General features: G+C 35.3%; 2 protein-coding genes across 6 annotated transcripts; one reads left to right on the top strand and one right to left on the bottom strand.

Moving 5' to 3' along the window:
• Positions 1–29,200: 29,200 nt before the first annotated feature.
• On the bottom strand, positions 29,201–40,435 carry LOC131526224 (glycosylated lysosomal membrane protein-like). The gene is made up of 6 exons (XM_058754397.1): positions 40,275–40,435; positions 36,489–36,761; positions 35,982–36,176; positions 35,687–35,905; positions 33,526–33,791; positions 29,201–31,252 (listed from the first exon to the last, which is right to left on the bottom strand). Exons 1-6 carry the CDS (start codon positions 40,371–40,373, stop codon positions 31,108–31,110), a joined length of 1,197 nt encoding a protein of 398 aa, XP_058610380.1. The 5' UTR covers positions 40,374–40,435; the 3' UTR covers positions 29,201–31,107.
• A 1,416-nt stretch (positions 40,436–41,851) lies between these two features.
• On the top strand, positions 41,852–53,357 carry LOC131526379 (E3 ubiquitin-protein ligase TRIM39-like). 5 transcript variants are annotated; one of them, XM_058754658.1, is made up of 13 exons: positions 41,852–41,977; positions 42,502–43,234; positions 43,488–43,735; positions 43,862–43,924; positions 44,025–44,313; positions 49,360–49,437; positions 50,283–50,315; positions 50,575–51,110; positions 51,195–51,284; positions 51,409–51,633; positions 51,717–51,855; positions 52,017–52,043; positions 52,189–53,357. In XM_058754658.1, the coding sequence occupies exons 5-13, from the start codon at positions 44,157–44,159 to the stop codon at positions 52,734–52,736; spliced, it is 1,833 nt and encodes a 610-aa protein (XP_058610641.1). In that variant the 5' UTR covers positions 41,852–41,977; positions 42,502–43,234; positions 43,488–43,735; positions 43,862–43,924; positions 44,025–44,156; the 3' UTR covers positions 52,737–53,357. The 5 variants fall into 5 exon arrangements, with proteins under 5 accessions (XP_058610641.1, XP_058610644.1, XP_058610642.1 ...); XM_058754659.1 differs by having other exon boundaries at positions 41,853–41,950; XM_058754661.1 differs by lacking the exon at positions 50,283–50,315.
• The last annotated feature ends 12,585 nt before the right edge of the window (positions 53,358–65,942 follow it).

Below are 65,942 nucleotides of genomic sequence, written 5' to 3'. Positions count from 1 at the left end.
GTGCAAACATATTTCCTCTATAAAAGCCTACGTCTGTGACCTTTTCATGGGCATGTAGTTTAACGTTATGGTTCTTAATTACGGTCACATTACAACGAGTCGACATAGTCCCTCTACCAAATCTGCCAAAAAGTGGACAAAACAGCAAAATTTTAGCAAGAGGCAGATGCTTATGCTTATGCTTATAAGGGTAGTACGCATAGGCCTAATATTTAATAGCAAATGGAAAACTTTGAAAGAAACGAGTCGTTGGTAAGACAAATAAAATGTGAATATCGTCATCAGCTATCTTGAACAAGAGGTCTAAATCTAGTGACGTAAGGAAAAATATACACAAATGCCCACAGCGTAATTGTCTGTATTCATACTGCGATTTTCTTAGAAACTGTGTCTCTTGAGATACATAGGGGTTTTTTTTGTTCTCACAAAATTCCTCGATATTTTGTGTCTGTAACCTTTTCAAGAAGATGTACAACATCAACTTTACTGAATGTGTGGCTTTCAGAGCGATGGCTAGATATGCTTCAGTTGTATGTGTAAATCAACAAGACTTAACATCCTACGAATATGGATATGGATAATTGTCCTAAAAAGTAATACGGACTTAGTCAAACGCTCTCAAGTCGAAATTTTCTTAATTTCATTTATTTCTATAAACACTGAATGCTGACCGCTCTAAGAGAGAGAAGGCCTCACCTAAAGCGTTAGACAAATGCATGAAACCACGATACACGAACAAAAATATTGAATAAAATATGATGAATGAATGTAAAATATGTTTTCTTTGTTCAGTTAAGAAGGTTCGTCTATTGGACCTTAGAAAATAAGAGCAAATCATTTTAAGATCAAATACTTTTAAATGTAGGTTTGTCAAAAAGAAAGAAGAATCTTTTATCTGGTTTAGTTGTGTTTAAAAAAGAAAAAAAAAGAAATAAAATAAAATAAAAATAAAATAAATAAATTGTCTTTCTTAAAAACATTGTGTCAAACTTAATTGGTAACCTGATTCTCACTTCCTCGTGTATTCATCACATATTTATCAGACTTACAAAAGTATCATGATCCTTCGTAGAAGTAATAAAAGTAAATCGTATAAAACAACGAGAACCGATTAATGATTTTGTTAGAACACAACGGGTATGAAACTACATTTGGTAATCTTTTATTCAAACTTTAAAGTAAGTTTATGCTTTAAAATCAGCAAGTATTATAGAAATGCACAATACTTGATTTTGGAAAAAGTTCTGATCTGAACTGCTGACCTTCCTGAATGGTGCCTCTGTGTGTGTGTGTGTGTGTGTGTGTGTGTGTGTGTGTGTGTGTGTGTGTGTGTGTGTGTGTGTGTGGTTGTGAGGATCTGTTTGGAGATGGCATTCCCTATTTTTAAAAACATTTGTCAACCTGATTTCTTTTGTAATATCATGTTTTGACCTTATATTTACTATGAATTGCATCTTTTGTAAAAATAAGAAAAGTAATAAATGAAAATTATATAGATTTACGAGACTTGTGAACCCTTAAAACTTAACATCAGTATTACCACTATTAGTAAGCAGTCTTAACAACAATGCATATGTTTAATACATATTGTAGATACATACATTTAATACATATTGTATTTTCATACCGTCTGACATTCATTTAGCTTGTTCTGTGCTTTTAAAAAGTAATTAAATATTCTCAGGGGGCCCATTGCTCCGCATAAGGCGTTCCTCACATGCGCCTATTCATTCAAGAGTAGTTTACAACTCCAAAGAATGCGTGTCGTGGTCTGTAGTTGACTTAAACAAACATTTTAAATGAGCCGGAACGTTATGGGTAAAAGGATTGGTTCCTGCAAAAGTCATAAAATATCTCTTCAAAACGGATACATGACATTTTGTATATTTCTACATATATTATTCAGTAGATAACCAATAGTATATTGATAGTATAGACCTATGATATTTATCACACTGATAAAGGTCGTTTCAAAAAAAAGTATGAACATGTACAACTATATAAGCACCGAACTAGATCACAGGCTCACCCTAGTAATAGTCTAAGATAAGGAAACATTTTATTTAGCCTTTTAAGCGGGAAAATGCTTTGAAATAAAATAAACTAAGTACAATTTTAAATGATAAACTAAAATTTGAACAGGTACTGTTGAATAAAAATCATAATTAATGTTAAATTTGCAAACAGATAAGTAAAATATTTTATTTAAAAACCTGTAAGATTCCGTCTAAACAGTCTTTTAAGTTTGAAAGATCTTATTTACACTCTTAAGAGTATACCTAAATAATAATAATAATAATACATTTTTTTTTTTTTTAAGATGTCTTCGTTCACTCTGAAAAGGGGTAGCAGACTAACTTGACACATGAGCTGTTATGGACCGTAGAGACTCCTCCCGGTCTCTGAGTGGGCCTTGAAGCGTTCAATCCATTTCACTACAATGTTTAGCCCTGGGAGGATCTGTGAGTTTTCTTTATATTTAATAAAGTTTATAACTTAAACGTTTTTTGTTTTATTTTTATATTTATCTATTTTGTTGGAAACATTTCATTCGTGGAATAGACGTCATTGCATAAAGATCCTGCCTACCTCTAAGCACTCTGAAAAATGTAAGGCGTTTTTATATTGTCATCTAAACCTATAGTAGATGTTTATTTTATACAGCGTATTATATATATATAACCAGTTTTATTTGCTACCATCTTCTCTAAAAGAAGAGAATGATGTGTTTTATAAGGTCAATAAACTTAAATAAATGCTAAATACATGTTTAAATGTATTATAAATGATTTGCTTCAGTAACATGTTACTATGGTGTACTATACATTTTATTACCATATTATTTAAAATAGAGATAAGTCTCTCTTTAGCTTGAAATGTTTATGTATGTGCGTGCTTGTTTATATGATTTATCAGAACTCAAATTTGTATAGTGTCATGGAAGCTACACTGATATAACAATGTAGATGTGATTTATAATGAAATTTCTTGAATCGTCATAATTCAGATTGCTTAAAACAATATTTAATAAAAAAGTAAAGCATATGCAGAACATTGTGTGTGATGGGTATGTGTACAGTTTGTACAGTACAAAACCCCCAGAAAACATAAAAACCAACGTGAGCACGCTCATTTGTGTGTGTGTGTGTGTGTGTGTGTGTGTGTGTGTGTGAAAGAGAGAGCGAGAGAAACAAAGAGGGTGGGGGTGAGAAAGGGGACAGAGGAGCTTTTCCCTACTTCAACCTCCCATTCGGACAATGGTCAACATCGCTCCCAGAATAATGTAAAACTAAATGGTTATTTTTATACAGTATGTTATTTATAATCACATTTATTTATTTTTTTACCACCTTCTTTAAAAGAAGAGAATTATGTGTTTTATAAGTTCAGTGAACTTAATTAATTGTTGAATACTTTAAAATGTATGATAAATGATTTGCTTCGGTAGCATGTTTGTTATGACACATATAATTATTTATTACCATATTCATTAAAATAGAGATAAGTCTCTTTAGCTTGAAATGTTTAAGTGCGTGCTTGTTTATATGACTTATCATGATACAAATTGTATAATGACATAGGTATTACACTGATATGACAATGTGGTTTATGATGAAACTTCTTGAGTCCTCATAATTCAGATCGCTTAAAAAATATATTTTATTAAAAATGGTTGAATTTTGGTAGGCGTACAGTAAAAATAATTTTGTCTATGGAATGTAGTAATACTCCAAATAATTGTACCCACGAGCATAACTTTTTTATAAGAAAATAAAAATAAAAAGTTTACTGTGATGGGTAGGTTTAGGGATGTAATATAAATATTAAAGGTTCTAAATATAATTTAGAAACTGCTTTGCAACAATTTGTTTTGTGAAAACTATACAAATAAATGAATGGAATTTAAATGTCTATGGAAAGACTCCATAAAACAAGACCGAACATGTCAGGGCCCCAATAGCCCTTACCGTTTGCCTGTTAAAATATTAATTTTTTCACCCTTTACTTATTTCGACGTTGCTGGTTCCTCATTATACAATTTTTGTTACCTAAAACTAGTGTTGATGTTTTGCTTTGTTTTATATTGTGTGTGATCGCACAGTTTATTTATTTTCATCTCAAAGAAGAGAATACGACTCGGGACGAATGAATGCGCACGCGTGCGTGTGAGAGAGAGAGAGAGAGAGAGAGAGAGAGAGAGAGAGAGAGTGGCTGTGAAGGCCTTGAATGAGAAGGCCCGGAGGGCATTTTATGCCATCAAATCACGGTTTGGTCAATTAAAACTAACAACTAAAACATGGAATAAAATATATCACGCAATCATTAAACGAATTCTACTGTACGGGAGTGAAATTTGGGGACCAATAATACATTTTAAAAATGGGGTAAAACATCAATAGAAAAACTACAACTAGAAATGATCAAAAACATTTTAGGGGTCCATAGAGGTACGTCCAATGATCCCTGCTGAGCTGAATTAGGCTTATACCCGCTGAAGATTGAGATCCAGAAGAGATGTGTTCAGTTCTGGCATCACCTCTATCGATCCGATCCTGATTCAGTCCCATATTAAGCCCTCAGCAGAATCTCATCCTCTAAACACGCCGCTCTTCAGCTAGTCCATAAAACCCAGCTCCTCACCGACTACAGCTACAACCCCAAAGACATTATTAAAGAAATTGGCAAAATCTGAAAGATACTCATGATGAATCTCTAAAAATACACTTTGACCTTCAAAATAAACTCCAATGCTACTCAATCCTAAACAGAAGCACTAAATTTGCCAATTATTCATTGATTAAACCATTTAAAGAAAGACAAATCCTCTCCAAATGCAGATGAAGTAACCATGATTTAGAAATAGAGAGAGAAGACACAGCCAAACATGGACAGAGCGAGCAGAGGATCTGTAGACACTGTGATCTACAGCAAATAGAGAACGAGAAACACTTTCTGCTGATGTGTCCTAAATAACACAATGTGAGGGAAACATTTCTCCCAGATTTGAAGCCCTGATCCCATCAATTACTGAACTTAATGATACTGAGAAAATGCCCTTCTTACTTGGAGAAGATGATAACACAGCTGCACTCGCTGCTAAATATGTATTAACCATTCACAGTGTTAGATGTTAAACACGATTAACTTGAGACTGACTTACTTTATCTTTTCATTTATTTAGATGGATTTTATTGTTATTTAAATTCTTTTATACAACCAACAGAATATATGTGTGAGCGTTGCTTGTGTCTTAAAATTGTTTATTTATTCTGCTTTTACCCTTAAAACCATTATCTTTTTCCATAGATAGAGAGAAAGAGCGTGAGGGTGGGGACAGAGAGAGAACTTTTTACAACTAAACACAATTTTTTGTATACCTCTCATTCAAGAATGGGGTTCCTTAAGTAGAGGAGGAAAAATTTTTCTCTTGGAAAAATGTAAGAGGTTTTAATTTATTTCCAATTCATTATTAAGAGAATTATTTAATTTCATTTTATAGAGTCATCAGATTATATGTTTGTCTTAAAACTAACCTGATAAAATTGTTTATTTATTCTGCTTTTACCCTTAAATTCAATATATTTTTCTCAAGGACCCATAGATAGAGAGAGAACGTGAGGGTGGAGACAGATGCCTTTTTCCAACTAAACACTTTTTGTAAACCTCTCATTCATAGAATGGTAATGCTTGCAAGCGGAGGAAATATTTTTCTCTTGAAGAAAAATGTAAGAGGTTTTAATTTATTTCCAATTCATTATTAGGAGTGTTATTTAATTACATTTATAAAACCAACAGAATATATGTCTGTCTTAAAACTGACCTGTTCAAATTTAATCTGTTCATCCTTTTACATACATCTCCCATAGAGAGAGAGAAAGAGTCCATAACACACCAGGCCTCGGAATGCAACCAGATACCGCTGCCATGTGGTCCACAGATGGGCAAACCCCCACCGGTTGAGCATAAAATCTTCAAAACAATACTTGACAGCTCATTTATGGTTTTACACTTGTACAAACAACATATCTCATCCCCGGATGACGTAGGAATTTCACGCATTCCAATCCTCACATCTGGAACGCATTAACGGGTCAAGGGGTCAACACGACGTGGGTGGTCGCTATGTGGGTGGGCCGTGTGGGGGAGGGGGAAAGGTCAAAAGGTCAAAGCAATAAATCTTTTTGTCACTATGTACTCCCTATATACTACTATTATTTGTTAAAAATTATGAAAAGAAGCGGTTCCTAAGTGCACCCCTGAAGAGGTCCCTGTCACCCCGTTCAGCCCGAGTAGGGCTATGGGTCTCATGTCTGGCCCAGAGGAGGCCTCAGTTTCCGTGACCAGCCCAGTAAGGGCTCAAGTTCCTGTGGATAACCCTGAGAGGGCTCCTGTTTCTGTTTTTAACCAAGGGAGGGCTCCTGACCCCAATTCTTTTTGGGGGGGGGGATTGAATTGGGTTCCAGCTGTAGTGGCTGGGCCGAGGCCAAGGCCACGGAGGGCATCCAGCCATGGCTTCCTGTTCTCCCTGCACCGCCATGGCCACCCGAGTCTCCTGACCCGCCATGGCCGGCCAGGGTCTGCCTGATCTGCCCTAGAGGCCTCCTCTGTGTTCCCGTCCTGTACCAGCCTCCAGGGCGCAATTTAGCAAAAGTGGAGCAGAGAACTGGGGATAGGATAGATGAAATGAATATTTCCAGTAATGATTATTCAATGTTTATAAGGGGAGTTGACGAAAAGGAAATACTTGACATTGTTAACAACTGTAAGAATAAATATTCCACTGATTGTAATGATATTGACATGTCGTTAATAAAAAATATTATAGAATATATAGTGAAACCATTTACACACATTTGTAATCAGCCCTTTTTAACAGGAATATTTCCAAGTAATATGAAAACAGCTGAAGTTATTCCTATTTTTAAAAATGGAGATCAGCATCTTTTTTCCAACTATAGTCCAATTTCTCTTCTTTCCCAGTTCTCAAAAATTTTAGAGAAAATATTTGTGCGCAGGCTTGATAATTTTATAGACAAACACAAATTATTGAGTGATTATCAGTATGGTTTTAGAACAAACAGGTCGACCTCAATGGCTGTGATGGAACTGGTAGAAGAGATTTCTTCTTCAATGGATAATAATGAATATACTGTGTGTGTGTGTGTGTGTGTGTGTGTGTGTGTGGGGGGTCCTAGATTAAAAAAGCTTTTGTCATGAAACTGATGAGACTGGAGAGATATGGTATAAGAGGAAAAGCTTTTGCTTGGATAAAAAGTTACCTCGATGACAGATATCAATTTGTACAAATAAATAATGTTAAATAAGATTTAAGGTTTGGTGCTAGGCCCTGAGTTGTTTGTACTGTACATAAATTATATTTGTAAAGTGTCTAAAGAATTAAAAATGGTTTTGTTTGCTGATGATACAAATTTATATTGTTCGGGGAAAAATTTGGAACAGCTTCTGAATACAGTGGAAATCGAACTGATGGTTTTCAAAAAATGGTTTGATGATAACAGACTTTCACTGAATTTAAGTAAAACAAAGTTTATAATATTTAGTAATCGACAAAGTAACAATAAAGTTAAATTAAGGATTAACAATGAGGATATAGAAAGCGTGTATGAAAATACATTTTTGGGTTTTATAATTGACCATAAATTATGTTGGAAATCACATATAAATCATGTAAAAACAAAAATGTCCAAATCCATTGCAATATTAAATAGAATAAAACATATTTTGAATGAAAAAACTTTATATATATTGTATTGTGCGCTCATAGTTCCATACATTACTTATTGTGTGGAGGTGTGGGGTCATATATATAAAACCAATTTAAATTCAGTATATATGTTACAAAAGAAAGCTATTAGGATTGTTAAAAGGGTTGATTATTATGAACCAACAAACAAATTGTTTATTAATTTACATGCATTAAAATTTGTAGATTTAGATGATTTATATACATCACAGTAAATGTACAAAGTTTTTAATAATTTACTTCCAAATTGTATTCAGAGGTTGTTCAAAATAAGAGAAAGTGCACATGGGACCCTGGGCCTGTGCCCATAATGCCCATTGGATAATCCAGCCCAGCTCACATCAGCTCTGAGATCTTCAAGCTCCACAGAACTTCTACAGATTCTTTCTGTCATAGTGAAGAAACATCTTGAAGAATGAGAAGCCTGATGTGTGTGCTGTTCCTGGTGATCTTCTGCTCTAAGCAGGGGACTTCAGATGTTGAGGGCTTTTATTTTAAATCAAGCCAAAATGTTGCATTTGCAAAGGTTTGACTAATGTTAGTTTTATATCAATACTCTCCTAAAACTATTTTTTTTATCTCACCAACAGTTGTTGCTCATGTTGCTCAAGTTCCTAAGAGTTGTTGCTTTAAATTGATTGACTTTCAAATTCCATCCTCAAAAATAAAGAGTGCTCTGAAGACAAGTGCACATTGCCCTCTGGCTGGCATTGTGTAAGTATTTAAACTCTGAATTATAGAAATGTGCTCCTTTATAGATGAATCATAATGAATGATAAAATGATTTTGTGCATGCCAAACATTTTATATATATATGAACTTTCCCTCAGGGTTATGACACCTAGAACCGAATTTTGTGTGAGACCAGACGAGGCTTGGATAAAGCAATTAATGGAGAATCGGCGATGGAAATGAAACACAATACATTCGCACAAAACATGCTGTTACCGCTTTTTTTTTTTTTTTTGCTGTATCTTATCAATATTACAAGATATCTTTAAAAAAAACTGCTAAATGTTAAAACTGTTCACATTTAACACTCAATATGCTGACATCTGCTGGATGACAATGCAAACGAATATTAAAATGCATGGATATTAGTGGGTGTCTCAATATGGTGTCAAACTCCTTTGAATTTATGAATATTCATGTAAATTAGCATAAATAATCATAGAGAAAGACAGCAACACTGTAATTAGCATATCATTTACACATTCAGAAAAAAAACCCAGACAAATTTTTATCTTTTTGGCTTGTTTTCAGTCCTATGACTGGTGGTCAGTCTTCTTAAGTTTAGTGCTTTAATTAAACACATCTGAACCAGTTAATCAAGGTCTTTGGGTTTGCTATACACTGTAACAAATTGCTGTAAAATTTACAGTAACTTACTGGCAAGTTTGGTTGCCAGTAAGACTGTAAATTTATAAGAATACTGTAAATCAATAATTACAATTGTACTGTAAAAATACAGCAAACTCTTGCATGCTGTAAAATTGTTATGATGGTGTGTAAACATTTGGTAAACTTATTTCATTTGATTCTACTAAGAAGGAACATTTCTTAATATAAAACTGCAAACACTTAATTTGTAATAGCAAAGTTATTAAAAACATGACTTTAACTCAAATCGTTGCAGTTTATCATCAGCTATAGCACACATACATGTGGTAAATCACAAAGAGATCATCAGTGTATCAACAACTCTACAGTTACTGTCTTTAAATAAAGCAGCAGAACATCAGTGTTTGTGGCTCATCATTGACTGAAGCACAGGCTCTACTCTCCACCACAATGGTGATCCACAAAACTAAATTAAACTAACAGATCTCTCTTGTGCAAAATAATACAGTTCAAATATTTACTCTCCTTATAGATAACACCTGCTGTTAACAAGCAGAATCACTGAATGAAAGAGAAACAAGAACTACAACTGACTTCAGCCACAGCCTTAGATGAACTCAACTGAAATACAAGACATCATTAAATCTCTCAAGATCTGATTAAACAACTCCACAAACAGCATTACCAGCTTCACACATTACAGTTTGACTTTATTTCTGTCATATGTCTATAAAAATTATTTGAGAATTAACAGAAGTTTAGTTGTTTTATTGAAAACATTTAGTTTGACCTCACCATTGTGGCGGTCAGGGTTTGCTTTAGTTGCGCTCTTGACCATAAAACTTTAATCTTAGCTTTTTTCTGGGTGCTGTAACTGTGTTTGTAGAGCACATTTGTTATAACAAGAAAAGCCAGGAACATTTGTGATTACGTGCTTTTGATTGCTTATAATTGATTAATTATATCATTGATATAATCATTATCTAGTGGCCTGATTCACTGACCTCATTCAGAGGCTGATCTTTAAAGACATGGAGTGGCTTTTTTTTTATTTGTTAGTTTCGTGCTGTTTACGGCTGCTATATGACCCTGAATAAAATGACAAACTGCTACTGAAAATTTTTACAAATGTCTTAGGCACAAAACTTTTAGTACTACGGCAGCATCTAGACACACACAGACATCAAGAATCAGTGTATGAATCTCAACAATGGTGACAATCAAAAGCTTAATGCTGCAATTCATGCTGGGTACCAGCACAGTACAAAACTCACTCAAGAATCCCAGCATGCATTGCGGCATAAATAAATTATGCTGCTGAATTGTCCACTTATTGTCTTTAATTCTTACTATGTGCTTTTATTTTTTATTTTTTTTGTGTTGAGTTTTAGTAGCATGTTTTGTGATGTTCAGAGCTGATCTGTTTATTTATTTTGTTGATTGTCACCATTGTTGAGATTCATACACTGATTCTTGATGTCTGTGTGTGTCTAGTTGCTGCCGTAGCACTAAAAGTTTTGTGCATAAGACATTTTTAAAATTTTTCAGTAGCAGTTTGTAGTCTCATTCAGGGTCATACAACGATTGTAAACACACACAAAAAAAGATATCCACACCATGTCTTTAAAGATCAGCCTCTGAATGAGATCAGTGAATCAGGTCATTAGATAATGATTACATCATTATCAATAATCAATCAAAAGCACTTAATCACGCATTTTTCTGGGTTTTCATGCTATAACAAATGTGTTTTATAAACACAGTTACAGCAGCCAGAAAAAAGCTAAGATTAAAATTTGATGGTCAAGAGCTCAACTAAAGCAAACCCTGACCGCCACAATGGTGAGGTCAAAAGAAACGTTTTCAATTCTGTTAATTCTCAAATAATTTTTATAGACATATGACAGAAATAAAGTCAAATTGTAATGTGTGAAGCTGGTAATGCTGTTTGTGGTGTTGTTTAATCAGATCTTGAGAGATTTAATGATCTCTTGTATTTCAGCTGAGTTCATCTAAGGCTGTGGCTGAAGTCAGTTGTAATTCTTGTTTCTCTTTCATTCAGTGATTCTGCTTGTTAACAGCAGGTGTTATCTATAAGGAGAGTAAATATTTAACTGAACTGTATTATTTTGCACAAGAGAGATCTGTTAGTTTAATTTAGTTTTGTGGATCACCATTGTGGTGGAGAGTAGAGCCTGTGCTTCAGTCAATGATGAGCCACAAACACTGATGTTCTGCTGCTTTATTTAAAGACAGTAACTGTAGAGTTGCTGATGCAGTGATGATCTCTTTGTTAAGTGCTTCACCACATGCATGTGTGCTATAGCTGATGATAAACTACAACGATTTGAGTTAAAGTCATGTTTTAGTAACTTTACTATTACAAATTAAGTGTTTGCAGTTTTATATTAAGAAAAGTTCCTTCTTAGTAGAATCAAATGAAATAAGTTTACCAAATGTTTATACACCATCATAACAATTTTACAGCATGCAAGAGTTTGCTGTATTTTTACAGTACAATTGTAATTGTTGATTTACAGTACTCTTGTAAATTTACAGTCTTACTGGCAACCAAAATTGCCAGTAAGTTACTGTAAATTTTACAGCAATTTTTTGCAGTGCACCCACGCACAATTGGCCTGTTTTTCTGTATTTACAATAGTGTATTTTATCTTTTATTTTTGCGTTACTGCATTTACTGTACTGTAAAATATAGTACTGTGATGTGCAGTATTGAGTTGATGTCATTTGTAACCTTTCAGTACTTTCAGTTTTGGTTGTTGTGAAAACCTTTGCTGGAAAAAAGCCAGAACGAAAAACTGTAAGTGTTGCATTGAGCTTCACAGAATGCTAACTGATGAACTGAATAAAAACAGTGAAAATTAAAGACTGCAGTGTTTTATATAAAGTACACTAGTGTGTTGCTGCTAATCTGAAAGTGTATTCATATGATGCAAGTGTGTATCATTTTGTCATTAGAGTGACATTTTGACAAAGGATTGTTAAGTTTTGATAGCAGAGATTCAATTCGACATAGATGTGAATGGTTTATTTCCCAGTGTTGTGTCTTGTGTGCTTGTGTGTAAAGTTTTGACACAATGAGCCGAAGTTTTGCAAAAAGTGTTCAAGCAATAGGCAAAAACTGTAATAAAATGTTTCTTGAGCAGCAAATCAGAATGATTTCTGAAGGATCATGTGACACTGAAGACTGGAGTAATGATGCTGAAAATTCAGCTCTGATTACAGGAAAAAAATACATTTTAATATATATGTTTTTTTGCTGTACTTTGTATCAAATAAATGGAGGCTTGGTGAGCAGAAGAGACTTCTTTAAAAAACATTAAAAATATTACTTTTCAAAAACTTTTGACTGGTAGCGTGTGTGTGTGTGTGTGTGTATAAGCCAAGTCAGAAAGTCAACTTTATTTCTAAATTTTCATTATACAATATAAATACACTGTAAACAGAAATGCAAGGGGATCTTTCTCAAAACACTGAGTTTTGATTTATAAGTGAACAAATGATGTGAAATGACAAATGATCATGACTGTTTTCACACATGATCATGACTGTAGCTCATCAATAAATGAGTGTCATTTAAATGTCAGTGTTTTCCAAACGAAACAAAAGAGCTGTTCGCTTTGAATGATGTGTGTAATGAAGAGAACTGTGTTTAGAGTTTTGCTAAAAGATTGTTTTACAATATCAAACTGAGTTTAAAGCATTTAATGTGCTTGTAGTTCTGCAGACTTGGACTAAATATTACATATATGAGTGAATGGTTTCACTAAGTGGGGCTCAAGTACCACTTTTAGTGTCTAAGCACTTTTATCTATTAAAGTACAAGAGTCAAACGTTCAAATATTTATGACGTGTGTAGCCTATCACAATTTTTCTAAAATGATTTAGGCTACGTGTTTGGCTTCAGTTATTCAGTAAAATATAAATGATAAAATTATCTTCATGTAGTAACATTTTTATTCTCTTCTGCATACATTTTGAAACTTTTCATTTAAATGTATTATATTTTTATTCATAAGTCAATCTTAAAGGTAGATATTTTGATAATGGGCAATGCAAAAAAAAGGTCTTGGTTACTAAAGAACGTGCACACAACAGAAAGTGCAACACTTTAGAATACTGTTTCTTACTTACTGCATAACTAATAAGTAATTATTATTATTATTATTAAGAACTAACAGGTAATTATTCATTAACACTTAACTCACTACTGTTAACTATTAAGGAAAGATATATTAACTAATCAGTATGTCATACAATTTTATGATTGTGTTAAGTAACAGTTAGCTAATCAATAACTAATGTATTCTGTCATACCTCCTGAAGAACTACTATTAATTATCTGCTAGTTAATGTTCAAGAAAAATAACTATGAAGTAACTACACAGTAAAACCTCCAGTGTTAAATCAACACTCCCAGTGTATATATAATCCACACTCAGAGTGTTAAAAAAGGTGAAGATCTAAAATGAAGAACACCTGCTGTTAACAAACTGAACCATTGAAAGAAAAAGAAGAACAGAAAAAAGAGACGAGACGAGCTGAAATACAAGAACTACAACTGACTTCAGCCACAGCCTTCGATGAAATCAACACAAGATAAAAGAAGACATTAAATCTCTCAAGATCTCGGCTGAAGATGATTAAACAACTCCACGAACAGTATTACCAGCTTCACACGTTACTAACCAGATTGACTTTAGATGTTGATGCTTTAGTTTTGTTTGAGTTACCATTATCGAGGTCAGTGTTTGCTTTAGTTGGGCTCTTGGCCCTTGACTTAAAACATTGTAATTCTTTTAGCTGCCATAACTGTGTGTTTGTTTAGACATGTTAGTTATGACAATCAGGTGTTGATGGTTAGACTTCTATAAAGAAATCACCAGCACTTAATGATTTCCATAACTGATTTAATTCAGAGCATTGTCTACACTAATTTTTTTATCTTGTTCACATAAAGCTTGATCCATCAGTTTTAAGATTAATCTGAAAGACACTTAAGAGTGAATCAGCACTAAAAGGTTAAAACGACATTATCATACAGACATCAAGACTTAGTGTATGAATCTCAACAATGGTGACAATCAACAAATTCAGATAAAAAAAAAAAATCTGTGAACATTATAAAACACGCTACTAAAGGTCACAACAAAATAGCAAAACAAAAGGAAATAGTAAGAATAAAAGAAAATACTAATACAGCTGCATAATTTATTCATGTCGCATTGCATGCTGAGAGCCATGGATGAGTTTTGTTTGGTGCTCCCAGAATGCACTGCAACATGGAGCTTTATGTTGATTGTCACCATTGTTGAGATTCATTCGCTGATTCTTGAAGTCTGTTTGATGAAGAAAAGTAAACTTCCAGTGCAGAAAAAGTTTCAAAAGTCTTTCAGAATAATATTAAAACTGTCAGTTCTTAAACTGTGTTTAATCTCAGTAACAAAATTAACTAATAAATCTAGCAGTGACTACACTCCAAATTAAATCCGTTACTCAAGTCACTACATGCTGATTAGGTTTTTATAAACATAACCAACTCCCGGTCACATTTTCGCTTGGCTTTTTTTTCTTTTCATCATAACTAACATGTCTAAACAAACACACAGTTATAGCAGCCAAGATAATTGTAATGATTTAAGTCAAGGGTCAAGAGCCCAACTAATCCAAACACTGACCTCGATAATGGTAATTCAAATGAAACTTCAACATCTAAAGTCTATCTGGTTAGTAACGTGTGAAGCTGGTAATACTGTTCGTGGAGTTGTTTAATCATCCTCTGCTGAGATCTTGAGAGATTTAATGTCTTCTTTTATCTTGTGTTGATTTCATCTAAGGCTGTGGCTGAAGTCAGTTGTAGTTCTTGTATTTCAGCTCGTCTCGTCTCTTTTTTCTGTTCTTCTTTTTCTTTCAATGGTTCAGTTTGTTAACAGCAGGTGTTCTTCATTAATGCTCAATCATCACTCAATTACTTCACTAATTACCTCATTAACTTTAACACTGACTCAGTGTTACTTTTTTAACACTCTGAGTGTGGATTATATATACACTGGGAGTGTTGATTTAATACTGGAGGTTTTACTGTGTACTAATGAACAGTCATACACAATTACATTGAGTTGTGACCCTTTCATGTAAATGTTATTAGCAGTAGTAGTATGAAAATGCAACATTGATAAATGCAGTAAATTTTATGGAGGTTTTGTCTGTGTAGTGAATTATTTTGTGAGTGTGTTTTGTAAGAAATCAGCTTCCGATAGGAACCCCACCACCACTCCAGTGCCATGCGATAACTTACCTTAGTTTTTATATTTTATGCGCAGTACTGTGTGTGTGCCTTCTCAGCATATACCATATTATCATCATTAATTCAGTTCCTGTATCTAAGGCAAGGGTTGAGGGAAAGTGAAAATACAGGTAACTCATTAGTATGACTAATGAAAAAAGCTATAAAAGTAATCCTGCACTTTGTAAAATACAAGAACAACTTGTTTACTATCTTTATTTCAGATAAGAACATTTTTTAATACAGAATATTTTATTCCATTTTAACATGTATACTGCCCACATTTAAACTAATTTAACAAACATTTTATAATCAAAAGTTGTACCAGCAGTGCTGGATTACGTGTGGGCTCAGGGAAACTTTAGGCGTTAGGCGTTAACTTTAAGTGTTAACAACACAAAATCTACCCAATACAAAAAAAAAAAATATATATATATATATATATATATATATATATATACACATATACAGTGGGGCAAAAAAGTATTTAGTCAGCCGCCAATTGTGCAAGTTCTCCCACTTAAAAAGATGAGAGAGGCCTGTAATTTTCATCATAGGTATACCTCAACTATGAGAGACAAAATGAGAAAAAAAAAATCCAGAAAATCACATTGTAGGATTTTTAAAGAATTTATTTGCAAATTATGGTAGAAAATAAGTATTTGGTCAATAACAAAATTTCATCTCAATACTTTGTTATATACCCTTTGTTGGCAATGACAGTGGTCAAACGTTTTCTGTAAGTCTTCACAAGGTTTTCACACACTGTTGCTGGTATTTTGGCCCATTCCTCCATGCAGATCTCCTCTAGAGCAGTAATGTTTTGGGGCTGTCGCTGGGCAACACGGACTCCAAAGATTTTAGATGGGGTTGAGATCTGGAGACTGGCTAGGCCAATCAAGGACCTTGAAATGCTTCTTACGAAGCCACACCTTCGTTGCCCGGGCGGTGTGTTTGGGATCATTGTCATGCTGAAAGACCCAGCCATGTTTCATCTTCAATGCCCTTGCTGATGGAAGGAGGTTTTCACTCAAAATCTCACGATACATGGCCCCATTCATTCTTTCGTTTACACAGATCAGTTGTCCTGGTCCCTTTGCAGAAAAACAGCCCCAAAGCATGATGTTTCCACCCCCATGCTTCACAGTAGTTATGGTGTTCTTTGGATGCAACTCAGCATTCTTTGAGTTTTTACCAAAAAGTTATATTCTGAAGACATTCTCCCAATCCTCTTCTGGATCATCCAAAGCTCTCTAGCAAACTTCAGACGGGCCCGGACATGTACTGGCTTAAGCAGGGGGACACGTCTGGCACTGCAGGATTTGAGTCCTTGGCGGCGCAGTGTGTTACTGATGGTAGCCTTTGTTACTTTGGTCCCAGCTCTCTGCAGGTCATTCACTAGGTCCCCCCGTGTGGTTCTGGGATTTTTGCTCACAGTTCTTGTGATCATTTTGACCCCACGGGGTGAGATCTTGCGTGGAGCCCCAGATCGAGGGAGATTATCAGTGGTCTTGTATGTCTTCCATTTTCTAACAATTGCTCCCACAGTTGATTTCTTCACACCAAGCTGCTTACCTATTGCAGATTCAGTCTTCCCAGCCTGGTGCAGGTCTACAATTTTGTTTCTGGTGTCCTTTGACAGCTCTTTGGTCTTGGCCATGGTGAAGTTTGGAGTTGGACTGTTTGAGGTTGTGGACAGGTGTCTTTTATACTGATAACGAGTTCAAACAGATGCCATTAATACAGGTAACGAGTGGAGGACAGAGGAGCCTCTTAAAGAAGTTGTTACAGGTCTGTGAGAGCCAGAAATCTTGCTTGTTTGTAGGTGACCAAATACTTATTTTACAGAGGAATTTACCAATTAATTCTTTAAAAATCCTACAATGTGATTTTCTGGATTTTTCTTTCTCATTTTGTCTCTCATAGTTGAGGGATACCTATGATGAAAATTACAGGCCTCTCTCATCTTTTTAAGTGGGAGAACTTGCACAATTGGTGGCTGACTAAATACTTTTTTGCCCCACTGTATATATAGACCCAACAGCTTCATCCCAGTGTTTCGGTAAATAAATAAATAAACAAACCAACCAGCATTTTACTGAGTGTATCTGCAGTAAGTTGAATAGTTATGGCAAGACAGTGGAGTTGGGGTTCCTTTACGAAGCAGATTTCCTACAGAACATGCGCACAAAGCAATTATTTACCATACAGGCAAAAACTTTTGTACAATTATAGTAATGAGTCCTTTTGGGAGTGCAGCAAACAAAATGCATATTTCATTTCCATTATAGGCTAATAATAGTGATAGTGGACTGTAACAAAGTTGCAACTGTAGTAGTACTTTATACTTGTCCTTTTACTCGAGTAATTTTGAAAATGAATAGGCCAACTTATAATTTTACTGGAGTAATATTTTATTGGGGTATCTGTACTTTTACTCAAGCAATTGATTTGTGGGCCACAACCTGATTATATATAGTGACTATTTGCATATAACTGTTCAGTAGTGGTTATTTCATAGTCATTTTTCTTGAACCTTAACTAGCAGATAATTGAATGAATCTCGCGCTACGAATGGCACAAACTAATTCCACAAGGTCGCTGATCAGTTAAAAATACTTGCAGTTTTTTCCAACTGCTTACACACAAAATCTTTTCATGTCACACGATTTCTGAAACCTCTCACACAAAGTGCAAAACTACACACCAAATCTCCAAAACCATAAGCTATTTCTCAGCCTTTGACTCAGTTTTCAATTGCATAAAACACTTTTTTCAAAACACTACACACAATTCTCTACCTAAAAGACAAAAATCTAACAGAAAGTGACTTGCTTTCCTTTTCCAAACACAACCAATCAAAATGCTACACTTATTCACCAGGTCACACACACACACTCCTCACATGTGCAAACACTACTTGCTTAACTGATCACTAACCAATCACTGCTTTACTGCCATCTCTGATGAGATTAGGGCAACACTTGTTGATCATGTGACCAACCACGGTTTGACCTTGAGAGAGGCTAGACTGAGAGTCCAGCCCAACTTGAGTCGATTTACAGTGGCGTCCATAATTAGATGAGAACAGGTATGCAACTATCTAATGACTATTTTAGCATTACAGTAATGTACAGTGAAATACGTATAACTGCATAGTATTGCATAAACATTTGTAACTCTAAGCCATCCATTTACTGCACTGCATTGAATGAATGAGGTTGGTTATCATGCTGTACTACATTTTTTTGTAAATTGGTAGTTTTCACCGGGCTGTTCTGGTCCAAAACCGGTTTGCCACCCATCCACAATTTGTAGTTTTGTACCTACTCCCATATTCACCTTTTCTAAATCGCATAGAGGAATTCTTCTCAGCCTGGTGCTGGAAAGTGTATGATCGCCAACCCTATGCCCGCATGGCACTTCTCCAGGCAATGGAGGACGCATGTGGGGACATAGAGGTTGCCTCTGTCCATGCTAGGAGATACTTCCCTTGATGTTTGGCAAGAGAAAACGTATCTTGTGATGTGGATGAAGTATTGTGGCAGACCCAGCCCGGAGAAGAGATGAAGCATAGCTTGGCACTGGTGACTGCCCCACCCACCGTGACCCCACACACACAATTGTGTTCTTTATTGTATTCTAAAGAATATACTTTTGGTTTACATATGTTTATGGTTTTGTTGTATGCTACTGTGTGCAACAGTAATGTTTGGCCTAATAAATATTTTCTGTTTCTACATTGCATTGGTGTTTACAGTGTATTTGTTACCCCTCTCAGCAGATTACTTTCACTGTAGAACATTGTGTTGAAATGTAGATATAAGCCTATGAAAGACCAAAGAGCTTTAGATTTAGAACAACCTTGTTTACATGGTATATCCAAACATTTACTATTATGAAAGAAGTGTTTGCCATTTGATGCAAATCCTTCATTCTGACGTGTTTATGGCATTTTGAATGCAGTGTTACATTTTGAAAGAGATGTGAGGCATTTTGCATTTTGTGTGTGCAGTTTTGGGAATTGTGTGTAGAGTTTTGAAAAAAGGTGACATTGTTTTGAAAACGTGTGTAAGCAGTTGAAAAAAACTGTAATGTACACACACAAATATGGTTAAAACGCTAAGCACTATCACGACATGACATTCACAAAGGAGTCTGGAGTGATACACGTATTTAGGTAGATTTTGAGGTGCATTACCTTGAAAAATGAAAGTAATCCACAGCGTCCTCAGGAGCTCAGATTTTGTGAGAAAATGAAGACTCTTATGTTCAGTCTTACATCCAAACACAGAGCACTGGGGATTGCTTTAAAAAAGGATGTTGGGATGGTTGTTGTAGCATAAACTGAATTATAAGTGGCACAAGTTGTTTACCATTGTTCAAGCCGGATAGTGCAAGCTGGATTTGTTGTGTTCAATAAATTAATTCATGCAACTTTAACAGCGTTAACTGTCCATTCTATTAGTTGTAGGCTATAGAATAGAATGAAACACTAAGAAGAAATGTCTGAGCACAGTGTGTGATGATGATGAGGTCTCTTATAAAACTTTAAACACTTAAAGATTTATTAAAGAAAATATTTATTTGTCACCACATTGTAAAATCCTTCAGTACACCATTGCAATTAGGCTGCATTTTGCACTGAAAATAAGAACATATTCTAAATACAATATATTACATAAATGTTTGTCGAGATGGGAAAAAAAAAAACCTTAGGATCATCTCTTCGTATAGGTGGATATGACCACTTCATCCATATCACAGGCAATGTCCAGAATCTTCTCGAATGGCGAATCTTTCCTTACACAGACTCGATCTGCATCTGTTAGCTTACAGGCTTGAATGAGGGGAATAACATAGGGTCAGAGGTCATAAACCTTCCACTGCCATGCAGAAGGGAAAAAGGAGAGGAAGGGAGAGTGTTGTGGGAGGTACTGGAATAATGGAACCAGACCTAGTCTGTCCAACACTTAGTCTGTCTAAAAACGTGAGTATGTGGTTGGTGTTGCAGGGACCTACGTTGGCGTGCTGGTGGAGGAGCCCATTCTGTGTGATCGCAGCATATATTGTGATGTTACCATCACATTGACTCGGGACATTCAAAATAGCTCTGTGGCCAAAGATGTTGCTCCCTATTCCTCTTCCTGCACCACTGCTTTTCATTTTTGTTGAAGACAAAAATTCACCTGTTGCCTTTTTAGTGCTTAAACCTTGATTGTTGAGTTTACAGTTAAGCACCTAAGTGTCTGCACACCTGATGGCCGTGTTTGATCAATTGGTTCATATGTGTAGTATTTTGGAAAGCAGTGCTTTAAAATGGCAAAGAAGTGATCATGTTAGATTTCTGTGTCTAATGTAGAGACGTGTGTTTAGTGTCTTGCAAAACAATGTGTGTAGTGTTTTGCAAAAAGTGTGAGGCTGAGAATGTGCTTATAGTTGTGCAGATTTGGGCTGAGGTTTTGCTCCTTGAGTGTCAGGTTTCACTAACTGTTATTTTTAATTTTAGTGTGCAAGCAATCATTAAAAAACTTAAATAAAAATGTTTTCAGTGTTAAATGTGTTGTTGAGAGTTCTGATCAAATAAACAGCAGTAAAACTAAGAAATGACACACAAAAAAACTATCTTTAGCAATGCTAAACCTCTTCAAACACAACTGCATATGTGCAATGTTGTCAGATCTGTTCTCACAGCTTCAGAAAAACAAAAAATGGCTTCATTTCAGTGTCACGCAATGAACAACCATGATTTTCTGACTGACTGCATTAAAATCATACAACTAAAACCACAAAAATATGAGGTAAAAACATACCCACTATCACTGACATCTACTATCACTATTCAGAGACATTTAGCATATTCCTTTCTTTCTTTCTTTCTTTAAAAAAAAATACACAGTGGTAATTCAAAGAGCTTTACATAAAAGTAAGTAAAATAGTCATTAAAAAAATGATAATCACAACAATAAAAACAAGGAATTAAAAAAATTGTAATAATAATCACAACGATAAACAAAGAAATAATATAAAAATTGATTTAAAATGAATTTAAAACAGTTAAGAATAGAAAATGATTATACATAAAATACAGTGCAAGACATTAATTCTCTGTTATTCAGAATACTATTATTATTAAGGGACAGGAAACTGAAGTAGTGGAATCTTATAAGGGTGTGCAGCGGAGCCATTATTTGTATCTGTATCTGTATCTGTATCTGTGACAATCTCAAAATTATTTGTATCTGTATTTGGATAGATCTGAAAGTGGGCGTGGCTTAAACCGGAAGTTCATCAAATTACATGAAAATACCATTTTAAATGCAAATCTGTTCGATTCGTAGTTTTCATTTAACAAATATGCCTTGTATAACTAAAGAAAGTATTATTTTTTATTAAAATTATAACTTTGTAAATATATTTTAAAACTTTATCAAAAAAGAAAAATAACTTTATTTTTTACTTTGTGTACAGATTTTACAAGAGACAAGCATCCACAATCTTAAATAAGAGCACTGGTAGACAAAAAGAAGCTGAAAAAAAAAAAAATATATATATATATATATATATATATATATATATATATATAAATGGAAAGAAAGTGTTCAGAAGCCTACTCATAACAGAATGACAATAAAGGTCGCTTGAACTTTAAAGGGGTGGTTTACTGCGATTTCACTTTTTTCATTTTAAATAGTGTGTAATGTTGCTGTTGGTGCATGAACAGTATCTGCAAAGTTGCTGCTCTGAAAGTTCAACGTAAGCGGAGATATCGTCTTTTAAAAATCAGGAAGTTTAATGCCTACAAAAACGACTCATACGGGACTACAACGAGATACTTCCCGGGTTGCATACGAAATAAACCCATCAACCCCTCCCTCCGGAACATGCCAAAGAGGGGGCAAGGCCATGTTCTGCGGCTTTGTCGAAGAGGAAGAGTTATAGTGGAGAGTTGTAGCCATGCCGTCGAAACGGTGTTATTTTCACCCAGCTGTCAGGTCTTCTGTGTTTGGGCTTCCTACGGATGCTGTAGTTCGTCAACAATGGTTAAAATTTATGTTTGTTTATGTTCCTGACAATTACAATCGTAATTTAGCTCTCTGTGCTGCGCATTTTACGGAAGACAGCTTCCAGAATCTACACGAGTTCAATGCCGGATTCACACAGAAACTATTACTAAAACATGGAGCAGTTACAACTTTAAAAACAGAGGCAGCAGTTGTTGGGCCACAACCTGTAAGTAAGATTTCATCATTTTAAATGTATTTGCATGTATAATTTCAGACGTAATGTTTTAGTTTTATCAAGGACGTAAACAAATGCCAATGCTGGCTTTAGTAGCCAGTTAGTTAAATGATGTTTCGTGTGTCTTTGACAAACGCGTACAAACATTTTGGACCCGAATTTGTAATTATGTACTAATTTTGTAAATGTATTTTCCATGTATACTTTATGACGTAATTTTCCGATTTGATCAAGAATGTAAACACAAGCCAACACTGTTTGGTTATAGTAGCCAGTTAGTTCGATGCTATTTTGTGTGTATAAGACAAACGTGTACAAACTTCAAAAATTATATGTAATCACAACAGCAAACTTCTATTCAGAAACGTTTGTAAGAGCCGTGCTTGCAGAAGTTCTGCCTGACTCTCTTCATTACCGCTTTCTGGGTCTGATTCTGGCTCAAACTGATACGGCAATATTGACACCATTATTTACATTTGACCGCAGCACATGCAGCGGTCGCCCGTGAAGGTGACCCAGATAGCAAAATCCCAGCAAACAATGGCGGTCCACCAGCGTTTTTTGGGCGGCACAAATTCAGTGGCTTAATACGGTCGGACCACCGTCGGCACACCATCGGCGAGCCAACCAATCTAAAACGCTGTCGAGTTTTTTTGGGTGGCACGCCTATGAAGGTAAAATGACGTCAAAAAGATTTGCATGCGCAGGGTAAGATTTGTGAAAGTGTACATAAGATAGCAAGCGTAAATTAATTTTGCATTCGCAAGAAAAGAGTTGTAAAAGTGCAAATTGCATTTCAAGCGTAAGAAAAAAAGATTTGCAGCCTTTTACTGTTTTTTGTAAGTGTATATCAAGTATTGTGAAACTGAAACTTCATGCTAAGGCAAAATAAATATGATCTGTATTCTTCTGACTTTCATTTTCCGCTTACACTTTTGGCGCTGTTGTTTCGCCCAAATACAGCCAAAAGTATTGCAAGCATGCGCCCAGTGTTTTGCAATTGAAAACAACCTTATCAAGAACTGCAAAACGGATTGACTGCGTAAAACCAATATGTGTGTGTAGAAAAAAAAAATCGTTGCAACTGTCTAAATGACTTCTTGCCTGCATAGAGCAAAATGTTCGCCAAATAACCCGCTGTGTACGTCTGCGTCTTTGCGCTTGCAGTTTTGGCACGATTCTCTCACTGATTGCAGATCTGCAAGCGCGTGTGGAAGGCGGGACCTTCTTCTTTCAGCCAATCAGATGAAGCTCTTGCTGACTCTCGATTTACTCTTATCTGATTGGTTCAATAAAAACTCCAGACGTGAGAACACATCTTTATTTTAATTTGACTCAGCGTCATTCTTATTGTGGGGATGGTATTTTTAATGCACACACATATATATATATATATATATTAAAAAATAAAATTAATACAATAAAATAAAATAATAAAACAAAAAGCATGATCCTTAGAAGCTGTGTACCATTAGGCTGACTACCATGTGCTTATATACTGATCTTCAAGCTAGAGTGAACATTATTGGATTGGTTCGACATTGCATTGAAATTTTATATTTTATATAATCTGCCTACACACCACTGAAATGATGTTAAACTTTACAATCAAAATGTTTAATAGCAATTTGTCTCCAGATTTGACTGTAATGCAAAAACTGACACTTCAAACCAAATCAACATTTAAAAAACTACAACTACTTTGACAAAATATAGTCTTTAATAATGTCTAAATATATGCATCTAAATGAAAAACCAAATGCAAAATAACTATGTCTGAATCAAATATTCCCAGAAACCATGAAATACACAGTAATGTTGACATTTTTATATGGTTATACATCCATCTAGTGGTTTCACATGGCATTACAGATGGTGAATGCATCATTTAGGGGTAAATATTTAGTACAGTAAAATCTCCTTTAAATAGACGTTAAAGGAAAAACTAAAATCTGGCATCAACCCTGATCAGGAGACATGGTGAAATTATGCATAGTAGTGCAGATACTTTCAGTAGCATCAAGATTACAAACTAATATCATATGGTTCTGCTGAAGAGGAGGAGGAGGATTAGGATAAATAGAGTGAATACACAGACATGTCATTTCCTAATATTAGCTCGAAATTCAGAATGAACACATGGTAGTCAGTCTAATGGTAGCCTACACAGCTTATAAAGGATCATGCTTTTTTTGTTTTATTATTTTATTTTATTTTATTGTATTATTAATTATTTATTGATTTTTTTATATGTATCTGTGCATTAAAAATACCATCCCCACAATAAGAATGACGCTGAGTCAAATTAAAATAAAGATGTGTTCTCACGTCTGGAGTTTTTATTGAACCAATCAGATAAGAGTAAATCGAGAGTCAGCAAGAGCTTCATCTGATTGGCTGAAAGAAGAAGGTCCCGCCTTCCACACGCGCTTGAACATCTGCAATCAGTGAGAGAATCGTGCCAAAACTGCAAGCGCAAAGACGCAGACGTACACAGCGGGTTATTTGGGGAACATTTTGCTCTATGCACGCAAGAAGTCATTTAGACAGTTGCAACGATTTTTTTTCTACACACACATATTGGTTTTACGCAGTCAATCCGTTTTGCAGTTCTTGATAAGGTTGTTTTCACTTGCAAAACACTGGGCGCAGGCTTGCAACACTTTTGGCTGTATTTGGGCGAAACAACAGCGCCAAAAGTGTAAGCGCGGAAAAATGAAAGTCAGAAGAATACAGATCATATTTATTTTGCCTTAGCATGAAGTTTCAGTTTTACAATACTTGATATACACTTACAAAAAACAGTAAAAGGCTGCAAATCTTTTTTTCTTACGCTTGAAATGCAATTTGCACTTTTACAACTCTCTTCTTGAGAATGCAAAATTAATTTACACTTGCTATCTTATGTACACTTTCACAAATCTTACCCTGCGCATGCAAATCTTTTTGACGTCATTTTACCTTCATACGTGAACATTTCCGAACAATGTGCAGTACGCAGTTTAGCCAATCACAACACACCGGGCCAACTAACCAATCTCAGCCCATTGCCTGTTTCTGAGGGAGTGGTTTGATAGAATCAGGAAGTCAACCAGTCGTTCAAATGACAGAGGAGAAAACGGCTTACAATAAAGGTGAAATATATGAAAAATAAGGCGTTTTTTTAACAAACGAAACACGAAGACATGTTATATTGCACCCCATAAACACAATCAAGCAAAGAAAAAAAGCAGTAAACCACCCCTTTAAGTAACTTAGATCATGTGTTGCGGGAGTCTGTGATCATTGACGAGTTTTTTTATTTTTTATTTTTTGTACCCACCAAAAGCCTTGATCAAACACCACTTTTCTTCGTCTTGTATAATTAAATGTAATGCCATTCATGAAAAGGGCTAATGCAATGCGTTTTTACAGTTGGATTTCGAAAAGGTTTGAAGTTAGGACCGTTTTTAGGATATTTTTGTCGAGTTTATATAACTCTAGACAAAGCTCTGATTTCAGAGAGACGCGCATTGACCCCAACGCAGCTATTGATTTGCACTCATTTCATTCATTTATAGGCTATAGTTTACACTCATTCCCATAGCCAGCAATGAGGTCCAGACCTCTGTAAATGTTTTATGTTCAAAAATAAAATTTAAAAACATATGAAAAATTATTTAAAATCATGTCGCTGAATAAATTCATGTGGCTGACTCGCAGCAGCTTGGCGCAAGTGCAGCCTCCGCTCCGCCATGTTGCCAGATCTAGTTATTATAAGTGTAGCTGAACTTGTTTTAATACTTAATGTAACAGTGTTAATAAAGGGTTACACTTTATTTCGATAGTCCAGTTTAGACATTCTACTAACTATAAGTAACTTTGTAACTAAGTGTCAACTACATGTCAATTAATTCTCATTAATTAGCAACTACATGTCTACTAACTCTCATTAGGGTAGGTTTAGGGTTAGTAGAATAAGTTGACATATACTTGCAAAGTATCTGATAGTCAGCATGTTGTATATTGTGGACCCATCAAAATAAAGTGTTAGAAGATATTAAGCAGACAGTCTACTAATACTCTAATGACTGCTAGTTGACATATAGTTGCAAAGTTACTTACTGTTAGTAGAATGTCTAAAGTGGACTATCGAAATAAAGTGTTACCTAATAAAGTAATTAGGGCATTAATAAAGTGGGAAGATGAAGGTTGAGGTTAGAGATTCTGTATCCTATTTGCAAAATATAAGAATTAAACTGATTTTGGTGCATGTTTCAGGAGATTATTTGTGTTTGTTTTTTTGTAGCAATATCTGGCAACACTGCTTCACCGGCACTGACAGCAGCAATCAAAAAAGGAGCGCGCGGATAGTTTATTGCTGAGGAGACCACATTCGTTACACAAACTCAATGATCACCGTGATATTATCTTTACGAAACTGTGTCAAACGCTATCAAAGCAGTACTAGCCATTATTATTGCACAAATCTTAACAACCGCAGACCTCACTAATGCAGTGCTGTTCCAGCAACATGTGATTGTGTCTGCCGAATATTTGTTCTGTTATTCGGATAAATCCGTTATTCGTTTTGAAGCCATTATCCGTGCCTTTCCGAATAAGGTATTCGGCTTCGGGCACATCCCTACTTACAAGTATCTTGGCAGTTTGATTGATAATCAATTGAAATTCGTAGCCAGTACTGAGATGATTGGTAAGAGAGCACAACAACGAATATATTGTCTTCGCAAATCGTCAAAATTTCATGTGGATAAGACCCTTTTCCATAAATCTTAGCTGAGTCTATCTTAACATTTTCTATAATATGTTGGTATGGCAATTTTAGTGTTAAGGCTAAAAATGCTTTGTCCAGAATAGTAAAGATCAGCAGTAAAATTTTAGGCACTGGGCAGAGCAGTCTTACTGACCTATACAATAGACAGGTGGTGTGGGAAGCCAACTCTATTTTATCATCCACTGATCATCCACTGCACTCTGAGCTTGAGTCCTTCTGTTTGCAGCTTAGATTTCCTTTTGTGAAGAGTAATCGATACAGATGCTCATCTATTCCTACTGAAATATTCATGCTAAAATGTGTAGGTAATAGATGGTTAGTGGTTAATTTTTATTTTATTTTTTTATTTTTTTTGTGGGGTGGGTGAGGTTGTAAATTGTATTATTAGGGTTGTGTTATCGTGGGGGACATGAATAAAGTTGAATGAATGAATGAACTACTGAATTACGCATCAGAGGGGATTTAGAAGTGGGTATATGGAATGGCGACTGATACCCTGCACTACACCACTGCAAACAGAGCTTAAATTCCTCAACTGTAAGTCGATTTTGTCAGCTAAATTAATAAATGTAAATGTAAATCTACTACTGAAACTACTGAGATCAGACTGAAATCATCAGAGATCAGGGATATTAGTCCTCTATACAGGGCTGGTTCTAGACATTAGGAGGCCCTAGGTCAAATTAATGTTGGAGGACACACACACACACAAACTACTTTAAAAAAAAAAAAAATGATTCCTAGCCTTTTTATTTATACAACCTTTAATTTTGCATATTTTTACTTATACAGTACAAAAGTTTGGACACATTACTATTTTTAATGTTTTTGAAAGAAGTCTCATCAAGCCTGTATTTATTTGATCAAAAATACAGTAGACAAACAATATTATTGTGAAATATTATTACAATTTAAAATAATTGTTTTCTGTTTTATATACTTTCAAATATATTTCTGTGACTCAAAGCTGAATTTTCATCTTCAGTCTTCAGTGTCACATATCCTATAGAAATCATTCTAATATGCTGATTTATTATCAATTTTAGAAACAGTACTTAATGTTTATTTTATAACCTGTGATATTTTTTTAAGAATTTTTTGATTATTAAAAAGTTTAAAGTTTAAAAATAAAAAAATATAAATCTTTTATAGCAATATAAGGCGCTTTACTATCACTTTTTAAAAAAAAAAATCTATTTAACATATCCTTGCCGAATATTACTGTTTTGTTCTGTATTTTTGATGAAATGGAGAAATTCTCTGATCTCTACTTGTGAAGACAAACATCTCTCAAAAACACAGTCTTAAGAATAAACAACAATGGAAAAATAATATAAAAAGAATAATATAATATAAAGGACAAATCAATGAAATAAGTGTACAAGTGGTTTAAATGATTATTCTAAATGACTGGAATGGAATGGAATACTGAGATGATTACATGATAAATGATTATAAATGAATAAATGAATGAAGAATGAAGAATACATGAATATAAAAGAAAGTAAACAACACAAATGTATGGTTGCTCTCTTGAAATAACACACAGGTTGCTATGAAGAATCATTCAAAACCAAAAAGCTTTACAATATCACCAATGAAAAACAGTGTCAGTTTTGCTGGTGCAAATTTGCAATCAATTAAGCAAATAAATTTAATATTTATTCAAAATTTTGTATTTTTATATCTTATCATTTTGAATATATATTTCTATATTTAAAGATATTTTTATTTTTATTTATTTTGGCAAATGTCAGGAAAAAGTACATGATAAAGCAAAAATAAATATAATTTATTGTTACAGACATGCATGCTGTTTTTTTTCTCATGTTGATATTGCACTGTTTTGTTCCGTATTCACAAAATGTTTCCTAATGTTTATCATAATGAAGTCATGCAGAGTGTATCTAGAATCTGATGTTTCCATCTGGATATGTTTGAATGTGTTTATGAATAAATGATGCACAAGATGTGTGTTTGACTGACATGCAACAGTAGTATAAAATATTAGCGATCCACAGTGGACACAAAATTTAAAAGGGTCACCGGATGCCCATTTTCCACAAGTTGATGATTCAACTAACAGACTTTGGTTCAAATTTCTCAATGGTAGTGTAAAACAACACCCTTTTTAACTTGTCAAAAACAGCTCTGTTCACAGCAAGCCGTTTTGGTGCATGTGCCTTTAAATGCTAATAAGCTCTGCTGACCCCGCCCCTCTCTTCTGTGGGGTGGCGAGCCGTTCTCATGAGACTGTAAACTTTAGCCGCATTCATCATGGAACTTGCTAACTAGCACATTATTAGGAAAGGCATTCTTGTCTACATCTGCTCCAGCGGTGAAACAATGGAGGACTGTTCACAGCTCACTCACCAAGCGACAATCAGCTATTGTGGGAGTGGCCTGGGTCTGTGTGACATCAAGACAAGAAGCTGAGAACGGCTCGATTTGAAAAAGGGGTAATTAGTTATAGGGATTTTAAAAAAACACTGGGTGGATGTTTATCATTATAGGGTGGTTGTGTACACACACTGCCAACACACATTTCATTTTTAACAACAAGTCTTTTATAAAAGGTTTTAGAGTGTTTTTAAATGGTACAAATGGATGTTTAAAAAAACTCCCTGTTACATCACAGTTATGTTAAAAACATTAAAACTCAACATATGTAACAGTGTAAGAATCCCTGGAGTGTCTGTAAATGGTACAAATGAATGTTTAAAAAAGCTCCCTGTTACATCACAGTTATGTTAAAAACATTAAAACTCAACATACATGACATTGTAAGAATCCCTGAAAACTAGGGATGTGCCCAAAGCTGAATAACATGTTTGTAAAGGAAATGACACACATTCTACAGAGCCCCAAAATGGACATGGTGATAAAAAAAAAAAAAAAGAGATGGCAGGAAAATATATATGCTTTTAAATCGACAGTTGGGTAATTATATTGTATAGAATTAGCTAAAAATGATTGAAAACACTTTTGAATGCACGATTGTTTTTTTTTTCACTTTCACTTTCGTAATCTATTGTTCTGTGGGTGTTTTCAATGTAATGTTAAAATTGAACATTATTTTTTTATTTAATTATTAGATTAATTCAATATAAAGACGCATGTGTTGGTCCCTACAAGTGTTGTTGTTTTTTTGGGGGGTTTTTAGTTGGTAGATCTTATTGAGTTTTACAAGATATTTGTCAGTGGCACTCAGGATCTGTTACGCACCAAATTCTTCGACATCGTCCTGTCAGTCATCTCTCCTTACTATCCTCAAGTGATAAATTAAATCTGATGTACTATAATGTGTCTGACTACCACAGCAAGACTAACCATGTCGATTTAAGGGCTTCATAGAATGCATTATCCAGTATCCATGTCTTTCTGAATTCAAAATTAGGCTTTGGGCAACCCTACTGAGAACCTACAGCAGTGCAGTTCTTAATAATTATGAAAACATTTGCGTATATTTCAGGATTAAAGAGAAAATGTTTTTAAGTCGTCATCATTCTGGCCAATTTGTCACATATCAAAAAGAGAGTACTGACCCATTCAGATAAATTTTTGTGTTAATTCTAAATTTTAACTCCCTCATCCGATCATCAGTAGTGTGTTTCTAATGATCCGCTCAGTGGTCAGTAACCTCATCACTGATGAGGGCGGGGCTTGTACCGTAACGTCTCAGAGTCGCTGGTAGCCCGATGAGCAAACACACTCTTGAACCACGAATAAGATCACCAGTATAACAATTCCAGTGGGTATGAAGGCAATGCGTAGCATGTAGAATGAATTGCCCAGAGGTTCACCCAAGCCCATTAAAACAGTCCTGTGGAGTAAAGAACAGTTCAGAGTTCAGACAACAATTTTTTTCAGAACTGATCCGATCCTGTTACCAAAAATTCATGGCCACTGATAAACACTCGTGTTCAACACAATCTACTAAATACAGACTACTTCATTATTAAGAAAAACAACAAATGAAAAGAATATATGTACAGTGGTGTCCAAAATGATTAGAACACTAGTATTTTCACCAGCTATACAAATGGTTTTAAGTCAGTTATTTCTATCTTTTGCTGTAGTGTGTCAGTAGGAAATATCAGTTTACATATCTAAACATTCATTTTGCTATTAATTGTAATAATCCAGTGATATATTTGTTTGCACAAGGAGTCTGACAACAGCCAGTGCTCCACACAGAGATCTGATCTCAACATCTAGTGTGACCATCCTTTGCGTTTAAAGGACTTGAAGAGTCACAGCTCGTAGTTTCTGTTCAAAGCACAAAAGGAACAGATATTGCATGGTGTATTATCTATGCAATGGCTTATTACAGGATTATTTTTGTTCCATTATTCCAAATGATTAGATTATGATCCACAAATAAATATAAAGAGATTCACAAAAATTAAACAAATTCAAAAATAAATAGAATGAGACCCACAGCTACATGCAAGCATAAATTAAATTCACAAATAGATAAAATAAGATTTTCAAATAAGATAAGTCAAACACAGACATTCATTTATGAATCACTTCCTGTAGGCTACATTTGGGGATCACTACATGCATTATTTCTACCCTAACTAGTCATGCCACTGCTAGTTGAAGATAAAGTGTAAGACTAAGAAGATTATTCCACAAGACACAGAAGAACAGGCAATCCACAAACAGCAAACGTAACTGACAAACTCAAACTGAACAGACAGCAACTAAATACACAGACCAAACGAGGATAATTAACAACACACACCTGAACAGAATGACGAAATCAAATCAATAACCATGACAATGAACAGACCAGGGGAAAAGGTGCAAATTAACTGGCACGTAGCGAGAGCAGCGGAGCGAGCATTTTCAATTAATTCCTATGGAAGTTGAGTTTAAAGCTTGCGCGGTGCATTATGGGATTAAATGTGGCGTGGAGAAAGTGTTGAGAGCGTCAAAAAGGTTGGGCATTCCTCTACTTTATGCAAATATTGAGCAAAAAAAATGCCGGGCGACAACTAATCGCTGTGAAAAGTAGGCAAGGCTGTTGGACTGTTGGATACTGAGCTGAAATCACTTGTCGTTGAAAAAATAATGTGCAAAAGTAAATGCACTTTGCATGCTTTCATTATAACCGCCATAAAAAGAAGATGAAATGCAAACAGGGTGTAAACATTGTTTTCAAAGACGTGCTCTGCCCTAAATTTGACACGCCCCGAAGCCGTGGCATTGTAGCGTTGCTGAGCGTGTAGTGGAAACACACCATAATAGAAACCGTGACACTAGCTGTGTTTCCATCACCCTGTTTTAATGCACATTTTCAAGTATCGCATGAGAAACGAGTGATGGAAACGCCAAATCTCGAATAAAAATCCCTTATTTCGCAAAAAAGTTTTTACGCTAGCTTGAGGTGGTTTTTGACTTGTGCGAAAAAGAGTTAATGCGAATAATGGGAGATGGAAATGCATTTTGCGAATAAATTCCTCCAAGCGCATCAAAAAAGTCATGTGACTTTGCGCTATGAGACGGGATAACCTCCAACACCGGACTAAACTCAGGGCAGCAGAGAGAAAAGGGTCTTCTTCCATAACAAGATCACCAGATACGCAAACTCTTCAAAACATTCAATACTCCCCTTTGTCCCCCTCCGCCTCCTCTTTAACTGCTGACAATTCTGCTAATTACTTCACTAACAAAACCACATCCATCAGCAGTCAGTTCTCATCTCCACTCACCCAGGAACTCACAGCAAACACTCTCACAGCTGACCATCTTCTCTCCTCCTCCTCTCTTCTTAAAGAAGATGAAGTGTCTAAACTTATCCTGCCCTCTAGACCCAATCCCCTCACATCTCCAGCAAGCTATTTCCCCTGCACTTCTGCCTTCACTTACACACATCAACACATCTCTTCTCACAGGCATTTTCCCCACTGCATTCAACCAGGCTCAAAATCAGGACTCTTACTAACAGAGCACACTGCGCACCTTCTTGTCCAGGCCCTTGTCATTTCTAGGCTGGACTACTGCAATGCTCTTCTGGCTGGACTTCCATCATCTGCAAATGATTCAAAATGCAGCAGCACATTTTGTTTCAATGAGTATCTAACTCACCAGCTGATGTATTTGGTGGCTTTGTAAAAAATTGGGTCTCCAGCAGTACCGAAGCTGATGTTCAGGCCATATGTCTGAGGATCCTTTATGAAATACGCCTGAACCAGATCGGACCGAGGGATATGGTCCAAGAACACAAGCTCTGAGTTTTTACAGGGTGTTGCGTCCTCAGAGGCCTGCTTGGCTTTACGATACGCCACGGGTTTCCACTGATTGTAACCCCACACATTGTCACCGTTCACCGGAAACGAAACCCATTGAGACATCTAAGAGAAGAGACAGGACAAATGCTCACTTTAAACAGGAAAACATCAACACACATTCATATTAACACTGTACAGCTTGGCATATGAATTAGCACCAAAATCAGATTTTTTGGATTAAATAAAATAAAAAACACTAGAAAAAAATGTTTTTATTTTATGGCTAATACATTGTGATGAGTTGAGAACATGGAGAAAAAACAGCTCCATTTTTTCAGAGACTCAGAGACAGCAAAAATATGCAATTTGGTGCAAATGCTGATATTTATATGATGAATGAATTCTGATGCCTGTAATGTAAATCAATGAGATCTTTATAGCAGATATTGACATAAATTGATATAAATATCAGTGGTCGCTCTACATCTCCAATAATATGTCTTAGTAAAATGAGATTGAAATGATCCAAACATATAATGCAATGCTGAATGAGAGATGAAGAAATAAACGCTCCTCAGAAGATGTGAGATGTGAGATGTTTTGGAGGCTCACTGAGGAACAGTGAAAGTAAAGCTTCTGCAAACAAACGCTCCTCAAAAGATCCTGATGATCAGATTTGAGACGCACTGATTTTTCTAGAAAATGATTGACGGAGAATCAAGTAAAGCTGAGCTGCTTCAGTCCAGCAAGTGTTCATCTGGAAATATGACTACAGTTATTCTGATGTTTAAGGCCCCGATATACTTCAAACCGAAATCGAAGAACCAACTGATATGACGTCATTTCGAACAAAATCAGGCCGAGTTTGTTTTGAGTTTGTTTCGGCAGTTCGAAACAGCTCACCAAAGCAACCAAAACTTTCTGGGGAGTTCATTTTGGCTCATAAACACCTTTGAGCTACCATTGGTCCGTGACGATTACGCAATCGGTGGGTGTGTTCTGGAACTCCACCTTCTTTGATGTGCGATTTTTTTTTTTTTTTTTTTTTTCCTTTTTTTTTTTTTTTCCGTTTCTTATTCAACAAAGGTCAGGCAGGAGAACAACATCTCCAAGTCACTAGCAACATAAATACACTGTGTCGAATAGCTGAGCTGCCACAAATATATCCGCACCTGTACGATCACTTGTGGAGAAACTTTAAAGATTCAGAGAAAGCATTTAATTCCTAGAAAGAAATTGCAACAAAGCTTGGTGTCGATGACCCGGAGTTATGCAAAAAGTGATGCAGAGAAACATCAGAAGCAAGTTTCCAAAGCCATGAGAAGAATGAAAGGAAAGAGTAAAGATATAAGGTAAGTACCAAATACATGTGTTTCAAATAAATGTTACACCATACTGCTGCTGCTGCTGTTGTTGTTCTTTCAATAAGTGAATTTAAAAGGTGTACAATAAATGAAATGCCAAAAGAACATACAATAATAAACCTTTGTTTTTATCAAATCATGACACCACATAAAATATAAAAACGAGTAAAAATGTATCCAGTTTAATAAAAGACCTAGTAAATATACATTTATTCATGTATACACCATCATTGCATCGTTGTTGTGTTTATGCGAGCATTGCGACACGTTTACATTAATCTACGCCCCGCCTCCAGCAGCGCGGGGGTGTCGAATGTTCGAAAACAGTATACCGTTGCTCTTTTTGCCCCCAAATGAAGAACGAAAACGAACTTTGTTTGAAGTATATCGGGGACTTTACTTGATAAAAACTAGTCAAGATTTGACAGCAAAAGACACATGAAGCAGCAGCTGAAGCTGGACATTTGTACAATTATTCTAAAAGGCCTTTTACTTGATAAAAAAAGTCTAAACTGCCAATCTGACAACAGAAGGCATGGAATAGATCGTGTGACAGGTTTAACTGCAAAGATTTGAACACGTAGAGAGTTGTGTGTGTCAAATATGATTCAGCCAAAAATCTGAGACAGTGTCCAGGTTTGCTGAAGTGTTTACCTGAAAGAAAAACGGTTTGTACTCATCGTCTATAAAGGTGCCGGCAGAGACTCTTTCCCTGAATCCAGAGTCTACAACGGACTGAAACTCCAGAGCAAATCTGGAGTTGCTTCCTCGCGGTGTCACACCATCCAGCCACACACGCAGCTGCGAGGAGTTTGCGTTATGACGGAGATTTGGCCTAACTTGATCACGACCCACTGACTCAAACACTGAGAACTGGAGATAGAAGAGAAATCAAGAGTTACTGTACATCTACACAGAACCTGCTGTTTGCTGCTGTAGTTCTGCTCACCTGCAGACAGACGGAGCCGTTGAGGAAACTCTCTGTTGTTTCTCTGCCACACAGTGTTACTATGTAATCCGACTGGTTAACCGTGATCTTCGGTTCGAACCAGATGAAGTTCTGCAGCTCGTACGGAGGGTAAAAGCTGGACTTTGCCGTCTGCTGGGGGTCAGCTGCGTTATTGACGTCATCGTACTCCCACACCTGACAAACAAACACATCAGTTTTCATTTCTAACCTTCATTTCTCATTTTATTTACGCTTTTGTTCTTTAATGCTATCTCTCCATCCATTCATCTATTTATCCATATATCCATCCACATCTGAAGGCATCAGTGTCCCAAAGACACAATGGCAAGGTTAGATTAGACAATTTAGTGCCTTTAAATAAATAAATAAATAACAACAATAATAATAATAAGTATAAGTAATAATATTAATAGTTCTTATAAGACTGCATATGTGTACATAAAATCTCAACTACTTATTTATTCATGTAATATTGAGTGTATTTACTTTGGTGAACACTAGTGCCCTGCTGTACCGCACACTGGTCTGCGGCTCCACCCTCAGGCTGCCGGATGAACTGTGGTTGATAAACGCAGGCCAGTCCACATGTACTGTAGACTGAGTGCTGTAAGTGTGAACCATCAGCAGCGCTGGAGCTCCAGAGTTACACAGCAAGAAGTGAAGTGTGCCACTGTGTCCCAGCCCTCGCACATGAACCAGACCCACTCCAGGAGGAAGAACCGACGGCGGCGTCAGACCGGGATTCAGCTCCACAGACACCTGGCAAATCAAGAGAAATTAAGAGATATTATGTTAGATTGATCACAAATGAACCTTTATAAAACAATTTGAATTGTAGATATTTGAAAGGTAGTAAGGGCATTATTAAAATAGTTCATGTGATAGTGAAGTGGTTCAACCATAATTTTATGAAGCTAAGAGAATATTTTTGTGCTCCTGCATACAAAAATATCTTAATTTGTGTTCTGAAGATGAAAAAAGGTCTCTCTGAACGCCTTGGACACATTGTTATTTTTTAAGTAAAAATTCTTAGTACTTTGCATGTATACATATTTATATTGCTTAAATGAATTTTTTTTTTTTTTTTTTGTATTTCTGAATCTGATTTTGTTTTTTAAATATTTGTTATAGTTGGGTGTTATAGTATGTGTTGTGTTGTTTTTGTGTATAACCTACTGGATACCTTGAAATTCATTCAGGATTAATTAAGTATCAATAAATCAATCACAATGGGAAAAGTCATGGATGATGCTTCACAGGAGATGCTTCTCTCACAGCAAGAACATGAAAAGTTAAAGAAATTTGGTTTTAGGAACCGATTTTATAGTTCATTTAAAAAGGGTAATTGGAGAGGAGTGGCAATTCCCAAAATTATCATAAACTCTGCCTGTTTTGAATACTGTGATGAAATAAATGACAAAGAAGGAAGATATAGTCCAAATTTGAAAATAAAATGGTCACATTGGTCAACGTATATGCCTCCCCGACACACATTGTGGAGGCTTAGGAATACAAAACAGCAAAGAAAAGGCAGTGGCAGCTTATCCTTTTCTTTTGGCTCTTTATATTGCATCTTTGGCTCAAGCACAAAATAAAGACCTGAGCAGGAAAAGTATTGGACAAGAGAATATAATTGGGTTGTTTGCTGATGATGTCATTATTTATCTTAAGGAACCCAAAATCGCTTTCCCTTTTTTCCCACTACTTATGAATCCATTGGAAGAATATGGGAAACTATCTGGATAAAAGTTAAATGTGTTGAAAACCCAAGATGGTGAACTCTACCAATGCAATTCAGCTCTAGAATAGAGGTCATAAAAATGAATGGTGTCACGAGATTACTGTATCTTTTACAAGGTTTGCTAGTAATGATTCCTAAAATTCAATTTAGGGCTTGGGATAGGATGATTTTGAGATTTATTTGGGAGGAGAAAAAAAACGTCAGATAAGATATACGACATTACAGCTGGCAAAGGAGAAAAGACGATTAACCCTACCAAATCCAGTGGAATATTTTTACTCTGTACAAATAAGATCTTGCGTATGCTGGTGTAACCCCTGGATACACATCTAAATGGAAAGATATAGAGCTCACAAACCAGGGTTTACCTACACGGTGTCTTCAAGTTGAGATAAAAATTACTGCAGTATATAACATAGCGAGGTATCATGTGGACCGTACCCTGGAAGAATACACACATGGGATCACTGTGGGGATCACAACATATGGGCACCTATAGCACAAGGGGTCAACCAACAGGCTTACTTATGGGTATTAGGCCTGGCGCCGGATGTTCCACCACATCCGGCTGCCCAGAGTGATGGAGGAACTCAACAGGGTTCGCCTTGTGGGGAACTGAAGTGTAGAGAAGAATAAGCGCACATGTCTGGTCCATAGAGGGGAAGGTGCAGCAAGCGAGACACCAAGCAGTCTTTCTGTGTTTACTGGCTACTTGAGACGAGTACACGAGAGGATACTGGCTCTACATGAAGGCTATAAAACCTAGCAAATGTGTTTGGTGTCACCCAGCACGCAGCTCTACATATATCTGTCAGCGAGGCGCCGTGTGCCAACGCCCAAGAAGAAGCAACACTTCTCCAACCTCAACTTGGAGACAGCCTTTCACTTCTCTTTTCCCAGTTGACCCAAAGTCCCAACTGATCTTGTGACTGAGCTCAAATTGCTTCAGACAACCGTGATGTTGCGTTCTCTTCTAAAATGTATTTTTTTATTATTATCTGATTTCAGGTTATTATGTATCTAAATTATGCATGAATATTCCCAAACACTAGGACAGTGCGATTTCTGTGTGAGATATGTGACTGTTGTCATATTTCTATAAAAATTTAAAATACGTGTTTGTATTAAAATAAAAATAGATGATAAATACGCCTTTTGTATGGAATTAAATAGCAAGCACTTTGAATGTCTTGTTCATCATATTTATTTTCATATAAAGCAACAGAACTGAAATGATATCATGTTTATCAGCAGCACAGCATATGAGTGAGAATAACGTGATATCTGCCTTTGATCTCGTTAGTATCTGTTCACTTCGAGAGCTCAGAACTGTCCGTCTTGACTGCGTTTATTTCACTCTTCGTCTCACTGCAGCCGTCTGCTCTCCCTACATTTCAGGAACGTCACGCCCTCAGCTCAGAATGTGCTCCGGTTGTATTGTAAACAATGGTTATGCAAATAAGGAAATGTACTTTGGTAGGCTATAACTACACTTTACATAAAAATACATATGAATACTCATGAGAACATGTTGGTCTTCTTAGATCTGAAAGGCATCTTTATCATCCAGATCCTGTGAAGAAAAAAGACTGTCATTTCACTGATTTCACATTGATTTGTTCATTATAATTGAAAAAAAGGGGGTACACAGATGGATGTTAAATGCCTCAGTGGCTACGCCATTGTAAAAAGTTTGAGAACCACTGCTGTGCTAAACATTATGTGCGAAAAAAGGTTAAATTATAATCATTATATTCTAAAACAACTGCTTGTCCACTGAAACAAAGAACAAAACAAAAAAAACAAAGACTACAGGTGAAAGGTAGTAAACATAGTAATTACATTTAATTTATAGCCCATTACAATAGTTTCAAAGGACATCAGTGTAGTGTTCCAGTCATAAACGAGAGCTTAATTCTGACATCCTTAAAGAAAAAAAAGCAGGTTTTACCGCATGACAAGAGGGTGTCTCTGAACCTAACTCGTTTATGTAAAAGCTTCAGGCTAAACTTATGAACCAGCTAATAAAACAAACATCTTGCTTTATCATTGCATATTTGGCAACGTTTAAAGCATTCAACCATTAATCTGCTCATATGTACTTTGATGCTTACCGTTTCAGTGCCTTTGGGTTGTCAGTGATGCAGAAAAAAAATCAGTCGTCCCCGGATGAACCCAAAAGTCAGTCATGAACGAGAACAATTGTATCTTTACAACAGCTATAAGTTCAGTCTTATAAGTAAATTTGACCTAAATATTATCTGGAAAAGGCACACATCTAGAAAGCCTCGTCAAGATTACTCAAACATGTTTGCAACAAACTGATATTAAGTTACTCAAAATATCAAACAGATTTTTGTTGAAAATGTTGAATTTGTTTTGTTACAATTACAACTCCACTGAGTTATGTTTCTCAGTGTATAGAGAAAAGGCATTTTCTAAACTGAGTCTATTCTGTACGTATTTGCAGCTCTTCAAAGGTTGTTTGTTGTTACTCTGGTATGAAGTTTTTATTGCTGTATTATTCTTACCTTCCGTTGAAACATATCTCCACGTGTCAGAATATATATTATACATCCAATCACACACCATACCACAGTGGCTATAATTTTTCCTGTACACCATGACATGATTTACCCTCTGAACACAAACATGGAAGAACTTTTTTTTCTCCCCCTTTTTCTTTTTCTTCTTCTTCTTCTTCTTCTTCTTAAATGCGGGGAACTAAAATTTCAGGTGCATTTACACCACCTTCTGTACTGGAGTATGGGCCAGAGATTTGGATTTTCATTCCTTGTTCTTCTTTATTTGTTATGGACTGGTTTAGATTTATGTGAATGCTCATCCACTTCAGGGCTCCGGTAAGAAGTGAAGTCTTTAAATGTTCACAGCAAATGATGACACAACATTTATCCAATTTGACTGGATATTGTACAGCTGTATGGCTATGAGGTGTTAAACAGAATAAAATATACACGAGTACATCTGCCAAATGTCTGTCACAGCCATGAAAATAACAACTTGGCACTGACAAAGGAAAGCACAAATGTATACATCTTTCATGCAAAATATCTTACTCAGGGCAATAAACAAATAAAATAAAAAATGCATTTATTTGTGATCCCTCTTATTTTGGTAAAGTAATTAACATCTTGCAGATTCTGCAAGGGGTATGTAAACGTTTGATCACAGCTGTATATATTTATAGAACTATATAATTCATAATAAACCCAGTAGTGCGGTCAAAGTGGCCTTTTTGTGCTATGATGACAGCTAGCAAATGTTTATATTTATTTATCTTTTTTCCAGTGAATAACCTTTTTAAAAGTTTCCCTCCAAAATAAAAAAAAATAATAATAATAATAAATGAAATATAAATTAAAAAATAAATAAAGTTATTTTCCAATAATTCATAGTTTTTCCCCTACGGTCTTCAGTCATCTAGTTTTTATTATGCATTTAACGACACAGTTACGACCCCGAAGTGGTCTAGGGGTACTAGGCCTAACATTTAAAATTGATATTAAAGGGATAGTTCACCCAAAAATGAAAATTCTGTCATTAATTACTCACCCTTGTGTCGTTCCAGCGATGACAAACCTTGTTTAACGAGCTCTTCTCATGTTCACAGCTGAGGACGATAGTCGCTCTGGATAAACGATTCTGACAAATTAATAGGCTACAAGTAAGTGTAAATGTTCAGGAATGCTTTAATAATGCTTTATTGATTTTGATTTATTATGATGAAATATGAAGAGGCTATTTGGATGCATTACATGATCTGCTGCATTTCTACAGTAAGCTGCATCAGATTCAGACACAATCAGAGCTGCAATATTTTTTCTCATACACTACTGTTCGTTTCAGCCTGAAATCATCAGAGATCTTGTTTACAATCAACTTCAGCTGCTCTACACATCATATACAGCTGTATGTGGAGCCAAACAGACAGAAGCTGCACAAAGCTTGGTGGACTTTCACCTCTTATTAATAGGCTGTATCTGGACAGTATTTTGTTAGTAAAGTGTCTATGACAGCTAACAGACCGATATCTTCTGTTCTGTCAGCTCATTAGACAGAATAACCAGTAGAGGGCAATAATGACTCAGACTCTGGAAGCTCTGTGTCAGGAATATTACTTTCGGTTTTGTTTTTACATAAATCTCGCTGAACCTGCAGTGATTTATGAAATTTAGACACACAGCATGTAAGAGTCATGCAGAACTTTTACAATGTGCGTTTTTAACTTTTTAAATATAAAGCTTGTAGCCTATATTTTTGTGTTATTATACCAATACTTTTGTTTGTGATAAGGGTTGCCTGCTAACCTGCTAATGAAGGAGCCATGTTTATCATGATGATGGTTTTTATTAGTGTTATTAATTATTTTTATTAATTATTAAATTGTCTCGCATTAATTACTCATTGTAATCAAATGATTTCTTCATTGATGAGAGGTTTGTTTTGTAGCAGGTTTGTGTTTGTGGGCATTTGGGTTTTAAGGATCATGTTGAGTCAGATTATTACACTAAAATTTATTAAATCAAAGACTCAGATTATGGTTTGATCTTTCATATTGGACATTTTTATCATGTAATGTCCACAAATGTCTTTAAATAAAATTGAGACTGAATGTTTAGAGTCGTCTGTGGTCAGTTACAGTATTTTATCACTCAGGAAAGTATTTTATCGTTGCATTAATGTCTGTGTGATGTGTGTCTGTATCTGTCACATAACAGTTGTCTGTTTTCTCATCAGGTTCAAATGCTTGAATCTGCTGCTGTTTTGCCTCATCGATCATAGCGGTCAGTGTCATTTTTGTTTATAAATTCTAACTATTTTTGGATTTTCAGTTACAGCTAGAGTTGTTCTAGTTACTTGTTTTTCTATTGCACCACTAAGTTAAGTTATTTTGTCGGCATTTATGGATTTTTGGTGAAAATTTCTCAGCATCATCACACAATAACATCCTTGACTTATCTTTACAGTTCATTACATTTAATTTATTATTAAACATTGTCTAGAAACTCACTACAGCTGCACTGACACATCTGCTCTAGCTTTGTGTTATTGTCATGAATGAGGCTTGTTTGAGAGCTCAGAAAGACCAACATGACATATAATAAGAAAATCTCTATTTATGATGACATTGATTACAGAGAATAAACAGAGATGCCACATTTATTTTTCAGTATTGACACGTTGTATTAAATGCATCTGTATTTGCAGAACAGATGACTAACGTCATGTGAATTTGAGTCTAAAAAGTCTAAAAAGATTTCTGACATTAGTTTAAACAATCTGTCAGAAAATATCCCTGTTTGTCAGAAGAAAAACTGTAGTTGCAGAGTCTGTAAGAAAGGAGCGCGTGACGTCGTCTTCAAGGATCTGAGCTTCAGTGATGCTGGGACGTATATTTTGCATGTCTATTACCATAATGATCAGACAGAGCTGGAGCGACAAATCAGGACGTACCAACTTCATATTCATGGTAAAATCAAAACTGATCAAACTATCAACATCATTTCTGGTTTTCCTTTAGTAATTGTGTTGATGTTGCATGTAACCAGAAGAAACTGTGAATGGGACAAGCTTAATATTCAGATTAGTCGTCTCCAATATGGGTTTTCCAATGGCTGATTTTCAAATGATTACATTTGTTCCCCAATCCTAAATATGTGCTTATGTCCTTGATTGATTGACACCGTAATAATAATGATCAATGTCTTTCTGTTTCTCCTCAGATGAGATCTCTGTGAAAACAGGTGAGGAGCACAAGTTAGATGTTCTTTCCAATGCTAATCAAGTAGTGCACTGCACCAAAAACAGAACAAAGTGCAGGAGGTTTGGAGCAGAAGCAGCGGAGCTCAGAGTGACCAGCTGACCGACACTGATGGGTCTCTGACCATTAAAGAGTTTACAGCCAATGATGCAGGAACATACAGAGCTCTGGACCATGAAGGAGAAATCTTGATCACAGTAACAGTCGCAGGTGAGAGGAACTCAGTGGATGTTTAGAAATATTATTTATAAAGTGTACAGCTGAGGTTTATTCTTCATGAGTTGAACAGATATTTGATGCTAAACTGTGAGAATGACCTTTCAATATCCTCTACAGAATGTAGTACAGAATCAAAAGACAAACTGGACGACACAGATACACACAAAACTGAACTACGTAGTAAGTAAAACTAAAGGCATTGAGTACTTCACAAAATCTTAAAGCAGTGAGTTTTAAAAAAAGCATTAAAATGTGTTCTCTTCCCACCTTCCCCTTCCAGCTGTTTGGGTTTGGGTTTTGATTGTTGGACTGACTGTGTTTGTGGTTCTGGCTCTGATGATACACACACGTCTGAATAGAAGAGTTTTGTACTAAGGGACCCAAACTGTACAAGGGTCCAGAACACCTAACGATGCCGCTGACCGAGCAACATATCTACAGAGATTCTATCAACATTTTCTTCTACACATATGTAATTTACAAAACATATGAACATTTGGGCCGCTCTTTACATCAGGATTCAGTTTGTTATCAGGATTCAGTTCAGTTAACAAGGCCTGGACTGGAAGGTATTGTTTTTACTGAATCCATCAGTTTTTTACTAAACAGTTAGGAAAGTATTCATATGAATGGTGAGCATGCACTGTAAAAAATAAAAGTTGAGTTAACTTAAAAAAATAAAGCAACCAGCTGCAAAGCTTTTTTGAGTTTACTGAACTTCAGGCCTATAGGCTTACAGTGCTGTAAAAAAAAAAAAGTAGTTGAGCTAACTTAAAATTTTAAGGCAACAAACTTCAGCAGAAGTTTTCTCAACTTGTTGTTTTAAGTTCATACAACAAAAATTTGAGAATCTCCCACACTCTTAACCCGGATTAGTTGACTTTACTAGAAATTTTCTAGTAAACCCGTTGCACAAAACAATTTTAGTTTTTACACAGGGTGAAACTAAACAGGTTAAGTTGTATTAACATAGAACCTTTAGTGGGTGTAGCTGACAAATCAAGTTTGCATTAACCAGCAAGTAACCACGGTAGAGATCAGTGTCCGCTTTAGTTGGGCTCTTGACCCTTGACTTCTGTGTCAGTTGTTTTTTTTTCTCTCTTATTCTTTGGCTGTTGTAACCATGTGTTTTTCAAACATATTTGTTACAACTCAAAAGCCCAAAGGGAGTGATCAGTGCTTGGTTGTTATAATAACTGTATAATGTATAAAATATAATGACGATCGTCTGTAAGTGAACTGATTTCATTGAGTGAACGTAGACTCCTTTTGTGTCTAATCTCTGATTAAATAGATGTTGCATTAACTACAGTGAAAGTGGTTCTAAGAGCCAGTGCTTCTGTGCAGGTCAGTTAATAAAGAACTTTCCAAATAGTTTGTCCACAAAAAGTTTTAATTTATGGTAGCAATTAGATTCACACAGACATCAAGAATCAGCTTGTGAACCGCAACAATGGTGACCATTAAAAAATAAAATGCCAGCATGCATTGCTGCATGATTTTTATTTTATTTTATTTTTTAATGGTCACCATTGTTGAGGTTCACAAGCTGATTCTTGATGTCTGTGTGAGTCTTACTACTGCCATAGATGAAAACTTTTTGTGGACAAACTGTTTGGAAAATCCTTTATATTAATTGACAATCACAGAACCACTGGCTCTTAGAATCACTTTTACTGTAATCAATATGTTCATTCAATCTGAAATTAGACACGATGAGTCTATGTTAAATCTCTATGACATCAGCTCACTAATAGATGATTGTCATTATAAATACATAACAACCAACTACTGATCATTTCCTCTGGGCTTTTGAGTTATAACAAACATGTTCAAAAAACACATGATTACAACAACCAGAGAAAAAGAAGAAACAAAACTACTAATACAGAAGTCAAGGGTCCAGAGCCCAACTAAAGCAGACACTGATCTCTAACATGGTTACTTCAAATGAAACAAATCAACATCTAAACCTTAGTTAATTCTCAATAAGATCTTGTGTAGATGTCTGACTGAAATAAAGTCAGTCTGGTTATTAATAAGTGGAGCTGGTGATGCTGTTTGTGGGGTTGTTTAATCAGATCTTGAGATTTAATGTATTTTATTTCAGTTGATTTCATCTAAGCATGTGTCTAAAGTCAGTTGTTGTTCTTGTGTTTCTCTTTCTGTCAGTGATTCTGTTTGTTAACAGCAGGTGTTCATCACTAATGCTCAATCAGCACTTAATTAATCACTTAATTACTTAACTGCAATGTATATCTTATTTTAGTGAACTCAACTGAAATAAGTTCAGAGTACTCATCACTATTAGTTTTAAAAAACTTAAATGTTTTAAGGCAATCAGTTTCCTCAAACTTTTGAGTTACCCTAACTTGTTGGGTTTTACAGTGTGTGAATGCAGCCTGTTAAAGCTGCCACTGTCTGATCGCATCAGTAATAATCCAACGGCAATAATGCTGATTACAAAAGAAAAATAATATATAATAACTATTGTCTGTATTCTTTCGGATACTTAAAGAACACTTATTTTAAACAAGTTATTGTTTTAAAAAGTATCCTGCTTATATAATTAAAAATAAATAAAGTGAATTTTGCACAAAGTAAATTTGATATAAAATGTATATGAAAATGTAGCAATGTGCAGTAATATTGAAAACTGAGAATGTGACGCATTGTGATATTGAGTTGATAATGATAATCGTAGTTGAATTGAATCGTGAAACCAGTGAAGATTCACAGCCCTGTTTAACAAAAAGCATAGAAACTTCAATTTAGTTTAAAATGTAAAGATGTATTTGCACAGCAGAAGAATTAATTGGGGAAATGTAGATCAAGGATCGGATCGTGAAGTGCCTGAACAGGAGGAGCTCTGACATCAGTTCAGAGAAAGTGAAGCTAACTTCAACAACAACATGGATGCCTGCAACGATCAACCTCTTTAAACAACAGAGTATTTATTGAGCTGTTCAAAGATCCTTGAGGTCACATCTTATACTCACAGGTAAGTGATAGAAAGATAAGAGAGTTTGTCCTGAAGAGGTTTTTAATGGAAGTGGTCTGTTTTAGCAAGTTTATGTCAAACTGGAATAAGTTAAACAGAACTAGGCTTAATCAAGTCAAACACTGCACTGCTTTAGTTGTTTACTGCATTGAAATGGTATCAGAATTGCATTTAAAGTATGTAATTTGATTAGTATTTCAGCAAAGTTTGGTGATAGTCATTTTGTCACGTGACATTAAGATTAAAGAAACAGGAAGTTAATGAACTGCAGACCGAATGAACACAAACCTGCTACAATACAGTTTAAAATCATGTTTATAATAAACAATATGAAAATTACTCTTGACCATATAATACATATAATATGGGGAAAGATATATTTTTGTTACTTGTACTTTCTTTAAAAAGCAGGTCATAGTTCAGATTGATCAGTGAGTTTATGAGTCTGTGTTGATAAAGGACTAATGGCTTCCCTCACTATTAAGCTTTACATGAGATTTAAACAATTTAGTGTAAATATTGTTTAATGATCATGATCCAAATCAGTTTTAATTTTGAAAAACAGAAAACAACTTATTTAAATAACTTGAATGTCACTTTCTTTCAGAAGGTGAGAAGAGTGAATAGTTTACAAGAATGAAAGGACTGTATGCTCTTTGAAAATATCTAATATAAAATAATAATCATATTAAGAATTAGTAACCCAAACTCTGACCTGTGAGGATTTCATTCAAACCACAGTAATCAAATATACATTCAAACATATACACAGTAAAATCCTGAGTGTTAAATTAACACTGTTCGGAGCATATATGGTCCCACTCTAAAAGAGTGTTAAAGTAACAACGAAGCAGTGTTAAAGTTAATGAGATAATGATTGAGCATTAGTGATGAACAGCTGCTGTTAACAAGCAGAATCACTGAAGAAAATAGAAACACAAGAACAACAACTGACTTTAGTCACAGCCTTAAGCCCTAAACACACTGCATGATTTTCGGCTGTCGCAGACGAAAGATTGGCATCGTGAAACAATCGTGGCCAATCAGAAATCACCACGATTTCTTCACAATGCCATTCTTTCATCTGGGACAGCCGAAAATTGTGCAGATGAAATAAACTGAAATAAAAGAAAACATTAAATCTCTCAAGATCTCAGCAGAAGATAATTAAACAACTCCACAAACATCACCAACTTAATGCATTACTGACCAGTTAGACTTTATTTCTGGAGTATCTAAAACAGAAGCTCTTTATTAAGAATTTAGGTTTAGATGTTTTTTTCATATTCAACTTACTGTTTTGGTGAATAGTGTTTGCTTTAGTTACCTCTTGACCCTTGACTTCTTAAATATAAGTTTATTTTTGGCTGTTACAATTGTGTTTATAAAGCGCATATGTGATGGCAAGAAACATATGATAAAGTCATGCATCTTAGTCTCTGATTACATTTAGTCTAAATCGGCAGTGCTTTAATGATGTCTATATTATTGTGGTTAGAGAATATGGCAGTGTGAGAACACTTTATAAACCACTTTTATAAATATGGTTCAAACAGAAGCTTCAATTCTGGCACTCATAGACATGAAGAATCAGCATTTGAATCTCAGCAATGGTGAAAGTAAGAATAAAAGAAAACACTAAGACAATGCAGCTGCATAATTTATTCATGTCACAATGCATGCTGGGAGCCATGGATGAGTTATGATTGGTTCACCCAGAGTGCAGCATGAATCTGTCTCATGATCGTCACCATTGTTGAGATTCATATGCTGATTCTTGATGTCTGCATGTCTAAACAGTACAGTGTTTTAAATTGGTGTGAAAAGTGTTTTTAAGGTTCTTTATATTATTTAATTAAAATGCAGTTGTACTCAATTACAAGCTAAATTATACATTACTGCTCATGACATCAGTGCATCAGGCTACCAGATTACAAATACATCATGTTAAAAAAAATGGTCAACATAACAGCTATATTTTCTCCGGGTTTTTCTTGCCATAACAAATGTGTTTTATAAACACAACAACAACAAGCAGAGAAAGATTAATGTTAAAAAGTCAAGGGTCAAGAGCCCAACTAAAGGAAACGCTTATCTCCACAACGGTGACTTCAAATTTTATTATGTTCAATAAACATTAACATTAACTCTGTTAATTCTCAATAATAATTTTTTAGACGCACGACAACAAAAGTCAAACTGGTTAGTAATGTGTGAAGTTGGTGATGCTGTTTGTGGTGATGATTAATCATCTTCTGCTGAGATCTTGAGAAATTTTATATTTCTTTTATTTCAGTTGATTTCATCTAAGGCTATGGCTGAAGTCAGTTGATGTTCTTGTGTTTCTATTTTCTTCAGTGATTCTGCTTGTAAACAGCAGGTGTTCATCACTAATGCTCAATCAGCACTTAATTAATCACTTAATTATCTCATTAACTTTAACACTGCTTCGGTGTTACTTTAACACTCTTTTAGAGTGGGACCATATATGCTCCGAACAGTGTTAATTTAACACTCAGGATTTTATTGTGTAGCAAATGGGTTGTTTCTTATCAGTCCATTGGTCATTATTTTATATTGTGAAATACAATGTTTGTTTTTGTTTTTTAAACAGGGAAAACAATGGCAGAATCTCCACCAACATCCACAGAATCAAGCAGAACCAGGAGGCAGAGTATAGTTGAACCTCCATGTACGTCAATAACCCAGAAAATAATGACTTACTGCATGAATGACTTACACCAGGGGTCTCAAACTCGCGGCCCGGGGGCCAATTGAGGCCCGCGGGATGATATTTTGTGGCCCCCCTACTTGACATCAAAGTTTAGTGTTAGTGCGGCCCGCACGTTGTTCTCAAACGCACCTTTTTGCTGAGCCTTGCCGCGCTTTTATTTTTTTATCACTTACAGTGTTTCCCCTACCAGTATTTATTAAACAAACTAATTAGCCTTGTTATGTTATTTATCTTATTTACACGACGGAGTGCCTTTTCTGTCTCTACGTTACATGGTCGCGCTCTCTGTATCGCGCGCACAGCGGAGTTCCGCCCCGGTTCACACACACGTAAGCGCACACACAAGTAAGCACACTCCCTCTCCTATTTATAAATATTAATCCGCAAAACGTCTATTTAAATATGACTTCTGCGTGTCTCTGTGTTAATGTATGGCGCAGACGCGCAGGTTTGTTCACTCATACAGAAGCCCGCGTGACGCTTGCGGTGATATTAACGTCTGTCGTCTCACTAAATGAGGACATAAATACATGAACAACATCTCCAGAACTGCTCTGAGAGTCACTTCACGAGCATTCGAGCGTTTCATTTGAGAAAAAAACTATCCTCATATCATATACACAGTCACAGAAATGTAAAGGTATTCACGGCAACCCGTCAAAATAAAAGTTCGGTTTTACTTGAAGACATTGTGCAGAACGTAATAGGCTACTACTAGTAAAACTATTAAAACCTTATCTTTAAGGAATAATCATACAATGCCCCTTTATTTTTATGTACCCCCCCCCCAAAATGCGGCCCAGCCTCACCCAGACTCTACCTCCAGCGGCCCCCAGGTAAATTGAGTTTGAGACCCCTGACTTACACTCTTCTTATATAGTTATATTGCATTATGGGATTCTTTATAAACACTTGTTGATTATTTTCCTTCTCTATCTGTCTCCATTTAAAATAGTGATCATCATTTCAAAAATTTATACAAATACCTTTCAACCAAAAAGACTTTAAGATGATTAGAAACTTGAATCAATTGTGTTTCATGTGTGTCTGAACTATAGTGTATGTGATTTAACATTGTCATTTTTTTCTTTCCAGTTATGACATCCTCCATTAGTTCACTGACTGAGGAGCTTCGGTGTTCGATATGTCTGGAGGTGTTCACTGATCCGGTCACGACTCCATGTGGACACAACTTCTGCAAGATCTGTCTGAATAAGTGCTGGAACAACAGCCAGACCTGCAGCTGTCCATACTGTAAAGAAACATTCAAGCAAAGACCTGATCTCAAGATTAATACCACACTCCGAGAGCTCGTAGATCACTATAAGAAGAAAACTCCTGAGAAAACAACTGATGTTCTGTGTGACATCTGTGAGGAAAGAAAGCTGAAAGCCCTGAAGTCGTGTCTGGTGTGTCAGAGCTCTTACTGTGAAACTCATCTGGAGCATCATTTGAGAGTCACAGGCTTGAAGAAACACAAACTGATGGATCCTGTGAGTAATCTGGAGGACTATATATGTCAGAAACATGAGAAACCTCTGGATCTGTTCTGTAGAGATGATCAGACCATCGTCTGTCTGTCCTGCACTGATGGAGATCACAAGAACCACAACACTGTGCCTTTAGAAGAGGTGAGAACTAAAGACTATCCATCATAAATATTTCTACTTCTGAATTAAAACTGTCATTATTTACTCACCCTCATGTGTTTATAGACTGAGTTGATGATCCAAGACACGCAGCAGATGATCCAGGACAGAATCAAGAAGATTCAAGACATCAAACACTCAGCAGAAGTCAGAAAGGTGAGTGCTTGTTAGTGGTTGCTTAATGGACACATTAATTTAGATATAAATAATATCAGTAACATGAACTGTGCAGGATGTAAACAGCAGCACTAATAATTTGTTGATTGACCTGATTGAGCAGAGAAGCACAGAGAAGGAGAAAGCGGCCCATGTCGAGCTCTTCACTGATCTCATCCGCTCCATTGAGAGACGTCAGACTGATCTGCTGGAGATGATGGAGAAGCAGCAGAAAGCAGCAGAGAAACAGGAGCAAGAGCTGACTGAAGAGCTGGAGCAGGAGATCACTGAGCTAAAGATGAGAAACACTGAGCTGGAGCAGCTCTCACGGACTGAAGATGTCATACAGGTCAGTGAACATCTCTCTGATCAATGATAATGCAGGCTATAACACTCGCCATGCTGAAGGATTTCTCCTCTCTCCTGATGTAGATTTACTCATCCCTGTGCAGACCTAGAAACACCAGGAACTGGCCTGAGATCAGTTTGAAGACTTGTGAGAATCTGGAGAGTCTGAAGAGAGCTCTGAACCAACTACAGCAAACTCTAGATGAGAAACTTCATCAAACAAGTACATCTATACTTACAGTACATTGATCAAATAAAACGTGATATACACATACACAATAACTGTACACAGTTATTTTAATATAGCTTCAATGCTTGTCTGTAATTCCACACATAAAATATCTCAAAGATCTGCTGATGTTTTATTGTCATGTGTCTCTGCAGAGCTGAAGTGGATGCAGCAGTATGCAGGTACAGTGTGCTGTCTGCACTACACTAGATTACACTTATATACAGCTTCATTACTGCAGCACAATCTGATTAAATCTCGATTAAATATTATTATCACAAAATGTCTGCATTGTGAAGTTGTGATTGATATTCTGTGTTTTCTCAGTGGATGTGACTCTGGATCCTGACACAGCTCATCCTAAACTCATTCTGTCTGATGATGGAAAACAAGTGAGACATGGAGACATTACACAGAAACTCCCAGACAAACCAGAGAGATTTGATTACTGTGTCTCTGTCCTGGGAAAGGAGGGATTCTCCTCAGGGAGATGTTATTTTGAGGTGCAGGTGAAGGGAAAGACTGATTGGGATTTAGGAGTGGCCAGAGAATCCATTATCAGGAAAGGAAAGATCACACTGAGACCCAGTGATGGATACTGGACTGTGTGGCTGAGGAATGGAGATGAATATAAAGCCTGTGCTGGTCTTCCTGTCTCTCTGTCTCTGAGAGTGAAGCCGCAGCGGGTCGGTGTGTTTGTGGATTATGAGGAGGGTCTGGTCTCCTTTTATGACGTGGAGTCCAGATCTCATATCTACTCTTTCACTGGTCAGTCTTTCCCTGGGAAACTCTATCCATATTTTAGCCCATTCCTTAATGATGGAGGTAAAAACTCAAGCCCACTGATCATCACAGCTGTCAGTTATAGTACATGAATTTATACATGAAATAGGATTACAATGATTTTTATGATTAAAATATTTTTTTTATTATTATTAAAAATCTGAAACACTTAATAATGTATGTGCTGCTACTCAAGTGATTAATGTGGGTTTTTTTTTTTTTTTTTTCATGGTATATTTTACAGTCAAAATAATGCTTGTCTAACATGTTCAGTAAATCATTTTAAATTTATGTATGGTCATAGGTCTTTTAAATATTCTGGGGCACTTTTGTGGAATAAGTTACCTTTGGATATTAAAGGTATTTTGAATATGGTTAGCTTTAGTTTAAAAGCTAAAAGCTGGCTCTTAAGTAGGTTGTTTTGTTGATGAATTTGTATTACGTACATGGTTATTTGTGACTGTAAATTTAGTAAATCTGTAATTTTACTGTAATTATTGTATTTACAATGTAGTGCAGTGTATCTGTTTTTTCTAAACATTCTAGAATTTGCTCCAAATATCAAACCTGTGTCATATCCTTAAAGTAAAAACATATGTTTAAATAATGTTTATATGTTGCTTTTGTCTGCTGAATAGTGGATTTGTATTATTCTTTGTAAATATGCTTTGATAGAAATATAAATAAATAAACCACTTTTGTAAGACACATTTTGTTGGGCTGTATTGTGTATGAATTAAATCATTTTCCAATTATTTTACTCTGTTCAGGAAAATAATGCTTTATTGATAATATCATGGTGAATTATAAAGAGTGAGATGTTCAGAAACAGAGGAGTCGCGTGGTAACTTTGTATGAAGTCCTTTAATGTGTAACCAGCACTGAAACAGAATAAACTCTCCTTTACTCATCTCTGCCCCACATGTCCATCTCCAAACAGCTCCCATCATGTGTTTGTGCAACACACACATATTCTACAAAGAGGTTGTCTGAATACATGACATCTGCTGAAGACTGAAATCATCAGAGATCTTGTTGAAAATAAATGTCAGTCACTTTAAACATCACGTAGCTATATGTGGAATCAAACAGCCAAAATCTGCACAATGAAGATTTTTTTTTCTCTCATTAGTGCTTATTTCCTCATTGATTGATTGTATCTGGACTCTCAAACATACACAGTGTTTTGTTAGCCAGGTGTCTATGCAGCAAGCTAATAGACATTTTTACAGTTAGATCTGCTTTTATAGAATAAGCAGTAGAGGGCAGTGTTGAGTACTCAAGACTCGTGCTGCGTCCCAATGTGCCTACTTATACTAAGCCCTTAAAGTATGTACTCTTTTGGTGAAGAAAAAGTACACACTTTTGAGTGTGTAGTAGAAGAGTTTTTTTTTTTTTTTTATTAATGCTTGAACAAATACAGAACAGAAGTGCCAAAGGTATACACAGGGGGAAGAAATATATATATTTAAATTATACACGTATGTATAAAGTAAACAAATAAATTCAAATAAAATAAAATAGTGAAAGGCCTTACTAAATCACAATAACTTAAATATACCAAATAGATACATAGTTTTAACAGCTTTTTTGTTTGTACTCTCCTTAATGGAACTTATATAGATATCTAATTCCTTACGTACCACAGAAAAAAGAGGCTTCTGATTGCTGAATTTACAACGATGAATATGAAATTTAACAAGTATAATCAAGAGATTAATTATATAAGCCTTATTTTCAAACTTCTTGTCATAGTTCAAAAAACCAAATATTACATGTTCATATATTAAAAGAAAATTGCTCATCACTTTGTCATTTATAAATCTAGAAACCTCCCGCCATAACCTCTTCGTAAATTGACAATGCCAGAAAATATGAGGTACCGTTTCAGAGTGTCGTAAACAGAATGAACAGTTTACATCTATATCTTCAATAAATCTGCTTAAAAAATGTTTAGCAGGGTAATATTCATGCAGTATCTTAAATGAAATTTCTTTAATTTTATTTGTAACGAGATATTTATTAGGTAACACCCAAACTTTCCTCCAATTAATATTTCTGATAAATTTAGACCAATAAAAAATATCACTTGGCTTACTAACAATTTCTTTTTGAAACAATAAACGTATAGCCTTATTATTATTATTATTATTATTATTTCTAGATGAAAAACAAATTCTGCCACAGAAAGTATCAGCAGGGTGAAGTAAAGAAGCATGTTTAGAGTATGAAATACCTCTACACAAAGACACAATACTAGAAGAGATAGCTCCAATTACAGAAGCATATTCTTTCGGAGTTACAGGGAAATTAAAATATGAAAGAAATTCATCATAAGTCATTAAATACCCTTGAGAATTCAACAACTGTCCTACCAAAAGAATCCCTTTATCAAACCAGGTTTTCAAAAATATACTCTTGTGTTTATACAGAATATTACAATTATTCCAGATATAATACTGGTGAGGAGAAAAATTGTGCTTGTAAATTAACTTCCATCCCAAAAGTGCTTGCCTGTGAAAAGCTGACAATTTAACAGGCAGTTTTTCAATTTTGTAATCACACATTAACAAAAATGAGAGACCACCAAGTTGGTCAAAAACAGTACTAGATACTGAATTCCACACAGAAAAAGGGTTTTTCAAGAAATACTTCAACCAGTTAATTTTGAAAGTGTTATCTAAGATTGAAAAATCGAAATAATCAAGACCACCATTTTTATATGAATTAACTATCACAGATTTTCTAATATAATGCACCCGATTTTTCCACAGAAAATTCAACATAGTTTGATCAATTATCTTATTTGTTTTACTGTCTGAATGAATTGAGGAAGCAACATAAGTAAGCCTAGAAATGCCTTCCGCTTTAGCCAGCAGAGCACGACCTTTAAGAGATAAATCTCTCTGTAACCAAATATTAAATCTGCTCTTTACTTTTTTGATCACAGGATTAAAATTTAGTGAAATTCTGTCCTGCTCATTTTTGGAAATAGTCATACCTAAATAGATTGGAGCATCCGTTACAGGAATGTTACAAATGGATTTGTCATGGCAACTCTTCAAGGCAAACAATTCACATTTTTGTAAATTCAAACAAAGACCTGAGGCACTAGAGAAAATTTCTATATTTTTGATAGCCGACTGAATTTGACAAGCATTTTTTAAAAATAGAGCCGTGTCATCGGCCAACTGACTTATCAAGACACTTCTCCCTTCAACTTGAATTCCTTCTATCTCACTTGATTTAATAAAATGATTAAACGCCTGAGCAACAATAAGAAAAAGATAAACTGAAACTGGGCAACCTTGCCTCACACCTCGTTTCAGATAAAATCTTTGTGTGGTGCCTTGACTTAATTTTACTGAACTATTGCCACCCACATAAAGAGTTTTCATGGCATTGCTGAAATAGCGTCCAAACCCAAAGCGTTCTAAACAATAAAAAATAAAAGGATGCTCGACGGTATCAAAGGCTTTAAAAAAATCTAAAAACAATATAAAACTATCATCTTTAATGAGATCAGAATAATCAATAAGATCAAAAATAAGTCTGATATTATTAAATATATGTCTTTTTCTCATAAACCCAGATTGATTTTCATCAATTATTGAATCTAATACTAATTTGAATCTTTGAGCAAAAACAAGAGCAAATACTTTGTAATCATTATTCAACAAACTAATGGGTCTCCAATTATCAATAAGCAGTAAATCTTTCTTGGGTTTAGGAATTAGACAGATTACACCTTGAGTCATAGTTGTAGGAAGTTCAAAGCACTTTAAACTTTCAGAATACACTTCAAAAAGGAACGGGACAAGAATCTCAGAAAACTGCTTATAGAATTCAGCAGTAATTCCATCACTACCTGGTGATTTATTACATTTCAGACATTCAATCGCATCCTTAATTTCAGCAATAGTAATTGGGGAATCACAAAATATTTGGTCCTCTTGACTAATTACATTTACATTTCCCAAATGCTTACAAAAAGTTGACATACTAAGCTCACAAAATTTAGATGTGTATAAATTAGAGTAATAATCATAGCAAAAACTAGAAATTGTATCAAAGTTATCTGTAATAGATCCATTAATATTCATTTTGGAAATATAATTTAATTTAGCCCTACACAGTAAAACCTCCAGTGTTAAATCAACACTCCCAGTGTATATATAATCCACACTCAGAGTGTTAAAAAAGTAACACTGAAGCAGTGTTAAAGTTAATGAGATAATTAGTTTAGTAATTGAGTGATGATTGAGCATTAATGAAGAACACCTGCTGTTAACAAACTGAACCATTGAAAGAAAGAGAAACAACAGAAAAAAAAGAGATGAGACGAGCAGAAATACAAGAACTACAACTGACTTCAGCCACAGCCTTAGATGAAATCAACACAAGATAAAAGAAGACATTAAATCTCTGAAGATCTCAGCAGAGGATGATTAAACAACTCCATAAACAGCATTACCAGCTTCACACGTTACTAACCAGATTGACTTTAGATGTTGATGCTTTAGTTTTGTTTGAATTACCATTATCGAGGTCAGTGTTTGCTTTAGTTGGGCTCTCGACCCTTGACTTAAAACATTACAATTTCTTTGGCTGCTATAACTGCATGTTTGTTTAGACATGTTAGTTAAGGCGTGTTGATAGTTAGACTTCTATAAAGAAATCACCAGCATTTAGTGATTTCTATAACTGATTTCATTCAGAGCATTAGGGGTGGGCGGATCGATCTTAATATCGATAGTATCGATACCAGCGTTGGTATTGGTATCGGATCGATACTAGCCTGATTAGATCGATACTTTAGGTTAATTTCCTCTCCTCTACACTTAACATATTGCTTAATACATTCAACAAAGAATAGACATATCTGTGTGTTTATATACCGCTCTTTTCACGTCTCGTATGCAAACCTTACTGCTCCTCCCCTGCTTTAGTGTTTTGTTATGCCATCACGTGACTCAGCGGCTCCAAGCGCAAGCGGATATTATTGGCTACAGCGAGAGATGGAACGGTAGAAATTCGCTACTGTGGCAACAGCACCAAATTTATTCACCTTTTTCAACGTGAAAGTAAGCTTTTTTCATAGACTGTATGTACAAGACTTCCACTTCCTTAGGCACGGTAGGGAAATCATGAGAAAAATAAACAAAAAATAGTTTGCAATACCAAGCTTTTGTACAGTTAAAAATTGCTGGAAGCGGATGAGACTGGAAGCCAGACCCATTAAATTTACCGAATTTGGCCTTTTTATACAGTATTACTGTCTTCAACCATTAAGCCACGTTGTTTTTTTTTTCTTTATAAAAGTTTTCTATCAGAGGAAAACACTTAACATGCATGCACTTTGCGTTCATATGCTGGGCTGCTTGCCTGCATATAGTTTGCATCATCAGTATACTGAGTTGGCCTTTCAATATTACTTTCTTAATGCATTAGTCCATGTTAAGTTTTTTTTTTTCTTTATAACTCTTTTTTTATGGGAGGAAAATGCTTAACAGGAAACTTTACGCATTGCTTTCATATTCTGGGCTCCTCTGCTTGCAAACTCCTTTCAGAAAGGCAAATATCCACATAGCTTTAAGGTGAATATAATATTTTAGTTATATCAACATAAGTTATTGTTAATTTTCAAAGTTTAATTGGTCATTTAAATGCATGTTATTAAAAAGGAAAAAGTATCGGTATCTGTATCAGTATCGGCGATACTTGCCCTGTATTTACTTGGTATCAGATCGATACCAAAATTTGCAGTATCGCACACCCCTACAGAGCATGTCATTGATTGATTTTTTTTTTTTTTTTGCATAAAATATAAAGCTTGATCCATCAGTTTTGAGATTAATTTGAAAGACTTTTAAAAGTAAATCGGCACTAAAAGGTTAAAACTGCATTATCATACAGACATCAATACTCAGCGTATGAATCTCAACAATGGTGACAATCAACATATTCAGATAAAAAGATCATCTGTGAACATCACAAAACACACTACTAAAAGTCACAACAAAATAGCAAAACAAAAGGAAATAGTAAGAATAAAAGAAAATACTAAGACAGCTGCATAATTTATTCATGTCGCATTGCATGCTGGGAGCCATGGATTAGTTTTGATTGGTGCTCCCAGAATGCACTGCAACATGGAGCTTTATGTTGATTGTCACCATTGTTGAGATTCATATGCTGATTCTTGAAGTCTGTTTGATGAAGAAAAGTAAACTTTCAGTGCAGAATAAGTTTCAAGTCTTTTAGATTAATATTAAAACTGTCAGGTCTTAAACTACACACTCTCAATAACAAAATTAATAAATCTACCAATGACTATACTCAAAGTAAAATCAGTTATTTGAGCCACTACACGCTGATTATGTCTTTAGTAACATAACCAACTCCTGATCACATTTTCGCTTGGCTTTTTTTCTTTTTGCCATAATTAACATGTCTAAACAAACACGTGGTTATAGCAGCCAAAGTAATTGTAAAGTTTTAAGTCAAGGGTCGAGAGCCCAACTAAAGCAAACACTGACCTCGATAATGGTAATTCAAACAAAACTAAAACATCAAAATCTAAAGTCAATCTAGTTAGTAACGTGTGACGCTGGTGATGCTGTTTATGGAGTTGTTTAATCATCCTCTGCTGAGATCTTGAGAGATTTAATTGCTTTTATCTTGTGTTGATTTCATCTAAGGCTGTGGCTGAAGTCAGTTGTAATTCTTTTATTTCTGCTCGTCTCGTCTCTTTTTTTTGTTCTTCTTTCTCTTTCTTTCAGTGATTCAGTTTGTTAACAGCAGGTGTTCTTCATTAATGCTCAATCATCACTCAATTACTAAACTAATTATCTCATTAACTTTAACACTGCTTCAGTGTTACTTTTTTAACACTCTGAGTGTGGATTATATATACACTGGGAGTGTTGATTTAACACTGGAGGTTTTACTGTGTAAACATTCTAGAATTTGCTCCAAATATCAAACGTGTGTCATATCCTTAAAGTAAAAACATATGTTTAAATAATGTTTATATGTTGCTTTTGTCTGCTGAATAGTGGATTTGTATTATTCTTTGTAAATATGCTTTGATATAAATATAAATAAATAAACCACTTTTGTAAGACATATTTTGCTGGGCTGTATTGTGTATGAATTAAATCATTTTCCATTTTTTTTAGCCTGTTCAGGAAAATAATGCTTTATTGATAATATTGTGATGAACTATAAAGAGTGCAGATGTTCAGAAACAGAGGAGTCGCGTGGTAACTTTGTATGAAGTCCTTTAATGTGTAACCAGCACTGAAACAGAATAAACTCTCCACTCATCTCTGCCTCACATGTCCATCTCCAAACAGCTCCCATCATGTGTTTGTGCAACACACACATATTCTACAAAGAGGTTGTCTGAATACATGACATCTGCTGAAGACTGAAATCATCAGAGATCTTGTTGAAAATAAATGTCTGTCACTTTAAATATCACGTAGCTATATGTGGAATCAAACAGCCAAAATCTGCACAATGATGAGTGGATTTTTTTCTCTCATTAGTGCTTATTTCCTCATTGATTGATTCTACACTCAAAAAAATGATTTGGTCTAATTTGCGCCAGTGTTCATGTGTTTCCACACTACAGAGTGTTCAAGTAGAATTGAAGCAGTGCTGGAGTTAAGGAGATAATTATGTGATGATTGATCATTAATGATGAACACCTGCTGTTATCAAGAAGAATCACCGAAGGAAAGAGAAACACAAGAACTACAACTGACTTCAGCCACAGCTGAAGATGAAATCAACTAAAAAAAAAAGAAGACATTAAATCTCTCAAGATCTGATTAAACAGCATCAGACTGACCAGATTGACTTTATTTCTGTCAGACTTTTAGAGAAGCTCTTATTGAGAATTAACAGAGGTTTAGATGCTTTATTGGTTTGTTTGAAATCACCATCAAAGAGACCAGTGTTTCCTTTTGTTGGGCTCTTGACCCTTGACATTTTGGTGTTAATATTACGCTGGTTGCTTTAATTGTGTGATCATTTAAAACACACTTAGCTTAACCAGCGAAGCCAAGTGAAAAAGAGTTGTGGGTAGATCTTGTCACTGGTCCCTGATCTCGTTTCAAGTCCAATTTCTGATTATATAGACATTATACTGTTTTAGATTTTTTCGTAGCTTCATATCTTGCAGTATTGTAAATATCAGATAATTTGATAATTTACAAATCACCTTGTGCACATAAAGTTTTCATCTGTAGCAATACAAAGACCACAGACATCAAGAATCAGTGTATGAATCTCAACAATGGTGACAGTCAAGAAAATATTCAGATAAAACTCTGAACATCACAAAACAAGCTACTAAAAGTCACAACTATAACAGCATACGTAAAATAAAATAGTAAGAATAAAAGAAAATAATCAGACAATTCAGCTGCGTTGTTTATTCATGCTGCAATGCATGCTGGGATACATGGGAGAGTCTTGTACTATGCTGGTACCCAGCATGCATTGCAACATGAAGCATTTTGTTGACTGTCACCATTGTTGAGATTCATACGCTGATTCTTGATGTCTGTGATCTTTGCATTGAAAAGTTTTTGAGCACAAAGTGATTTGTAAATTATTTAAATTATCTGATTTTACAAGACTACTACATCTGAAGCTATATAAAAAATCTAAAGCAGTACTACATCCATACAATCAGATGTTGGACTTGAAATGATCATTTGCCCACAACTCTTTTTTTTTTTTTTTTTTTTTCTTAGCTTTGCTGGCTAAACGAAGTGTGTTCTATATAAACACACAATTAAAGCAACCAGTGTAATATTAACACCAACATGTCAAGGGTCAAGAGCCCAGAGCCCAACAAAAGGAAACACTGGTCTCTTTGATGGTGATTTCAAACAAAACAATAAAGCATCTAAACCTCTGTTAATTCTCAATAAGAGCTTCTCTAGAAGTCTGACAGAAATAAAGTCAATCTGGTCAGTCTGATGCTGTTTAATCAGATCTTGAGAGATTTAATGTCTTCTTTTTTTTCAGTTGATTTCATCTTCAGCTGTGGCTGAAGTCAGTTGTAGTTCTTGTGTTTCTCTTTCCTTCGGTGATTCTTCTTGATAACAGCAGGTGTTCATCATTAATGATCAATCATCACATAATTATCTCCTTAACTCCAGCACTGCTTCAATTCTACTTGAACACTCTGTAGTGTGGAAACACATGAACACTGGCGCAAATTAGACCAAATCATTTTTTTGAGTGTATCTGGACTCTCAAAAATACACAGTGATTTGTTAGCCAGGTGTCTATGCAGCAAGCTAATAGACATTTTTAGAGTTAGATCTGCTTTTATAGAATAACCAGTAGAGGGCAATAAAGACCAATCCTTCTACTCCGTGTGATGGCGAGAAGGGTCTGTCTGCGGACTGCAAGAGAGGAGTGTAACTGGAAGAAGGAGGCGTGACTTGAAGGTGTCCAAATCACACAGAACCTAGCGAGATGTCAAAACGAGATGTTGTCGGGCTGCGTCCGAAACCGCACACTTTCTTCAATAAGTACCTACTTAACGAGCACTAAAAGAGTACATACTCTACAGCCTGAATGCGTTTAGTGTGAACGCGATTCGGATATCATCTGCTATGTTGATGTTATCATGTGACCTGAGACGATATAACAAGAGCAACAACTTAAAAGATATGAGTGGCAGGTTTAATTCATCTATCTAAAGTATCTTGATACTGATTAAATTTGCTCATTTTGTGGTCTTGTTGAAGAAACAGCTGCCCTTTTATTTTGTGATTATCCAATACATTTTGTGTTGATTTAAGTTCTTATATTTGTAACTCCACTAATGTGACACACAGTTTTATCCTTAAAGCATTTTTTTATTACGAAAACCCAGAATTGTTATCTCTTGAATATTTTGTTAATTATTTTATTTTATCATCCACAAGCAAAAGTGGCTTAAATCTCCCGTTTTCTTCTTTTTCTTGTTGAATTTAACTTTCTTGTTTCATCCCTCAGGCTTCTAAAAAAAAAGCATCATGATGAATTATTTAAAGATATTTAACCTTGTCACTGTGCTTTTTTTCTGTGTATATTATCTCATACTATGATGAACACATGATCTTTTTGTTTACTGTTTTATGCCATTATGATTGTTCATTGTTAGATACAACCATCTTTCCCTGATCTTTTATGTAATAATAAAATAAAATAAAAAAAAGAGGGACAGGTGCACTAACACCTCACAGCATCACTAACTCAACAATCTAGCGTTTGAAATGTCAGCACAAAGGACATGTCGGCAGCTGCAAGAAGATCTCTCCTTTGGAGAAGACTGTTGATTTTATACTAAAATGTAAGTATTTCTACTTAAAAATTAAGATTTCCCCAGAATGAATTGCATCGTTTGCCCACTCCGACACTTACACGCAATAATAATGATAAGTGCTAACCAATAATTATATTACTTTTTTTTATGACATTTTAGTAAAACAAGCAAAATGTAATTTTGTCGTGACATAGCTATACATGAATATACACTAGTTGAACAAATGCAGTCGATGTGAATACATCCATTTTCAGTCAAGCAATTAATACATGAATTAATAAAATATATTTAATTTACTGACAACAATAAGAAACACGAATAAATGAGTAAAAGAATGAATAAAAGTAAGCATCACAATAAATACATACAATATACAAGTCAACAGCAGATGAAACAAAGCTTCATTCAAACTCGTTCTAACAATCATGTATTTACAGACGGTGAAGCCACATCCTACTGCCATCTCTACACAGATGTGTCAGTTCTGCAGCTGCGCTGTGCTTCACAATCTTGCTCTTCTCAATGAGGACATCGCTGACCCAGAAGATGAGGAAGACCACGATGATGCCCCTGAACCACACAACCTTGAGGCAAGAGCAGGAGAACATGTGCAGGACAATCTGTGTCTGCTCCAAACATTCGTATGCCTGCTCTCCATGAACACGACTACCTGTAAAACATTTAAACAGAGTTAAACATTTACAATTTATGTTTACATCTTTCCATTTCTTGCCAAATATCATTTCATGTTTACAATTACATGCATTTTTTTTTAGTTGTAGCTTCATTATTTTTGTAGTTGGCTAAACCACTGAACTGGTGAGCAGAAGGCTGCTGGTTCGTCACCGGTGTGTCCTTCAGTGAGGCTCTTTTCTCCAGGTTGATGCAGGGGATTGTAGGTCCCTGTAATAAGAGCACTGTAAATCACTTTGGATAAAAGCTTCATGACATTTTTTGAAGATGCTTTTGAAGCTTCTGAAAGTCAGCCTTCATTGTATGAACAGAAACCAGCAGAACAACCTTGACCAGAATCACATCCTCAATGTCTTTTGGTCTTTCTCTAGATGCTCTCGCTGGGTCTGAGCTCACTGATGATGAAGAGACCACAGCAACATCTGGTCCAGATGAGGGCAGCTGCTGTGGACTCTCCATCCTCAGCGCTCACAGCAGTCTGCAGACATTTTAGATCATACAAAAACGCCCAAACATAATACAAAAGCAATCATTTTAACAGCACAATGTCATCTGATCTCTGTAATAGAAGTAACAAAATAATCTTACTTTATCCTTTTGTTTCAGGTTTTCCCTTTTTTTCACAAAAGCCGTCACCTTGTCTTGCAGGTCCTGCTTCACCACAGAAGATCTGCAGCAAATGCACAGGAATCAAGAATCAGAAAACTGCTTTAATAGTTGTTTGAAATTACAATAATTAGAACAGACTACGATTTAAGATGTAAAATATGTTTAATTTATTTCAGTAGTGTACTCGCTGAGAGACGTTGACGGCAGCATTCCTTCATCAGTCACTCTTCAGCGGATAAACACTCGTGTGGCTCTTCTGTCCCTGTAACATCAGACAAGATTCAGTCACCTGTGATTATCTGCTCAATACTGCATTCACATGTTGAGGTAGCTGCTGATGTAACTCCTTTTTTATCCAATACAAATGTTCCTTAAATTATCAGTATTAATAATGGATAAATAATATATATATATATATATATATATACAGTGGGTACGGAAAGTATTCAGACCCCCTTAAATTTTTCACTTTTTGTTATATTGCAGCCATTTGCTAAAATCATTTCAGTTCATTTTTTTTCCTCATTAATGTACACACAGCACCCCATATTGAGAGAAAAACACAGAATTGTTGACATTTTTGCAGATTTATTAAAAAAGAAAAACTGAAATATCACATGGTCCTAAGTATTCAGACCCTTTGCTGTGACACTATATATTTAACTCAGGTGCTGTCCATTTCTTCTGATCATCCTTGAGATGGTTCTACACCTTCATTTGAGTCCAGCTGTGTTTGATTATACTGATTGGACTTGATTAGGAAAGCCACACACCTGTCTATATAAGACCTTACAGCTCACAGTGCATGTCAGAGCAAATGAGAATCATGAGGTCAAAGGAACTGCCTGAAGAGCTCAGAGACAGAATTGTGGCAAGGCACAGATCTGGCCAACACTGTAAAAAAAATTCCATAGTTTTTACAAAATAATTCTGGCAGCTGTGGTTGCCAGAATAATTTTGTAAAAAATACAGAAACAAAATGTAAACACATTTACAGAACAAAACTGTAAAATTTACAGTATAAAATCATAATTTACAAACATGGAAATTTGAATTAAAATCTGTTTTGTACCTTTAACATACTGACAACCAGCATAATAAAAAGAGATTGTTAAACAGAAAGCCACATGAAGAATCAGGTCACTTCACCACAAGCAGAAGTATATACTAATACATAGAAGGTGCACAGGGTCATTCATGCAAACACAAAACACCATCATGGTAACACACATGATACTTAAATAATGCAATAAACTTTCATTAAACAACAGATGTTGTAACATAAATCCCAAATGTACATAACTGATAACAAAAGCTATTTTAACACATGATTATTTAAACAAAATACTTTCAAATGTGGAGTCTCACGGAGGGAATTCTGGGAATATCAGTTTACAATTATACATTGATTTGTTATTTTTACTTCTAAAAACTGTACAATTAACAGCATTTTACTGTAAAATTACATGAAATGTCTGGTTAGATCTTTTACAGTTTTCCCCTGTATATAGTACAGGAACTCACTGTTAACATATTTACAGTTTTTTTCAGTAGCATTTTTACAAAATTTTACAGTTAAAAATACACTTATTTTTTACAGTGAAGGTTACAAAAAAATGTCTGCTGCACTTAAGGTTCCTAAGAGCACAGTGGCCTCCAT

The sequence above is a fragment of the Onychostoma macrolepis genome, chromosome 19 (assembly GCF_012432095.1).
Source record: "Onychostoma macrolepis isolate SWU-2019 chromosome 19, ASM1243209v1, whole genome shotgun sequence".
Taxonomy (NCBI): Eukaryota; Metazoa; Chordata; class Actinopteri; order Cypriniformes; family Cyprinidae; genus Onychostoma; species Onychostoma macrolepis.
Note: the sequence above shows the minus strand (reverse complement) of the source record. Positions and strands in the feature narration are given on the sequence as shown.

Coding starts and splice junctions, on each gene's coding strand:
- LOC131526224 (XM_058754397.1), bottom strand. CDS start 40,373: ATGTCATGGTGTACAGGAAAAATTATAGCCACTGTGGTATGGTGTGTG. Junction 36,177..36,488: donor GGGCACTAGTGTTCACCAAA/GTAAATACACTC, acceptor TTTGTTTGTCAG/GTGTGGGAGTACGATGACGT. Junction 33,792..35,686: donor ACAAACCGTTTTTCTTTCAG/GTAAACACTTCA, acceptor CTCTTCTCTTAG/ATGTCTCAATGGGTTTCGTT.
- LOC131526379 (XM_058754658.1), top strand. CDS start 44,157: ATGCCGCTGACCGAGCAACATATCTACAGAGATTCTATCAACATTTTC. Junction 51,285..51,408: donor ACTCAGCAGAAGTCAGAAAG/GTGAGTGCTTGT, acceptor CTGATTGAGCAG/AGAAGCACAGAGAAGGAGAA. Junction 51,634..51,716: donor GGACTGAAGATGTCATACAG/GTCAGTGAACAT, acceptor CTCCTGATGTAG/ATTTACTCATCCCTGTGCAG.